At 32.8% G+C, this 72089-nt stretch overlaps 2 protein-coding genes across 2 annotated transcripts; one reads left to right on the top strand and one right to left on the bottom strand.

Annotated features, from left to right (window-relative positions):
• Positions 1-15664: 15664 nt before the first annotated feature.
• Positions 15665-58677, bottom strand: LOC132749548 (uncharacterized). The gene is made up of 6 exons (XM_060739361.1): positions 58557-58677; positions 45592-46166; positions 42108-42266; positions 41367-41618; positions 26737-26806; positions 15665-19072 (listed from the first exon to the last, which is right to left on the bottom strand). Exons 2-6 carry the CDS (start codon positions 46156-46158, stop codon positions 15768-15770), a joined length of 4353 nt encoding a protein of 1450 aa, XP_060595344.1. The 5' UTR covers positions 46159-46166; positions 58557-58677; the 3' UTR covers positions 15665-15767.
• On the top strand, positions 52488-55818 carry LOC132749559 (uncharacterized). The gene is made up of 4 exons (XM_060739372.1): positions 52488-53578; positions 54129-54188; positions 54639-54822; positions 55051-55818. The coding sequence occupies exons 1-4, from the start codon at positions 53528-53530 to the stop codon at positions 55080-55082; spliced, it is 327 nt and encodes a 108-aa protein (XP_060595355.1). The 5' UTR covers positions 52488-53527; the 3' UTR covers positions 55083-55818.
• Positions 58678-72089: the final 13412 nt, after the last annotated feature.

The raw sequence follows: 72089 nt of genomic DNA, 5'->3' as shown, positions 1-72089 counted from the left end.
ACACAATTCTGATTCAATATAACTGTTCTTATTGCCCAAAAAAGCAACAGATAAAAAGAGACGTTTGTGGTAATTTCCAATGGATAATTAAAAGCTTTTCAAAATAAAAATAAAAGCATTTTTAGTCATGAGTGTTCTTTAAAATTCAACTAGTTTGTGTTGTTTTTCATCCCATGTCCCTTATAATTGTGCCTGAGGGGTTCCCTAAAGAGTTAAGGCAAAATAATTGCAACAATCTTTTACCCTGCTTGCTCGTTATAGGCGACTAAATGGGTTCGAATAACTGGAGTCAATGCATCTCTTAGCACAGCAGGTGAGATGGTTTTGACCTGTGGTGTTACACACCCGATGGCGCAATGTGACTTGTGCGCCATGATCGTTTACAGATGAAACATTAATTTACTAGAATAACATGGAAAGGCACTATTTCCTTTTTTCTTAATCTCTTCGAGTTCGAACTGAAAGGATAAATATATTTGACCATATATATTGAAGTGTCGTCTTTGTCATTTACAAGAACATTGTATTTTTGGAGGGGATTATGGCTTTTGATTGAAGAAAAAAAAATCAACTGGGGACTTCACTTGTGTTCTGAACTTCTAACAAATTTCTCATGCGATTTTTGACTGAACTATTACAGTTGATTCATCAGCAAATTTCCTGGCGGGGCACATTGTTAGTGTTTTGCGATTTAACCATGTTTAGTGGTATAATAGTCCGTTCATAAAAAACAGAGAAATACACTTATGTTCTAATCTTATACTACATTTCACAAGCGATTTGACTTAACCTTCACTTCTTGTCGTAAAATATGGTGTTGCATAATCCCGGAATTATTGCCCCATTTTTATTTTGATAAAGATTAAAAATACAATAACCTTTACTTAAAGACGATTATTGTTTTACAATTTGGAGCCCTTTTCAAAATTCAATTTTATTGAGTTTCACCTAGTGTTGTCTCGTTTAGTTCTTGCACAGTTTTACTAATTGTTAAAATTCATAATTTTACCAGTTAAATGTTGAATTTTGCTTTTAAACTAGCTCTAAGGTCGTAAGCAATAGCTCTTCCATGAACAGTCTCTAATAGACCGAGTCTGAAACATTTATGTACGCCGGAATATATTTCGGTGTAAAATGTTATACTTCTGGTTATCTATCCGTCTGTTTACAGGCTTGTGTTTTAAACCGGTGGATAGAAATTAAAACTTTTTGACAAACATATCATTTATAATGACACGACGTACACAGGTGCACGTGTACCTGAGGCCTAAATTGGTCCTACCTTTGAGGCAACTTCAATTATATATATGCCTTTGTTGTAGGTAAACACTTTTAAGTTGCATTGTATAAAAGTGCAATGTCATAAACTTAGATATTTATCATGTAGAATTGTCTTATTGATATTTACAAAACTGAAGTCTTATTGTTTCAAAATACAAAGTCAAAAGTTTCAAAATTTATAATGAAGCTTCATTTTCTAAATTTTTACCCTCAGGTCAAAATCGGTACTCTCCCGGGAGTCACTTGCTTTATGTCAAAAAAGGTATAAGCAAACAAATTCTGTGTGGATAATTATCATGCCTCTATATTTGACATATAACATTGTCTAGTAGCATAAAGAGTTTAATAAATCATGCCCTTAGGGTAAAATCTGCCTCTCCATGGAGGTCATATAGTGGCATAAGGATTATTAAGATAAATCCTTTTACAAACACGTTTCTAGATTGAGTCTGTACCCTAATTTGAAGATTTTGGTTTTTTGATTATTCAAAAAAAAAATATAATAATTTCGGGCGTAAATTGCCTAGCCTCTGCGGTGCTCTTCTCGATATTGACGTGTTGGGCTTTTTAACGGAATCTCTTTTTCTCATTTTTTTAACAATTATAAACAAACATTGTTAATAAGCTATTTACCGACAGTAACAAAAACAATGAAATTTATTACCTAGCATATAACAAATCTGAAAAGTGGGACCATTTAATGCTGGTAGCTTAGCCATGTATAAAAACAGCAAATTGCAATAAAGATTTGCACTAAAATGAAAGTTTAAACAAAATACAGTGACAGTGAGATGTTCAGAACATATTGGGGGCTAACTGCTTGAAAGTGATAAAAAACTGTCAAATATAGCTGACGATTTAGTTGTAGTAAACTAGATGTAGCAAATGTATAGTAAATGGTGGGGGCTAACTGCTTAAAATGTAATAGACTACTATCCAATAAAGCTTAAAATACATGTAGAAAAAGATAAAAATGAACTACCAGTTAACATCTACAGTATTTACCTTACTAAATGTTTAGTAAAGAATTCGGATCATAGTGAAAATAAAACATCAAGTTAAAACTGAATGAGAATATTTAAAGTACAAAGAGGGTTAATATAAGGACATTAGACGTACAAAAAAACAAATGAAAAGGAAATTACATGTACAATCCTATGAAGAAGATTTGCTAATGTAAACAAACAAATAACTAAGACAACAATGATAAATTAGCATCAAAACAATACAAAGTATATAGAGAAAATAATATACAACATTCAAAACAAAGGAAGATTAATGAGGGGAAACATCAACATAAAACAGAAAACTATATTGCATACACATAGCACATACATTCACAGCTTGAGTCACTCCAGATCCGGATAAGCCTCCAAAACTATTTGTAATTTTAAACCCTGTTGATGTCATTTGAGGGTCTGTTCTATATCTACGCGCAGTCAAATCAACACAAATTCGTACCATATACAAATGTTTTGACCATTGGTGTGTCTACACTATTTGATTCCTAAAAGAGTATCTCAAAATTTTTAATTGAACTTAATCATTTATATTTGGTAATGATTGTTTATAAACGTACGTAAATGCTTCGTTTGCCATAAATTTGAGTCTTGATAAATGTAGAATAGGCTTTCTCTTTTTTTTAAATATAGTGTCATAGGTTAAGATAAAATCATTTACTATTCCAAAGAGCTCTATGCTGAAGTTTTAATAACTTTACGTTATTTGTTTGTACAAGAACATGTGTGCATCTTGTTGTTGTTTTTTTTCGAACATTTAAGCAGAATGATGGTCCTTTGTAATTGTTTTTTGTTTTAAAGTTGTTATATGTTTTTATTTATTTATTGTTCTTTAATTTTTTACATATATTAAATATATTAAAAATATACTTCTGTGTACAACTATTATTTGGTTTTTGAAACTACTGAAGCTATTATAATAGCGTATCTTTGCTAAAGATAATATAATTTTACTTTAAAAATACCACAACACTCATAATACAATACTTATATAATTAAATGGTGAAAACAATAGCATGAATGGAAGGGGTTGTTTTTAAGTATGCTGATTACATAATCATATGCATTTAATTAGATACAATTAACATTTCTAAGGAACAGGAACACTGGCAACTAAATCCTACTGTCTGCCCATGCCTTAAATCTACACTACTAACTAGCAAAAGGAAGTGTTATTTATTAAATGAGTTTGACTTAAACAGTGTATAAAGTAATTGAAATAAACTGTTCATGTCCCTATGAATGATCTTAGGCTGCATTCAACATTTGTAAATGAAAGGTTTAATTGCTATGTATCAATCGTCAATTAATGTCAAATTCCTTGTAGTGACTAAGGAGGGACTAGAAAACTATGGTTAGACATGTGTAATATTAGCTATGACTGTACTGAACTGCTCGAGGAGAGGAATTTGGGTAACTTTGGGTAGTAGGTAGTTTCAATGGTATACTACAGTCCTGGGTGGATAATTTATAATAGTCTGAAGTTGATTTTATAGGGAATTTGCCATGACGAGATGTTCGAATCGGGAAAGGGGTGTAAGATCATTTTCTATGGGGAAAGTAAACATACCATTATGAATCTAGAAGAAATAAGAATAAAATTAAACCTTTTTGGTGTCCCTTCAAGTAAAAAGAATAATTATTGGAGCCCCGTAAACTAAATAAAGTATCAACCTTAATCTACAGGATCGTTTATGCTGTGCACATTTGATAACCTCTGCTTTATTTAGTTAATGTTAGAGCTTGTACAACTTCATCATTTTAGGAGTAGAACGCATGATAACGTAAGTGGTTAGCTAATCATCTTAAGAAATATTTAAAACATTCGGAACGACTTTTTGAATATTTGACTGTCAAAATATATTAAATATTCCAGAAAAAACGGATATTTCAAAGATAGACATTGTCTTTGCATGCATTCTGATTGCAAACGGCAATTGCAGTAATATTTAATATAATTTATCTTAAAGTTGCCGGACATATTAGATGGAAGTTGCAATTGTGCAAACAGATGTAAAACTCATGAAAAGTGCGACCTAATGGTATCTATCTTATCAATTGAAAGCGAGCTCGAGCTTTACTGTAACGCAAAGTTGTGATGGACATTGTAATGTCAACTCTGAAACTTCAGTATACATTAAAAATTTTTAACTTTTCTTTCATATATGAAATAACCATAGATGTATGGTGTGTGGGGAACAAGAACCGGGTCTCTACGACTAAGGTCTACGTAACTTTGGCCGATCAAACTTTGTCATTTTTATGTTATATAAATATAGATGGAGGTGGTCTTGTCTGCTAAGAAACTTCGGTATGCATAAACGTATTTTACTATTTCTTTCATAGATGTATAGTGTTTCGCGAACAAGACCTTGGTTTATTCTTGGTTTCTTTAGTTAAGGTCACTCTTGGGGTTCAAACTTTGTCATTTTAAATTTTTATGTTATATAAATATAGAAGGTGATGGTAATGATTCCGCTCTGAAACTTGGGTATGCATAAATAACTTTTTTCTTTCACATATGAATTAACCATAGATGTATGTTGTGTCGCGAACAAGACTCGGGGTTTCTTTGACTAAGGTCAAGGTCACTGATGGGTTCAAACTTTGTCAATTTTGATGTTAATAAACATATAGGCAGAGGTCGTGCCTGCTCCGGAACTAATATGCATAAAAGGATCATATATTTTTTTATTTTACATATGAACTAATTATGAATGTATGATGTGTTGCCCTTAAGACCCGTGTCCTTACGCCTAAGTTCAAGCTTACTGCTGGGGTTTAAACTTTTTAAAATATTTATGTCATATAAATACGTGTATAAATGGTGGTTGTTGTGTCCACTCTGTAACATCCATATAACTGAAAGTTTCAATTTGTATTTAAAAATATAAAGTCACCATAGATGGACAATGTGTTTGGAACAAAACCCAGGTTTCTTTGTCTAAATTAAAGGTCACTGCTTGGGTTCGAACATAGTCAATTTTTACCACCACACTTAACATGTAATAGGTGGCTTATAACTAGAATCTTTCGGGGGGATTTGCAACGGTTTGTGAAGGTCTTGTTGTCAAGGTTGATTTTAACAAAATATTCATTTGGAGCAATACAGCTTAAAGCCAATAAATAGATAGGACTGATTTAGTATGTCCAATATCACATCATGCTTCCATTTAGAACTCACTTGAAGCAGTGTTTCTAAACAATTGCTTTGTACGTCCATTGTAGGTGATTTTCATACTGCTCTAGCTGTTGTCATTATACATGACCATTTCTGTGTTTTACTTATTTTACCCTCTGTTTACCTAACAAATGTTAAAATTTTACTTGGCTGAGATTCATTTTATTTACATTGTGTCGTATTACAAGAACATGTTGACTTTGGTGCACCAAACATTTTATACAAACAACTCCTCAGTAGTGACTTTGCAGTTGACCGTTCATAGGCCGTGCCTCTATGTGTTCATTTAGATGTCAGCCTTGTTACCTTTCTTACATAGTGTTGCTTCTTGTGAACTCAAAGTTACTTTTTCTGCCAATTATTCTTGTAATTTAAGGACATGATTCATATAGTTTTCATGAGCGGGTTCAATATTTCTCCTTACATGATCGTTTGATATGATGTTTGACCTTATCACATGGATTTTTTTAATTCATTTGCAATAACTTATATATGTTCTTAATTTGATCTAGGGCAGTTTTGCCGTTGAAGCTATTCCTATACTGGGAATGAACGGGTTCGTATCTACAGGTAGTGACTCCTCTTTCTTTTACCATATGTCTTCAGCTAATGAGCATTGTAACCTTCTAAGTGGCATGAGTGTCAGTCATACAGGTAAATAATGCAGGTGAGTGCACAGGCAAAAGTCAAAATAACTGTCTCTATTTACCATGATTATGTTCAAATTTACATTTAATTATGCAGTATTTATCAATATGCCAGGTGTCTCACGGACATTTCAATATGTATCATAAATGATATATTATTGTTTAAAGAGTGGTGCAGTGTTGTTGTTTTTTGTTGTTGTTTTTTTTTATTTAGGTAGAATACATATTTTATCCTAAACATTTTTGATCATCAATTTATGGTCAATCACCAATTTAAATGAAGTTCAGATCTACTTATTCCTTTAATGTAGATCTGATGACGACCGTATATATGTTTCGCCTTCTTTATAATTCGGATTCCCAAAGAAAGCTTGCTTTAGCCAAGCAATCAACCCGGCTTTACATAGGCATAAGAAGAAGTATAAAAATACCGTTATCCTTGGAAGTAAAACAGATTGTTGATTTAGAAAAAAGTGTTTGAAGTTATTTTTAGCAAATTAACTTAGAGTAAATTAGAGTAAATTTTCTAATGGGCAAGTTCGTTTTGCCAGTTTACCTGTCGCCTATATTGACAACGCTATGTTTGTTCTAAAAAATTTCAAAATTACCTATTCCAGTATTGGTTTTCCCAGTGTTAAAGTTAGTAACCACATCTTTTTCAAAATTATATGAAATCTCGCCGATGATTGGCTGTGTGAAATGTCACCAGAAATAATTTCGTATTTGGTCACGGTCAAAACTAAAAGCGGAGCCATATTTAGAGCAGATTTTAATCAGATTGGTCAATCCCAATCATAATCTAATTATCTATCTTTAATGTCAAACCCCTCGGAGGAACGTAGACATACTCGTCAATTTCTTGAAATATATTACTAATACAACTTGACAGAGGCATAAATAAGAATAATGTAACTTTTATAAATAAGGTGGTTCTGTCTTAAATGGAATGTTGAATTTTACACCTGTCTTCTCCATCAAAAAGATGAACAAAATAGCAATCATTTTGTTTGTTCAAGCTTGGACATGTACGTTTAAAAATCATGATCATAAACTCCCAACATCGTCACCAAGGTTGGGTTTGATGTGAGAAAGAGGTCTAATACTTTCGATATCTATATTTACAGTCAAACCTTAAATCAATTACTGATCAATGTTGTCATCCCCAGGTCTGCATATACATCAGTTGTTTTGTTGGGATTGACATAGCACAAACACGAAAGTCATATATGATGCCTTTACAGCTTTACTGGTAGAGGAGTAGGTGGCCCTCTGTGAATTATTTCAGGCACAAGCGGGCATCTGAGTAGAAACACCAACATTCCATAAGCCAGCTGGATATAGCTTCCTCACATGATAGAAACCAAAGTACCTTGAGGATTCGAACATGCAGCAGTCAGGGGCAAGTGGTTTGAAATTAACCACCTAAATAACTCGGCTACAGGAATCCCTATTACAAAGGATGTAAAAAGAATAAAAATACTACACATCCATTATGTACCATGCTTTATTATGACTATAATGTATGCAGACACATTCAATGACAATTTTAAGCATACTCACAATATTTGCACATTCTTAGTGCTTTATGACATAACCTAGATAATTAACTATTTTATGACATAACCTGAATACTTTACTATTTTATGACATTACTTGAATACTAAATACTATTTTATGAAATAAACTGCATACTTTACTATTTAATGTCTTATCCTGCAAACTTTACTATTTAATGGCATTATAAACCTGCATACTTTTTTTCTATGGCATAGTCTGCAGGTTTTCAATATTCTATGACTTACAATTTTATGACAAAACCTGCAGATTTCACTTTTTTTACACAACCTGTATTCTTTACTATTTTTAGAAAAAAACTTTCAGACTTTACTTTTTATGAATATGAACTACAGACATAATTTTTATTGGCATAAACTGCAGGCTTCAAATATTTTATGACATGGCCTGTGTAATTTACAATTTTTTATAGAAACTTAGCATACAATACAGAGAAAACACTGAAGATATCACATGTAGTTTATAACCACTGGTATAATTTGTATAACGTCACATGTGATGTCATATACTATGGGTAAACGCTAACAAACTTGAAATACTGTATATATGTTTAAAGGTACTGTATACATGTATTTTCATTTTATCAGACTTGTCGATATGTAATACGGACAATTTTCTTGTTGCAGTTCTGTTGATAATGATGGTGTTTCTATCTTACACGTTATGTCTCATTCTTACATTAACTTAGATTAAACTTATTAAATTTAGTTTGATAGTGTAAAAGCTATAAGCTTATTGAAACACTCTCAAATCCATTCCTGGAACCAACCAGTACTAAGCAGTGAGTGTAAAGTTTTTTGCTCAGGGAAACATCTAATTTAATGGATTGCTCCTGACGGGGTTTAAACCCACACGGCCAGCAATCTTTATATGACTAGTCCGACCTGTTAACCACTCGGCCACATTGCATTCTTACACGAGTACAGTGTATATATTCTAAATAGATTTATTTATTTAATGACAGCTGAGTCTTTGCCTAATAAGACAAGAGGGCCATGATGGATCTTAAATGGCTCACCTGAATATAGAAACTACCCACGACAAGGAACAACTTTAAACAAAAATAAAATAAAATCTTAATCTTAAACTGATATAACAAAGTTCATATTTGGATCTGAAATAGTGCATGTGTAAAGACTTTACTGGTTGCCAAAAGATGAGTACATATAAGGAAAATCAACGACCCCCTGGGGTGAGGGCAATTTTTACACCAGGGCTTTTATTTGAACAAAGATGGTAGACACTCACTAGAATATGTTTCATACTTAATATCTAAGCTCTAGAGTCTAGCAATTTATGTTTTTAAAAGAAGATTTTTAAGTTTTTAAATTTCTCTTATAAGGAAAATCAATTATTCCCCAGGGTGGGGCCAATTTTGACCCTAGGGCTTTTATTAAAACAAACTTGGTAGATACCAATTTGAAGATTGTTAATGCTTAATATATCAGCTCTAGGACCTTGGTTTTTTTAAGAAGAACTTTTTTAAGGTTTTACTATATACGTTTAAGGAAAGTCAATAATCCCCTCCCCCCCAAGGGCGTGCCAATTTTAACCCCGGGAATTTGACACACTTGATAGACACTCATTAGATGATGTTTCATGCTTAATATCTAAGCTCTAGCCCTTTGGATTCTTTAAAAGAATATTTTTTTAAGTTTTTTCTTTCAGTTGCCATGGCAACCTGGGAATTCTGCATGGGAACAATTTTTATAGAAGACACCAGAGAAAGATTCCTGTGAAGTTTGGATGAAATTGGCTTAGCGGTTTATGAGATTTTGTTTAAAATAAAAGTTTACGAACGGACGCCAGACAAATTGTGATCACAAAAGCTTATCTTGTCACTTTGTGACAGGTGAGCTAAAAATAGTGGGAAGTAAATTTTCAACAAGTTTTATACCCTCAACTAGTTCTGTAAGAGAGGGGACAACAAATAATACACTAATCAATTCTGTACAAATCTTTATTATGAAAGTCACACATACATGCTAACCTATCAAACAAATATATTCTAATTTCTCAAAATATTTCAATAATAACAAAACCAGCAGAATAATAATTCTTCATAAACCTTCTATGACAAGATCTAAGTCACACATTCATACTATCAAATATAATCAAACAAATAGATAAAGTATTACATTTATAAAATAATAATATATTAACAAAACCAGCAGAATAACAATGCTCTCATAAATGTTCTATGGCAAGATCTAAATGTTATATATTGCCTACATTTTGTTGACATTTCTCTATACTGATATACATGTCACCATTGTTGGATAAATTCAATAAATATGGATCTGGTGTATCCATTCTGAATTTAAATTGTTTAACCTTATAAAATACATAATGTTCTAGACATGTTATTTATTATACGAAATGTTGGTCAACCACTGCCTGGTATCTTCTTATAATTCTTTAATAAATCCAGCTACTTATAATAAACTTAAAAAGTGCTATATAAAATGAATAGAATTGTTTCAAAAAGTTTCACGATTGTTTAGTTCTCTCAGACAAGTTTTTATTGATGCTAACAAAATAGCTGAATATTGCTTTCAATGAACATTTCAAGTTTTAAACAGTCATATTTTATATATATGTATATGTACAGTTGACATATTCCAGCATGAACTTATCTAGTAACTTCATGTATACAAGAAATACATTGAAAATTGTATGTTTGTGCTATTCGCAGTCAAATTTGATTGAAAAGCGTTTAAACACTTTTCAATTTTGGGTCATTTTTCACTATTATAATAATAATTCTGGAAAAAGGGAGCGAGCTAATGATCTGAAATTTTGCTTATAGGTTATTAGAATAGATCTACATCAAATGCAGTAATAATCTCAAAAAAATTATTTCCAGTCCCGGCATGTCAAGAATTCTCAGTGGAGTCCCTTTAACATGTAATATTATGTACTATATACATTCAATCAGAATTTCATGTAACAAACAGACATGTGTAAAATATGTTTATATATAACATATCTTAATCTTGGTATATACTAAACATCAGCAAGCAAAAAAAAGCTGACATACCTTTAATAAGATGTAGTTATATCATTACTGTCTGAAGGCATAAAACTACATTTTAGCATCGTCCGAACCCATACATACAGATTTGACTGAACTACATTCATCACGAATGAAGTGTATAGGCAACGAGTTATGCATTGGTTAACCAGGATGCATTCTTAGACACAAGATTACAACGTAACTTTTGAGTAATTTCATGTAACATGTTTTACAATACATGTAAACTAACATATCCTTATTATGCTGACATCAGCAGAAATATAACTTTTGCCTATAATGTTACCATATCTTGGTACTAAAATTTGACAAATTGTTTAATTAAAAAATTTCTAATTCAACTGTTACAGAAATTATCTATGAACATAAACATCTGATAGTATATAAACTTATAAATTATGGCTGTCTGTGTGAGAGAGCATATTGACATCCGAAAGCTGGTATATATCCCTCAGGTATAGCTGAGACTTATTATATTCCTGAGGGGCAACTGAGAACTGAATTATGATGAAAACTGGAATACATCCCCTCACTGGGGGTAACCGAGAATTTATATATTATCCCCCTACGGGCAGTCAAGAACAGGTATATATCCCTGAGAACTGACTTATGCCGATAACTTATCCGAGGGGTAGCTGAAAACTTGTTTGTATCCTCGTGGGGCACCTGTGAACTGGTATATATCCCTAAGGGACACCTGTGAACTTGAACATATCCCCAAGGGGCAGCTGAGAACTGGTATATATCCCTAAGGGACAGCTGAGAACTGGTATATATCCCCAAGGGACAGCTGAGAACTGGTATATATCCCCAAGGGGCAGCTGAGAACTGGTATATATCCCTAAGGGACAGCTGAGAATTGGTATATATCCCTAAGGGGCAGCTGAGAACTGGTATATATCCCTGAGGGACAGCTGTGAACTTGAACATATCCCCAAGGGGCAGCTGAGAACTGGTATATATCCCTAAGGGACAGCTGAGAACTGGTATTTATCAACAAGGGACACCTAAGAACTGGTATTATATCCCTAAAGGGCAGCTGAGAACTGGTATATATCCCTGAGGGACAGCTAAGAACTGGTATATATCCCTAAGGGACAGCTAAGAACTGGTATATATCCCTAAGGGACAGCTGAGAACTGGTATATATCCCCAAGGGGCAGCTGAGAACTGGTATATATCCCTAAGGGACAGCTGAGAACTGGTATATATCCCCAAGGGACAGCTGAGAACTGGTATATATCCCCAAGGGGCAGCTAGAAACTGGTATATATCCCTGAGGGACAGCTGAGAATTGGTATATAACCCTAAGGGGCAGCTGAGAACTGGTATATATCCCTGAGGGACAGCTGTGAACTGGTATTTATCAACAAGGGACACCTAAGAACTGGTATATATCCCTAAAGGGCAGCTGAGAACTGGTATATATCCCTGAGGGACAGCTAAGAACTGGTATATATCCCTAAGGGACAGCTAAGAACTGGTATATATCCCTAAGGGACAGCTGAGAACTGGTATATATATCCCCAAGGGGCAGCTGAGAACTGGTATATATCTCTAAGGGACAGCTGAGAACTGGTATATATCCCTAAGGGGCAGCTGAGAACTGGTATAAATCCCTGAGGGACAGCTGAGAATTGGTATATATCCCTGAGGGACAGCTGAGAACTGGTATATATCCCCAAGGGACAGCTGAGAACTGGTATATATCCCTGAGGGACAGCTGAGAACTGGTATATATCCCCAAGGGACAGCTGAGAACTGGTATATATCCCTAAGGGGCAGCTGAGAACTGGTATATATCCCTGAGGGACAGCTGAGAACTGGTATATATCCCCAAGGGGCAGCTGAGAACTGGTATATATCCCCAAGGGACAGCTGAGAACTGGTATATATCCCCAAGGGACAGCTGAGAACTGGTATATATCCCCAAGGGACAGCTGAGAACTGGTATATATCCCCAAGGGGCAGCTGAGAACTGGTATATATCCCCAAGGGGCAGCTGAGAACTTGTATATATCCCCAAGGGGCAGCTGAGAACTGGTATGTATAATTAAAATCAATGACACCCCCCTCCTATTTCTGACACCTGGGAATTTATTTGAATAAACTTGGTAAACACTGACTAGACAATGTTTCATGCCAAATATTTAAGCTCTAGCTCTTTCAGTTTTTCTATAAGAAAATGTTTATGTTTTTTCTTTAGGTTGCCATGGCAACCAGAGTTCTGTATGGAATTAAATTTTTTGAAGAATTTTTAAGTTGACTACCAAAGGAACATTCTTGTGAAGTTTTAATGAAACTGGCTTAGCGGTTTATGAGGAGATATTGTTTAAAGTAAACTATTACGCCGGACAGACGCCGGTCAAAAAGTGATCACAATAGCTCACCATGTCACTTTGTGTCAGGTGAGTCGAGCTAAAATTCATATTTACATCTATGGTCTATAACATGTTTTGATTAAAAATTATGTTATACTGTCTATGTAGTTACAGTATATACTAGTACATATAAATTTACAGCAAGGTATATCTATACTTGCCTTGTGTTTAAAATTATCATTCTAACATAAACAACAAAGAGTTCACTTAAAGGAGCTCCACTGAGGTCCAAAAGCCAAACAATAAAGAATACAAAAAGCCAAAACTGATTAATCGGGATATTAAATAAGGGAAAAAATGATACTAAAGAAATATACTCAGAATAAAATTGAAAATCGATATTAATGAAGTGTAATTTTCAGACGGACTTGAGCTATAAACATTTAAACACAGTGATGGATAAATTAGATAATGCAGAACTTTCTAACTTCAAAAAGGGAAATAATTCTGTCAAATATCTATGTGCTCGGAGTCAGTGACTTCCTATTCCTCTCATATATATGTGTGAAGTTCTAATCCACTCTTATACGTATAAACTTAACCAATATTTTTTAAGTCGTAAAAGGGGGATAAATATGAGGAAAAAATATCAGAGGTATGGGATTTGCGTTAGTCATGTTAAAGAACAAGCATGTCAATTGAAATTTGCCTTCAGTAGTTTTTTAGATACCAACTTGCACACATAAAAGTAACCTAAGTTTGACGCCAATGCGGTAAGTACTATTATAGCATTAGCTATTCATTGAATAGCCGAGCTAAAATGATAACTATTATTTTGGAAAAACAAAGTTAGCAAATAATCAAAAATTTTGCATACACTTTTTGTACATGAAAAGTAATAGATCTTCATCAAATGGTATGACACATCAACAACATAACTCCCATTAGACATCCTATCATGTCAAACAATTAATATAATAAAATCCTTAGTGGAGTCCCTTTAACTATACAATTTGAAAATTACTAACTGTATTAATCTGTACACATAAATCGCTTTGCATAATTATAACATTTCTCGCCTTTTTACAATCTCTACAATATAAAACAATCCAAGAAGGAATCTCTAAAACATAACATGTAAATCGTCCTCATCTCAATGAAAACAATTATGTATATCATTAACTTGTCCTATATATCATCTAACAGGTATTCATATATAAAATTTACCATTCCACTATATATCATATCACAGGTAATAAAATATACTGTTCCCATGATCTATATATCATATAACTGGTATTAATATATACCATTACCTTATCCTATAAATCATAAAACTGGTAATTATATATACCAAACACTTGTCCTACATATCATACAACTGGTATTAGTATAAATAATTCAATTGTCTAAATATTGTATAACATGTATTTACATATAACATCCCTTTGTGTTATATAACATATAACTGATATACATTTATACCATTCCATTTTCCCTTATATATTATAACTGGTATTGATATATAGCATTTCCTTTACACATTTAACATATAACTGGTATTTTTATATACCATTCACTTGTCCTATATATCATATAACTTGTATTGATATATACCATTCCCTTGACATATTTATCATATAACCGGTATTTACATATACCATTCCCTTGACATATTTATCATATAACCGGTATTGACATATACCATTCCCTTGACATTTTTGTCATATAACCGGTATTTACATATACCATATTCACTTTTCCTATATATCATATAACTGGTATTTACATATACCATTCCCTTGACATTTTTGTCATATAACCGGTATTTACATATACCATATTCACTTGTCCTATAAATCATATAACTGGTATTTATATATACCACCATTCACTTGTCCTATATATCATATAACTGGTATTTACATATACCATTCCCTTGACATATATATCATATAACCGGTATTTACATATACCATTCCTTCATCCTATCATATGTCATATAACACTGTATAGCTGGTATTTGAATGTTATATTTATCTTATACTTCTTCTGACCATGTTAATTACATTAAACATCATTTATGATATTTACTTATTCATTAATTCATTTACTTGTTTATTTACAAATCTATGCATGCATTTATAATTAGAACATTAATTTTTTCAAATGATATTATTTTCACAAACTATCCCTGATCTTTTAAGAAAACAGTTACCTTAATTTTCTTTATATTTCACTGCATTTCTTTCAATCATTTATTTAAAAACACATTTGAATATTACTTTCATCAATTTCAATATTACTACAATGATCAGAAATTGATATTTAATGAACTGTTTTTGATGATTGTTATCTATCATATTGTATTACATTCATTATTTAACATATCAATATGTAACTTTAGTATTATTTTTTTTTTGCTGATAATGTTTATTTTAATAATTATGTCTTTTATCATGAAATAATTTAGATTAAGCACTATGTTAACTGCATGTATTCTATCTCACTATGTTAAATTTTCAGATCATTTCTTTTTTGTCAAAAATGAACAAAAAAATTATCTCTTTTAACATGCAATAATTTAGTTTAATCACTATGTTAACGTCATGTATCCTATTTCACTGTGTTAAAGATTCAAACCATTATTTTTATTGTTAATATTGAAAAAAAATAGTTCAAACACTATGTAACTACATGGATACTTTATCACTTTTTTGTTGAAAAGTCAAACCAATCATCATCATCACGTTTAACATGAAATAACTGATCCTGGTCTTTTACATACTGTATAGCATCATTTCCCTTCCCTCCTCTAAGTCCTTGTGATATCAATGTTAACCTATCATCATTAAACTCCTCACCATCTCCTGTTATATAACAGTTCCTTACACTCACATCTACAGTATGAGGAATACCAGGAAGACTATCAACAAACTTCTGCCATGTTGTCAAACTCATTATGACATAATAAAGCTTAATGTTCTTTAAACTCTTCATCTCTAAAGGTAACTGTATTATATTGTCAGTTAACCTACAATACTGTAACTCAAGCTTACTGAGATTGTGTAACAATGGTAATACTGTGACTAGTCTCTTTGTTATGTTGGTATGATATAATTGAGATTTATTGTTATCATCTCCATACAATTCAAGTTCTTTTAATTTGTAAGATTTTCTAATAATATCAAATATTTTCTCATAATTACTATCTTTCAATTCATTAAATGTAAATATTTCAAGGTTTGTAGTATCAGCATCTATCACACTAACAGTATCATACAAATCAAGGTACTGAAGTTGTTGATGTTTTGATAAATTTACATCATGCTGCTTCCTACACTCACATTTAACATGATGAAGATGTATTTGTTCAAGATGACTGGTTCTCTCAAGAAAATTACAAAATGTAGTAGTATCATCATGACTCATTTTAATATTATACATACTTATTGTTACAAGATTGATCATACTAGGTAGGTAACTAACAACTGTTTTATACACTGGGTAATACTCGTCAGTGTTAGAGACACTACTAAGAGACAGAGATTTTAATGTTGAAGTATTAACTTTAATTGTCTCACAAACACAATTATTGTTTACCTCATTAATCATCTGTTCATTACTCTGTGGACTATCATTTTGTGTATCTAACATTTGAGATTCATCATATGTTATTTTAATGCTTTCAAGATGATGAAACATTGGTAAATATTTTGTAAATTTAACATTTTGTGTGTTGATGTAATCTACCCTAATAGACCGAACAGAGTCAGGAACAATTTGATGCTGATCAATACCTGAACAAACAATATCACAATACTGATTCCTTATATCAATGACCAAATCTCCTATATAAAATACAGGATTACTTCCTATACTACATGCTGCATTTAATTCTTCCATTGACTCAAACATAAGCTTTTGAATATCAGTAATACAACTATGGTCCTCATAAATGTCACTACTTATTGTTCTCCTGTATTCCTGAACACGAGAGTCTTCTGACACAGTATCATATATGTATTTTGAAACATGTGTTGCTAATCTTGGTTCTAGACCAGATAGCATAATAATTACATTTGACTGCTCTAATATGTCATTTACTGTTGAACATTTCTGAAAAACCTCATTAATAAACTTCTTGGCTAATTCAACATTTCCTGTACTATCTGACAAACCAATTTTTGCATTGAAATTGATGCAAATATTCACTGCAGCCAGAAATTCTTGCATTGATTTGTGAATAAAAGAGAACAATGAGCTTGGTGGTTCTGATACAGATAAACTTGGACATTCATCTTCTGTCAATATTCCAAGTTTCAAGCAATTTTCTCTTACTTCATCTGATATTTCTAGTTCATCAAACATACAAATGTCAAATGTCAAGGATTTATCCTTCGGACAATTAAATAGTGTCTCATAAGCCAACTGTGACACTTCATAAATGAAATGGCGGTTTAATCTTAATTTGGTTTTATCGGCTAAATATTTAGGAAGATCTACTTTCTGGGTACCCTTCATGAGTCGAGTACTTGTTCCTGTAGTTTTCATGTCATTCCAGGTGAAGAATAACTCTAACATACCGGTGTAGATGGCACATCTTGAGGTTTTATCGAGTTTACCATCAAACCATAGACATATCAGTTGTTGTAGCATAATTGGTACCTGTTTTAAACTTTTCAGAGACTTTTCCTTCAGCTTTTTCCTACAGTCTCTAGCTTCTTTATTAGCATGTCTATTTACATTTAATTGTGAGACTGTCCTATTGACCATTTCCCATTCACATCTAAAATCAAAACCTTTCAGTTTTAATGACTGGTCAATCTCCACATCATTTGATCTTAATGTATGAAATTTCCATGGCCGCGAAGTAGTTAATATTGTGTACTCCTTAAAGATGCTATGTTCTGGGACATTTTCAGAAGACCATTCATCTAAGCCATCAAGTAAAATCATAACTCTAGAGGATTCCTCTTCAAGAAGTGTGTTTAACATTTTCATCTGATAACGTTTTTGAAGCATTTCATCGATAGTGTCAATGTTCTGATACTGTCTAAGAGGGATGTAAAATACAAAATCAAATTTCTTCATCTCTTTTACACCATTGAATTTAAGTTCATAATTTTTGCTATCATATTCAGAGTCATCACTGTCAAATTCAGAGTCTGTTAAGTCAGTATCAGAGTCGTCACTATCGGATTCGGAGTGTATTAAGTCACCATCAGAGTCGTCACTATCACTTTCATTTTTCTTAATGCCACCCACATGTTTTTCTCCTCCTTTCTCATTAACACCTCCATGTGTCTTACTGCCCTCTTCGTTTCCAATGTCTCCACTATGTGTCCCCTTTACCTCTTCATTTACAATGTCACTTCCCTTTTTTTCATGTTCTTCCAAATCACCTCCTTGTTTCTCAGTGCCACCTTCATTGTCATTGACAACTCCAGCTTCACGTTTTTCACCATCACCTTCATGTCTTTCACTGTCACCTTCAGGTTTACTATTGCCATCTTCATTTTCATTGACCCCTCCATATTTTTCATCATCACCTCCATGTTTTTCACTGTCACCTTCAGGTTTACTACTGCCACCTTCATTTTCATTGCCAGCTCCATGTTTTTCACCATCACCTCCATGTGTTTCACTGTCACCTTCAGGTTTACCATTGCCTTCTTCATTTTCATTGCCATCTTCATTGTCAGCTTCATGTTCCTCACTGTGTGCCAAACACCAACAGTTGACCAGATATTTACAAAAACTAGTTTTTCCTGACCCTGCATCTCCTAGAACATATACAGATTTTTGGGGGACTCCCTCCTTTGTGAAGATTTCTGACATTGTTTTAACCCTCACTTCATTTGTCTCCCCTTTCTCTCCTTTTATTTCCCTCGTTATTTTGGGTCTAATATAAATCTCATTGAAGCTACATTTTTCACTTTTTGGTTGTAAAGGTGATGTAGGAACTTGCAGCAGGGTTTTGTGATAATGTTCAATCAGCTTTTTCCGCCGTTCTGTAATTTAATTGATTATATGAAATCCAATTGTTTGTTAAGGACAAATCAATGAGTTAATAATACAGAAAATTAGTATGGACCTGCATTGACAGATTATCACAGGCCCAAAACACTTATTGTGCAAAATAAAGACAACAGTTTAATGTAGGCACACAAGCTCGGTATATCAGTCAGCCAGTTTTTAAATTAAATTATCTTTTTTCTATATACTTAACTTTACTTGCCAATCTACTGCTTTCTACTTTGTTTAAAATATGAAAACAAATATCAACAAAAGAAGCATTGCATTCTATAAATGAATAACCCTAAGTAACACAACCACAAAGTTTATCTCCCAGTCTCAATAATTTCAAAAGAATTAAAACTGAAACTCATTTTGTATGAAGACATATTCCAAATTAAAACGAACTTCGGGTTTACATTTTTGCTATGGATTTTTGCAGGCCCAAATGGGATTTTTCTCGCCTATGGCATCGAGGTGTGCCTTATTTCCCAGACTGCAGTATATAACATACCTGATTTAGCCTTTACATATCCTGCATAAAATACCTAATTTAGTCTTTTTATATCTTATATAACGTACCTGATTTAACCCTTTTTCATATAAAATATAACATCATATGTAACATTCCTGATTAAGCTTTTTCATATTCTATGTAACATTCCTGATTTAGCCTTATAACATACCTGATTTAGCCTTTTCATATTTTATATAACAAACCTCACCTGTACGAAATTTTCTGCACGGAAATGGGGCAGAATTCAAAGGCAGATTCCGCCCAGAAATTTAAATTCTCCCCCGAATATATAAGTGTTAAACCATTTGCTTTTGGCACGGATTCCGGCCGGATTCCAGGCGGAAACGGAACGGATTCTGGGCGGAATTGGGACGAAATATGCAAATGAGTTGGGGCGGAATTTTGAAGCGGAATCTTGGGGCGGAATTTTGAAGCGGAATCTTGGGGCGGAACCTTGGGGCGGAATTTCGGAGCAGAATTGTCAAACAAGATTCTGGGCGGAATTCTGGGACAGAATTCAGGGGGCGGAATTTTATGAGTTTAGCATGATCACATATTTTGGGATAAAATTATCAATAATGTATCACATTAAATTTTCTTTCACAAAATTTAATAAAAAAAATATCATATCCTTAAGTCCAAATACTGAATAGAATACCCTACATTCACTATAACACAAACAGTTTTTTTTCTAGCTGCAGGTTTTGGAATCTTAGAATCCAACACTTTGTTTTTTTGTGCAATTATTTTGCTAGAAGAGTTTCAATCATAAATTTGTTTCAAATGTTTCTGATTATTTAAATTACTATTTCTTTAATCCATGTCTGTTTTAAGTCCACTGCCTGTGTTTCCTAGAACTTCTTGTGGTTGTGCTCACCTTTAATAATAAAATTCATAATTAATTAAACAAATATTTTGTAATGAATTGAGCCGTGTCATGACAAAACCAACATAATGGGTTTGCTACCAGCATGGATCCAGACCAGCCTGCGCATCCGCGCGGTCTCATCAGGATCCATGCTGTTCGCTTACAAACCCTATTACAAGTAGAGAAACTGATAGCGAACAGCATGGATCCTGATCAGACTGCGCTGAGGCGCAGGCTGGTCTGGATCCATGCTGGTCGCAAACCCATTATGTTGGTTTTGTCATGACAGGGCTCAATTATGTTTTATTGCATAATTACATGCAGTTATATTTTATATTTTTTAATAATATCAAATTTTATGTTGCAACAGTATTAAATATTAACTATGCTTATAAAGCATATTCAAAAATAGTAATTTAGCAACACAGAATCAGTTATTCAATGTGTACAAGTGTTTAAGAATTGCTCTGAATCAGAATTAACTGACTGCTTTATTTGTGACACTTTTTATTACTGGTTATGTATTTTTCAAGGAAAGATGTTGAATAGTTAAGTATAGAGATTTAAAAATATACCTTTTCAGGATTAATACTGCACATCATTATTAAACACCTGGCATCTCACAGTCAGCACTTAAGTCCCTGAGCAGCCTGCAAATTATGAGTGTAAAATGTAATTTCAGATTGTTCCATAGGAAAGACAACACAAACATGTAAAATAATAAATGATTATGATGACCCTGTTCAACTGTACAAAACTACTGATTGTACCATTTAGTCCTATTTAATCAAATTTATTTAAATTGTTTAATTTCCAGGAAATTAAAAAGATATACTTACATGCTATTTATACAATATAGATCTACACAATGATTATATTAACAAAAAAATCATTGAATAATTTTTAATTTGCAAATAATACATGTATTAAAGATTTAAAACAATTATCAGAAAAAAAACAAATGTATGAAGTTGAAAATACTAAAACAACAATGACCTCTTGTTACAAATTTTAGTTGGCTACTTAGTATTGATAGTTTTCATATAAAATTAATGTAACTAAAAGTTAATAATTACCTGATTATGTTATACATCTCCTTGTACCAATTACTTTAACACTTTGAGATCTTAAACAAAACTTTACTCCAAAATTGTTAAAATATCAAGTATATCCACTGTAATTTGCACTCTTTTTGCTGACCCAGATATCTTAGAATTCAAAATTCACAACAGTTTACTGTATAATGGACCGGTCCATCATTATGTAAAACAGGGTTAATTTACTCATCATCTTAACTTTCATTCATTGAATGTAAAAGAAAAATCAAATAGATATATATAAATTTTAAAAAACAATTACAAATTTTTGTACAAAAAAATTGCAATATGTCCTAGACAAATTCTACATATGCAATTTATAATGTTATCTCTCCCCAAAATAATTACATGGAACAGCCTGATCTGTTGGAATGACCAGTCATGCATAGATGATGGGAAACTGCTGGTCAGTAGAGTTTTATCAGTGCTCTGATCTGTGTAGTGTAAAATCTAGGTGAATATAATCTCAGTGAATAAACATTGTAGTATTTATTTACCTACGGTAAATAAAAGCAATTATTGGGCATATTGGTTGATCAATTTTATATAGATTAAAAGGGCATAATATATGAGATTATTTCATGCACTGTTTTTTTTTTTTTTTTTTTTTATAACAAAATCATAAATTCTTAGAATTTAAAATGGCAAGCACACTTATAATCCTGTCCCGATGTGACTGCCCTATATTCTATAGTATATTCAAATTTAAAAAGCATTCTTATTTTAATGTTGCTTTTAGATGATGTCCTAAAATCATATTTAAAAATTCATAATACAGTAAATGTATTATAATACAAGCTGTATGAAAAATCTTTATATTATAAACTTAAGCATTTTGGAGGTGAATGTTTTCAAGTTCTACACTAAGATTATTACAGTTAATTGTTTTTCAGTACAAAAAACATAAATTAGTCTGACAATATATTATTAATGCCACATTTTTTTTATCTAAAAAGAAGGCCTATTTTAATGTCTAAAAAAAAATTATATTAATTCTAAAAATACACCTGTAATTATTGGTTCAGCAAAAAAAATAAGTACAGTAGGTAAAATTTCAATGTCTGCAAGTGCAAAAACATTGAGAGTACAATTATGATTTGGACATCTTATATGTGAAATTCTGTTCAAGAAAAATTTTTAAGTATAGAATTCCGCCCATAGTGAAGACTATTCCTACCCCAAAAAAAATCAAAGTTGAAAATTCTGTCCAAGATGAAATGTTTAAGTATAAATTCTGCTCAAAATAAAATTCCAGCCGGAATTTTTCTAGTTTTCCGCCCAGAAAAAGGCACAAAATATTTTTCTTGTGAGACAGAATGGCACGGATTTTGCATTTCCGTCCCTGGTCCGCCCAGAAATCACTGATTCCGTGCCAATTCCGTGCCAATTCCGCCCAGAATCCGTGCCAAAATTTCGTACAGGCTGAGGCACACGCTTTCTAATATTTGGGGACCATACATGGCTTTTCATGGAATGGCACGGAAGTGTCGCATTGAAAACCGCCATATGAACATATCTACGGATGTTTCTAAATGCAAACTTTTATCATTTTATGTTTAAATGTTGAATTCTGCTTAAGCCAGTGCTAGGAGGCGTGGACGGTAGCTTGCACTTACCAGTACCGTCCATGAACAGGCTCAATCAAACCAACCTGTACGAAAAATCAGCATGGCTTTTATGAAAAACAGGACCGATTCAGGCCTGTTTTGAACCAGTATTGGCAAAATCAGGGTGAAATAGACATGGACCCTGAATTTTCAAGAAATCTCACATGGGAATTCAAGTTTTTTCTACCCTGACATCGTCTTCATTTTGGTAAAAGTCAGGGTGGAAGCAGGAATATTTGCACTTTGAAAATATTTGACACAGATTTTACTGACTTGGAGAAATATAAGCAAAATCTACCCCGATATTGCAATGTTAGAAAATTTTCAAGAACCAGTTTCAATACAGTCTTTAAAGTTCTTCATTTCCAGCCTGATTTTTCTTAGTTAGAGTTATTAGAAATGAATATTGTAAGTAATATACTTATAGTACAGATTACATTGCTGTTCAGAAAAAAATGAATTTTTAATTCAGAAGAAAATATATTATAATGTCTATTTTGAAAAGTTTCAGTTTATTTATGGTAAACTCCATTTTACAAAAATTATTTTCATTTACTGAATTATTCTTTATTACTTTTTTTTGAAATTATGTAGATTATTTTGCTCAACATGATTTATTGTTATCTATAAAATTGATAATTGTTACTGGTAATTGATTGTATTTATATTTCACTTATGATAAAAAAATATTATTTAATGCATTAATTGGTCAGCAATAAGTAATGTACAAGAGTTTTAGTTAATATCCATCATCTCACAATCTGTACAATCTGTACAGGATCTCCTACTTCTAAGGTCAGCTTTCAGTTTATGTAAACAAATAACCTTCAAGTGGAACTTTTTACAGTATTTCAAAATACTTTATGTTAAACTGGGCCATCTGGCAGATGAAAATAGAGAAGTTACCACAGATTGACCGACAGCAGTTTAAAAGCCAGAGCAAATATCACACCCTGAAAATTATTTCCAGCATGGTCATTTTCTTTAGAAATATTGGAGGCTTTAGTTGTGATTATAATTCAAATAAATCAACTTACAATTATATATTAATACATAAATGAGTTTTGATAATTACATAGAAAATGTGATCTAAGAATTCAACTAGTCTACCTTAGCTATACAGAACTTTCTTGGGAAATTTATTGTGAAATTTTTATATATAACATGGAGCATAATAGATGTGTTAAACTTTGTTATTCAATTTGAAAAAATGGAGGGAAATAAGCAGCCAATTGTAACAGATAAATGGTAAGTTATAATTGAATTACACTTCTTAATATTTTTAATTTTTCATAAAATTATGAATTCTGTAAGCTCATTATTCAAAAAAGATTTTAAATAACTTTCCAGGAAACCTGTTTTTAAATATGGAGGAAAATGAAATCATTCTTAATTTTTCTAAATAAACAATACATTTTGATCATTCCATTTTAGAAAAAAAACTGAAGTCTTAAAATGTAATAAAATGTAATAAAAATTATGACATGATTGAATATTTGTTGTTTTTTTTCTACTTCCTAAATTTAGGTTGAAGCCAAATATTTCAGTAACATGTGACAAGAGGATGAAGAAGAAAAAATGGTGTAGTTGGAACAAAAGAATACAATAGAAGAATTATTACTGGTAATTTTTAATTTTTTCATTTTCTATCAAAATTAGTGTCAGTGTTAATTATTAAAAGTATTCATTCCTGCAAATTTTATGGAATTAATGACTTCATGTAGCCAGTACATCGATATACGGTATGTTTATAATGCTGTAGCTTCTTTAAAACAATTTCATCAATCATTTGTTCTTTTGATGTTTTAAAACAATTAAAATTAATGAAATATTACACCTTTAAAACTACATTGTATGGACATATTTATCTATATTAAGGTGTTACCTTTTCTTTTAGATTAATATATAAATTGAAAGTTGACAATAGCATATTCCTACACTGCTTTCATATGTTTACAGATTGTGTAGTCCAGAGACTATAGTGTGGAATTATGTAATACAGCGTGCAGCTTCCTAGTGGAAATATCAAACAAGAATGACTTTTGAAATGTATTTAATTGTATGAAAATCAAATACAGATAAATGAAAAAAAATCTCAATTATTATTTTGTCAAATATAAAAAAGAACAGGAATCTGGGTGGAATTTTTATTTTAATTTCAGGGTGGGATTTGCAAAATTTTGGGGCAGAATAAAAACAGGAGGAAAAATGTCTGGCCTGACTTTTTAAATAGAAATCAGGGTGAATTATGGCTCATTTAAATATTTCAAATTAATCCCACCCCGAAATTGCTCTTAATTTAACTAGAAGTAAATCTATTTTTAGAAATCTGTGTGAGTGAAAATTCTGCCCTGGATTTCCATTTCAGGGTGGTATTTTTTCTGGCTCATTTAAATATTTCGTTGATTCCACCCTGAAAACACTATATATTGTATACTAAAAAATCTAAAAATAGATTTCTGTCTTCTCTATAGTCAACTGAATAGCTTAAAAAACCTGGCTGGGAAAAAATTTCTGATCCCATGTCAAATCAGGGTGTAGTCAGGGTAGGCATTTTCGTACAGGAAGCCTGCAACATTTTCAATTTTGTCATTTTGGGCTTTCTTTATGAATTCTTGTTTTCTCTATTTTAGCCCTTTTTATATTCTACATGTTCTATTTAACATACCTGATTGAGCATTTTTATATAATATATAACAAACTTTATTTAGCCTGTTCATATGTTATATAATTCATTTTCTATATAATCAACATACCTGATTTAGACTTTTCATATTATATATAACATACCTGATTTAGCCTAGTCATATATATATAACATACCTGATTTAGCCTTTTCATATTCTATATAACATACCTGATTTCGCCTTTTCATATTCTATATAACATACCTGATTTAGCCTTTTCATATTCTATATAACATACCTGATTTAGCCTTTTCATATTCTATATAACATACCTGATTTAGCCTTTTCATATTCTATATAACATACCTGATTTAGCCTTTTCATATTCTATATAACATACCTGATCTAGCCTTTTCATATTCTATATAACATACCTGATTTAGCCTTTTCATATTCTATATAACATACCTGATATAGCCTTTTCATATTCTATATAACATACCTGATTTGGCCTTTTCATATTCTATATAACATACCTGATTTAGCCTTTTCATATTCTATATAACATACCTGATTTAGCCTTTTCAAATTCTATATAACATACCTGATTTAGCCTTTTCATATTCTATATAACATACCTGATTTAGCCTTTTCATATTCTATATAACATACCTGATTTAGCCTTTTCATATTCTATATAACATACCTGATTTAGCCTTTTCATATTCTATATAACATACCTGATTTAGCCTTTTCATATTCTATATAACATACCTGATTTAGCCTTTTCATATTCTATATAATATATCTGATTTAGCCTTTTCATATTCTATATAACATACCTGATCTAGCCTTTTCATATTCTATATAACATACCTGATCTAGCCTTTTCATATTCGATATAACATACCTGATTTCGCCTTTTCATATTCGATATAACATACCTGATTTCGCCTTTTCATATTGAAACTTTTTTTGTTGAGGAGAATCTTCTACCTTGCGTCTTTTTATCTCCTACAACATAAACAAGCAATTATCATAGTATTGCAATCAATCCATAAGTCCCCTACCGGTAAGAGCCCAAGCAACATTCTGAAGGGCCATTCACTTAGGTTCCTATTTTAAGTAAATTTGTTGAAAAAGTTCTTTAAAAGTGATCACAGGAAACAGTTTTTATGTACAGACAGACGGACTGAAAGACACTCTAAAGTAATTTTTTAAACATCCCTGTTATCAAAATATAACATTTTTAAAATCCTATCATGATTGTAGAAGTTGGAGTAAAAATTACCAATTTCTCAAAAAAAAGTCTAAGTTCAAAAGGGGCATAATTCTGGAAATAGTCTTGCTAGAGTATTGAACACTCACAAAATTTAATGTTGAGTGATAATAAGAAACATTTATATGAAGTTTGAAGTAGATACATTCAGAAAAAGAAGTTATTAAAAAAAAAAAAAAAACAGAAAATTTAAAGTTCAAGGGAGGTAATTCTGAAAAATTCTGCGCTAGAGTTGTAAACCTTGTCACATATGATGTGGTTGATGACAAGCAACTTATATTTAAAGTTTGAAGAAAATACCTTAAGAAATAAAGAACTTATAGAGAAAAAACTTAAAAACTAGAACCAGAAATCTTGAAATTCAGTCTATTTGTTGCCATAGCAACCAGAATTTTCAACATAGGAAGATAAGAAAAGGATGTGCATAATTTCCATACTGCCATCTACCCATATGTCAAGTTTCATAAAAATATTTTCAGTACTTTTTGTGTTATCACGGGATCCAGGTTATGTGTAAAATTTGCCATATTTTCAGTCTATTTGTTGCCATAGCAACCAGAATTTTCAACATAGGAAGAAAAGAAAAATACGTGCATAATCTCCATACTGCCATCTATCCATATAACAAATTTCATTAAAATATTTTCAGTACTTTTTGCGTTATCGCGGGATCCAGGTTATGTGTAAAATTTGCCATATTTTCAGTCTATTTGTTGCCATAGCAACCAGAATTTTCAACATAGGAAGAAAAGACAAGAAACATCGCAATGCGATGCAACCAGGTTTTCAGCAAAATATTTCACAGAAGCTTTGTCATGAAGGGGCATTTGTTTTTAATTGAACTTTTAGGAGGAATTATGGCTTTTTTAATATTCCTCAAACAAAAATGATTGAGAAATTTTATGTTGTCTATTCGCCTTTTTTTCCCAAATATTTTAGAAAGGTAAACAGTACTTTATTTTTGCTTAATTTTTGCATTTTTGCGTCTCTTGTCATTTTCTTTTGTCAACAATATTGGCGTGTGGTGTTTTTTGCGATATCAAGAAAAGTATGTTCACAATTTAAAAAAAATACTTGAATGATGTCTTGGAAGAAACATGGGAATTTAGTGAGCGCCAGGGCACTTGATGACAAAGCTTCTGTGAAAGTTTGGTCAAAATCCATTGAGAAATGTAGGAGAAGTTGCGCACTGTAGAAATTGTTCACTATATATTCTGTATAAGGAAAAAATATACAAAGGGCCATAATTCGGGCAAATATTATCCAATCACAAAAACCCCGACAATATGTGCCAGGCACTTGAAAACAAAGCTTCTAAGAAAGTTTGGTCAAAATCCGTTGAGAAATGTAGGAGGAGTTGAGCACAGAAGAAATTGTTCTCTATATATTCTGTATAAGGAAAAAAATATACAAAGGGCCATAATTCGGTCAAATATTATCCAATCACAAAACCCCGACAATATGTGCCAGGCACTTGATAACAAAGCTTCTAAGAAAGTTTGGTCAAAATCCGTTGAGAAATGTAGGAGGAGTTGCGCACAGAAGAAATTGTTCACTATATATTCTATATAAGGAAAAAAAACAAAGGGCCATAATTAGGTCAAATATATACCAATTGCAAAACCCTGGCAATATGTGTCAGGGCACTTGATGACAAAGCTTCTGAGAAAGTTTGGTCAAAATCCGTTGAGAAATGTAGGAGGAGTTGCGCACAGAAGAAATTGTTCACTATATATTTTATATAAGGAAAAAAACAAAGGGCCATAATTAGGTCAAATATTATCTAATCGCAAAACCCTGACAATATGCGCCAGGGCACTTGATGACAAAGCTTCTGTGAAAGTTTGGTCAAAATCCGTTGAGAAATGTAGGAGGAGTTGCGCACAGAAGAAATTGTTTACGCCCGCCCGCCGCCCGCCCGCCCGCCCGTCCGCCCGCCCGCCCGACCGCCCGCCCGCCGACATACCTCAATCTAATAACCAGTTTTTTCCTTCGGAAAACCTGGTTAAAAAAGACGTGCATAATCTCCATACTGCCATCAATCCATATATCAAGTTTCATTAAAATATTTTCAGTACTTTTTGCGTTATCGCAGGATCCAATTTTGTGGACGGACGGACTGACGGACGGACAGACGGACGGACGTACCAAAATTTGATGTTTATGAGGCAAATGAGCTCATAAACACCACCTGGACCAACGTCCATAAGCAAAATAAGCTCATAAAAACAAAAAATAGCTCTTAATTTTAAATTTTATGAGTTTATGTTCTTTATTTAACTACGGAATGAAGCTCATAATAATCAAATGTTGGCTCGGACTGACGGACGGACAGACGGACGGACGGACAGACAGACGGACGGAGGGTAAACCTAAAGTCCCCTCCGGTAAACCGGTAGGGGACTAATAATAATTCAAATAATTTTGTTTTGTTTAGTAATTTTCAAAAGTATCTATTGTATACAGTAATATTGTCATTTTAATATTGAAATTGAAGAAAATAGTATTCACTCTCATTAGCAAACAGTGTCCAAATATATCTAAACAAGAGGGCCATAATGGCCCTGAAATCGCTCACCTTTATAAAGGCCTCCGGGGCGGGCAAATTTTAACCGAGGGGCTTTTATTTGGACAAACTTGGTAGACACCCATTTGAAGATGTTTCATGATAAATATCTAAGCTCTAGCTGTAAGAAGATTTTTAACCTTTTACCCCATGAGCATATTGCGAAAAATGGCCGTTTTCATTGAAAAGCCTCCTGTAACAAGTTCAAACTGCTATGAAAACTATGAAAAATGCTTGAATTACTAATGAAACTTGGCACAAAATGTTGACTACACCATGGCCTCTGTAACAGCATGCTCAATGGTAAATTTCCTGTTACCATGGCAAAGGGGGGACATCTCAAATTTGCCAAAAAATCACTATTTTGCATTGTTTTTTTTTTCCATCAAAAGTGATTTCAAAGTGCTGCAACTTCTCAATGAATTGAGATAGAGTAAAGGGCTTTTCAGCGTCGGTTACTAGTTACCCTAAGATCGACCTGTGGCCATTCAGCCTGTCACATGTCCAAAATTTTCTTGGCGATGACAGGGACTCCGTCCCCTTCAAACCCTCAAACAGAAGGGGGCACATCCCCCTTCTGGCAACCCCCTGATGTAATATTTGGATGGGGGACGGCACCGAAAAAGTGGTCACTTTTTTATCAACATTTTTCAAACGAAAAACAGTGTTTTGGGGCTAAATAGGGCATTTTTTCACTGTTTGACTGGCCTCAAAAAAAGGGGGGGGGGGGGCAAAAAGCCGTCGAAACACGCTTATATAAGGGAAAAGGTTAAGTTTATACTATCAACATATAAGGAAAAACAAATTTTACCCCATCCCCCCTCTGGGCGGGGCCAACTTTGTCCCCAGGGCTTTTATTTGAACAAACTTGGTAGTCACTCACTAGAAGATAGTTCATACTTGATATCTAGCTCTAGCTCTTTGGGTTTTTTTAAAAGATTTTTTTTAAGTTTGTACTATATACATATAAGGAAAAATCAATAATCCCTATGGCGGGCCAATTTTTAACCCCAGGGCCTTAATTTGAACAAAAATGGTAGACACCCATTAGAAGATGTTTCATGATAAATATCTTAGCTCTAGCTCTAAGGGTGTTTTAAAAGATTTTTTTTTTTAAGTTTTTACTATAAAAATATAAGGAAAACCAATGATCCCCGGGGAGGGGCCAATTTTGACCCCAGGACCCTTATTTGAACAAACTCTGTAGACACCCACTGGAAGATGTTTCATGCTTGATATCTAAGCTCTAGCTATTTGGGCTTTTTAAAAGTAGATTTTTTAAGTTTTTATTATATACAAGTAAGGATAAACAATGACCCCGCAAGGGCGGGACCAATTTTTGACCCCAGGGCATTTATTTGAAGAAAACTTGGTAGACACTGCCTGGATGATGTTTCATGCCAAATATTTAAGCTCTACTCTTTCGATTTTCTAAAAGAAGATATTTTAAGTTTTTTTTTTTTTGGTTGCCATGGTAACCAGAGTTCTGCTTAGAATGTAATTCTTTTAACAATTTTTAAAGTTGACTACCAAAGGAACATTCCTGTGAAGTTTGAATGAAATTGGCTTAGCGGTTTATGAGGAGACTTCTTTTAAAGTAAAAGTTGACGACGGACAGACGAAAAGCAATCACAAAAGCTCACCATGTCACTTTGCGACAGGTGAGCTAAAAATTATCTATTCAATGAAAATCAATTTCATTGAAATGGGACAATTCTCTACAGAGAATGCCTAATTTCGACATTTTTGGGTGCAATCATACATAATTTTACAAATGAGTATTGAAAGGTTCTCCAAGATATTGGAATTGAGGGACTATATAAAAACTAGAACTATCACTAAATGTGATTAATACCCCCACAAGAGTGCTTCAGAAATGAGGATGTTACTAGTCACAGAATACCTTGTAAAAGAATTGAAATATAGAGTTATGGTTGTGGGCATTAAATATAGTTGTGGGTTCTTGTATGTTGCATTTCCTTTCAATGTGATTGGCCATTGATGAAGTTTTTTTGAATTACTCTGTAATAAGTCCAGAAAGACAAGGAAAAGAAACAAAAGGGCAATAACTCTATAAATACTGAAGATGGAGTTATATCTCTTGTGCACTGCACTTCCTCTTATTGTGCTTGACCATTGTATGAAGTTGTTTTGAATTCCAAACAGTACGTTTTTTAAGTTATGCTCTGGACAAGGAAAAGTATCAAAGGGCAGTAACTCTGTATTTTGTCAAAATGGAGTTATGGCTCTTGTGCACTGCACTTCCTTTTAATGTCCTTGACAACTGTATGAAGTTGTTTGTTTGTTTGTTTGTTTCATTTTACGCCTTTTTCCAACAGTATTTCAGTCATATAGGCGGGGTAGTTTCCTAACCATCGTTCCTGGAGAGTTACACCAGTACTAGACTACCTTCCTCCGCGCTAAACTACCAAAGCATCTCCCGGGGATCGAACCCACGCCAGAAGGGTAACTGGTTTAGAAGTCATCGACTCTAACCCCTAGACCACGGAGGCGGTCATAGATGTATTGAATTTCAAACAGTAGTTTTCAAATTATGCTCTGGACAAGGAAAAGTAACAAAGGGCAATAACTCTGTAATTAGTAAAGATGGAGTTATGGTTCTTGTGCACTGCACTTCCTCTCAATGTGCTTGACCATTGTATGAAGTAATATTGAATTCCAACTTTTAGTCCTACAAGTTATGCTCCGGACAAAAAAAGCAATGGAAAAGAAACAAAGGGCAATAACTCTGTAATTAGTCAAGATGGAGTTATAGTTCTTGTGCACTGCACTTCCCCTTATTGTGTTTGACCATAGTATGAAGTTGTTTTGAATTCCAACCAGTAGTTTTTCAAGTCATGCTCTGGACAAGGAAAAAGTAACAAAGGGCAATAACTCTGTAATAAGTCAAGATGAAGTTATGGTTCTTGTGCACTGCACTTCCTTCTCAATGAGCTTTGACCATTGTATTAAGTTATAATGAATTCCAACAATTAGTCTTTAAGTTATGGTCCGGAAAGAAGAAAGCAATGGAAAAGTAACAAAGGGCAATAACTCTGTAATTAGTCAAGATAGAGTTATGGTTCTTGTGCACTGCACTTTCTCTCAATGTGCTTGACCATTTTATGTAGTTATACTGAATTCCAACCATTAGTCTTCAAGTTATGGTCCGGACAAAAGAAAGGAATGGAAAAGTAACAAAAGGGCAATAACTCTGTAATAACTTTAGATAGAGTTATGGTTCTTGTGCACTGCACTTCCCCTTATTGTGTTTGACAATTGTATGAAGTTGTTTTGAATTCCAACCAGTAGTTTTTCAAGTTATGCCCCGGACACAGAAAAGTAACAAAGGGCAATTACTCTGTAATACGTCAAGATGGAGTAATGGTTCTTGTGCACTGCACTTCCTCTCAATGTGCTTGACCATTGTATTAAGTTATAATGAATTCCAACAATTAGTCTTCAAGTTATGGTCCAGACAAAAGAAAGCAATGGAAAAAGTAACAAAGGGCAATAACTCTGTAATTACTTTAGATAGAGTTATGGTTCTTGTGCACTGCACTTCCCCATATTGTGTTTGACAATTGTATGAAGTTGTTTTGAATTCCATCCAGAAGTTTTCAAGTTACGCCCCGGACAAGGAAAATAAACAAAGGGCAATAACTCCGTAACTAGTAAAGATGGAGTTATGGTTCTTGTGCACTGCACTTCCTCTCAATGTGCTTGATCATTGTATGTAGTTATATTGATTTCCAACCATTAGTCTTCAAGTTATGGTCCGGACAAAAGAATGGAATGGAAAAGTAACAAAGGGCAATAACTCTGTAATTACTTTAGATAGAGTTATGGTTCTTGTGCACTGCACTTCCCCTTATTGTGTTTGACAATTGTATGAAGTTGTTTTGAATTCCAACCAGTAGTTTTCAAGTTATGCCCCGGACAAGGAAAAGTAACAAAGGGCAATAACTCTGTAATGAGTCAAGATAGAGTTATGGTTCTTGTACACTGCACTTCCTCTCAATGTGCTTGACCATTGTGTGTAGTTATATTGAATTCCAATCATTAGTCTTCAAGTTATGCTCCGGACAAGGAAAAATGCAACGGATGTCTGGACCGACCGACCGACCACCAGGTGACTCCTATATACCCCCCCCCAAACTTCGTTTTTAGGGGTATAAAAATTGGCTTAGCAGTTTATGAGATGTTGTTTAAAGTAAAAGTTTACGGACGGATGCCGGACAAAAGGCAATAACAAAAGCTCACCATGTCACATTGTGATAGGTGTACTAAAACAAAACAGTCTATAGTCCATACTTATTTACCCCATTGATACACCCCTTTTTTTTTTTTTATTTATTTGCAGTTCAGGTCTTTAGTTGCTGCATTTGAACCATTAAAGTTATGAAAACTTGCAATTGAGCTTGATCAGCCAAAATGAAGTCTTTAAACTTGCCCATGCTACCACGTGTATTAAGTAAAATTTGTTATATGCGCTCACTGTAAATCCCCCGAACCCTACCCCCCGATCATTTCCTATATACAGTACAGCTCAAGCAATTTTTCCTCTTTCCACTCAGTCACCGCGGACACTTTTAACGGCGAACAGAAAATCGCGGGGGACATACTATAGTATCCCACGGCGACAAATCACCACGGACGGGTAGTTAAAAAAAACCTGCAATCCGCGGTTGAAAATCAGAGATTTCATTTGCAGTGATTAATTTGCATATGCACGTAAAAGTTCATTTAAATGTATTACGTAGTCTTCTTTTAAAAAACCAAAAAGACTTACAATGTGACTGATGATTTTAATCATTCAATAAAATTATTTAGTTAGCTCCGCGATATTAATGTACAATTACCGGGGAAAATCACATCACAAAAACAGTTCAATGAAAAAAAGTTTCAAAAAACGGGAATAACAAAATATTTAACGAAATTTTGGTCAACACTTTCAAGAAAATTAAATGCTTTGATGTTTCTGTGTAAAAAGTTGAAACGATAGCTGCTAGAAACACTTAAAAAGTTTTTTTTTCAGAAATTCTATTCATACTTGAAACAATAAACGCCACTTATTTTATAATATACATGTACATTTAATAGCGACCAATCTTAAGAAGTTGTTAAATCCAATCAAGGAACTAATTTATTTATTCTTTGCTCAAGATCGCTTAATTAAGCAATTTACACCTAGTACAAAAATTAAGCAATTAGCTCATACACCTAATAGTGCAGCCGTGGACTAGTTCATGTAAGTAATTATATATAATAGTTTAACAAACATTTCCTTAACATGTGTTTTTACGTAAACTTTGCAAGATTGCCATTACAAAATCTGATCAAAAGCCACAATTTTTTTTGTCGTTAAATACGACTGTGATGGGAAAATGCAATTAAGAAGTCGAGAATTACTTCTCCATAATGGTGAGGTGAGTGTCATAGAAATAAATTAGAATCTATCTCATTACTACAGTAATAGTAATAAATGTCCCCGTGTTATAAATAAACTAATAGTCACCCGAGAGAGCGAAATACCGCTGCAATATTTCACAGTGATCTACGGTGACAATATCCCACAGCGCAAACTTCCCCCAGTCAAGTTGACGAACGGAAAGTCACAACTATTGCAGGGACATTTAATAGCGACCAATCTTAAGAAGTTGTTAAATCCAATCAAGGAACTAATTTATTTATTCTTTGCTCAAGATCGCTTAATTAAGCAATTTACACCTACAAAAATTAAGCAATTAGCTCATACACCTAATAGTGCAGCCGTTGACGAACGGAAAGTCACAACTATTGCAGGGACATCGCGGTGACAGTCCACCCATAAACAAATCGCGGGGATCGGCAGACTTTGGAAAAATTGCTTGAGCTGTACTGTATCTTTAATGTATTTTAAAGCGACTTTTGTCAACGCGATCAGAAACAGCTAATTAGTCAGCTAATTTGATATTAAACGACCTTTTAAATTGTAAAAACACGGATTTTACTGCAGACATATTCTAAAAGTGCTCCTACCTATCAAGTGAAAGACTCCTCGTGATTTCACAAGTGTCAATAATCATTACAAAATATATAAATGTGTGAAGAACTGTATCTGCCAAACAGTTTTTAGCGTATGCAAATGAAGTTAATTATAGGTGTTACATGTATTATCTAATATAAATGATAGAACAATGCAACACCCTGTCCTTACTGAGATGGTGTACATGCTTCACTGTTGATTTTTTGACTGCATTGAATTGACCTTGAACATTTATAATCAGCAATCAAATTAAATAGCTACAGTTACATGTAGTTTGTTTCTTTGAATTGAAAATCAACCACAGAAAACATTTACACAAATTAGATTTTACGTGTCGAAAACAAGGAAAAGCAATGTAGTACAGTAGCTTGAAAATTTGAAAATGTAAAACATGTAGGTAATGGATCAAAAGCTGTTTTGTAAATAAATATCAGAAAGTTATATATTTTTACTTGAACATCTCATGAGATGATCACAGTGTTAAAATTATTAAACATTTATATAAATGAAGTTAAAAAAACATCTCCACCGCAGAGGAAAGATGACATAAAGGATATTTGTTTAGTTTAAAAAGACATTAAACTTAATACTGAATGAAAAGCGCACCAAATAATAATACAAACATCACGTCATTTACGAAGTCAAGTCATTAAGTTGGTACCCAGTTCTGTGCACTCTGGTATTTCACTGAAACAAGGTAAGGGGCTTAAATTCAAAACAGTGAAATTATCAAAAGTGGTAATTTCACAGTTTCAAACAGTGAAATTACCAGTTTTTATATCACTATTATATTTCTATAAACCACAGAAAAGCATGTACAGTATGCTCAGCGTGGCTTTTTCAAAACCCGCGTGACCCCGCGGATGAGGTTTACCGCGGACGAAAATTTGCTCAGATATTGTCCGCGTGACCCCGCGGACAGAAAATTTTCACCACCGCGGACATAAATCGGCGTCTGAAACCGTTTCCCCTTCGTAACGCAGCGGTAAATTGCGGAGGAACGCGGCGGTCAAACACCGGTCAACGCGGTGGAAACCTTAAATTTTAAAAATTAATTACTGTATTTAAACATCAGTATACGTACGTACTGTAACATGTACTGTACATATAACTACAGTATATGTAAAATTGTTTGTTTTCTTTTTTGTTGTAATAAAAGTACATTTACAAATGCAGTGTATTTCTTGTTCTTCTTCTTGTTATTGTGTTTGGTAAAGTAATGTATAATATGTATTCGACATCAAGATAAATCATTGTCGTCACAACTTCATGGTAGTGAGAAACTTGAAGTCAAATAATGAAAAATTCGGCATATGACATTTATGAAAAAGATACTTAAACAATTTATATGCCAGCTTTTGTTTCTTATTTAAAAACTTTGAAAACGTAACCCTCAACAATTTATTCAGGCAATATTCCAGGACGTCTCTTTCAATAATTGTCAGATGCGTTTTACTGTTTCTGTTTTTTTGCATGTTGATCATAAAGTTTTATATTTTATTTGGAACATTAAAAAAAAGCGTTTATTTCACCAAAATATACATTAAATGATATTCTTGATTTATCTAATTACAGGTGTGAGCGTAATGTATATCTTTTGAAGTTTGTATCAACTGTTGAAGTTTATTTTCATTTTTGTTTTAGTAGTTTGTTTGTTTGTTCTTTTTTTTTCATAGATTTTTTTTGCAGAATTTTGTTTAACTTGACGTTATACTTTTTGTTATTTTATTATGAACAGTATGCATGCACATACATGTATAAAAGGCAAACAAGCAGTCATGACAGTTATTTTCTAAGAACTTCCATCGACCGATTTTCAAGTTAAAAATATTTCATTTTATTCTTATCTTAAGATATTATTGTTCATAAGAATAATAGTATTTGTAGACAACATGTAGTTTTAAATACATACAATTGAACGTAATTGTCTTTGCTTTCTTGTATTTATTATATTAAGTTTTCATTGAAATTAATTCCGAGGATAATAATGTAAGTTTATAATTTGTAAAAGGCAGCCTAATTATTATTTTTTTAATGGGTGAGGAATTTGTTTTTAACGCGTTTGGTGCTTATTATATATAATAAGCATACATCAAGAGCGCTGGAATAATAAACAAGCTTTTCGTTGTCTGTTCAAACAAAGATGTATTTTAGACGTGTGAAAGTCGCACCACATGATTGTGCTTTCTTTAATGTATTATATGTATTGTTTGTTACTGTAAATTGTTTCTCTTTATTTACATCTCGCACCATCTGTCCGTATCTCGGCCTAGATGCCGTATAACCTAGGGATTTGATAACTTTCCGTGTGGTTGTCAATGATAAGTTATTACCATAAGTCATAAGTTTGTTATGAACATCTCTGCATGATTGTAAGGCATGAGAAATCAGCACAAATGTCCTTTTTTTAGTAAGTATCATATTTATGGCTCCCATATAGTTTAACAGCAATAATACTTTGAGAACCACAAGGAATGAAAAAGTAAAGATGACAGTGATAAATGACGATTTCAGTTGTAAAAATATTGGTATGTGTACGAATAGTTTTGTGGACGTTTATAACAAAAATATTAGGCCACTCTTAAAAAATTATCTGTTTGCTATTGCCGGCCGACCCAGCGAAAATGCCCCGACTCAAAAGTTTTTTTCAGCTTAAAAAAATCAGATTTTTTTTTATTTCCGCCAAATCAGCCAGGGCATTCCACCTAAAAAATTCCCTCGAAAACAAAAATAAAATCGGAGGAAAATCACACATTTAATATGTAAAGTAACGAGTGATCATTCATGAGGGCATTCTGTGCGTTACTATTTAAAGTATTTACATAAATAGCGACCAACCAGGGAAGGATATTTTCCTTACGTCACGCAGTACTGCATGCGCGCGGCAATTAAGTCGAATTAACTAATAATAGAACGTATCAAATTAAGGTGTGGAAACGGGATTAAAAATAATGTTTTTTCAGTTAATGAATATTTGTAAAGCATTTATATGGTCACTAGTTTACCATGTGGTAATTTTAATGTGCTTTGGAGTACATGTTCGTTTGTTTATGACTGCCGACACAGATTAAATACTTAGCCCATGCAATAAAACGTACATTTCTGGTAGCAGCGGGGATTCTGTCATAAAATTGACCGAAAAAATAATTTTTTGGAAGCTGTGGTCATTTCATATGCATTATTGTTTTGATAGCAGACACAAGTATTGCAAAATATCTTCAAGATCATAAAAATGTAAATAAAATATCACAATCAAAATCACAGATTTACATACGTCTAATTAAACTCCATGTCAAAATGCACTTACAATTAATAATATGTCAATAATTGACACGATAAATATCCAACATTTTTTACTTGAGCAATAATTAAACATGTGTAATCATTCCTTGACAAAAAGAAATGACAGTTTTTTTCTGATATATAAAAAAGAGGTGGAAGTCAATTGAGTGTCGGCATTTCTTTGATGATTCGGCAACAACTACAGGTGTGTAAACATCAAAGATTCACAGATTCTTCAGAAGAGCCGACCAGTCATTTGTCAGAGGTCATTTCGTGTGTAAATTTTGTATTTATATTTAACAATGGAAACATTATATTCCTTTTATTTATGGATGCTACTTTTTGCGCGAGTGTTTTTGTGTCTTTTAGCGCTATGGAATTTCATAATCTGCGATAATTTTTGGTAACTAACAATGAAATATTTTAACGATCCGCCATTCAGAAATTATAGGAGACAAATCTTGCGTGTGTTATTTTTTACAGACGTGTAATAAATTGAGTAATGATCATTCATCCGTGAGAACGAAATGTCCTGGTGATCCACTATAATTTTTCCAGTTTGTACGGGAATATTTTCGCAGGATTAGTTTATCACATCGGTAATTAATGACCATGCTTGAATTTATGTCCACATAGTCATTTTTTTTATTTCATGTTATGATTACTAGTGAACATGTTTTTTATTGTTTTTGTCTTTTTCATGTTAGTTTTGCCGATGATGATAGTGTAGCCCAAATTTCCACAATCTGTTACAACGTACTAAGCGTATTAACTTACGTTCAGTAAAAATTATATATCAAAAAAAAAAAAAGCCTACCTACCGACCCACTCCTTATAACTCTAGGTCGGCAATAGCAAACATATATATTATTAAGGATGGCCTTAAAAACAACAACAAAAACAGGTACAGCTGTAATTATTTTTATTTCAAATTCCGTTCAAAAAATTTAACGTATAATAACATTTAAAGAGACGATTGTGGTCAATTTCCAAGTCATTGTGTAAAAAAGATGACGTTAAAAAATAATAAAACGTCTATTATTTTTGGAGGTTAATTTATACAGACCAACTGACCATGGCGTTCCCCCGCGGGAAACGGATGACTGATTCTATCAACGAATGAAGAACGGTCGTCAGAATTTTGTCCGCGGTGGAAACAACTCAACACCGGGGATCGCGGGGGAAATTAGGCTTTCATCGCGGACGAACCCCGCTTTTGTCAGCGATAAAAAAAAAGTCCGCGGTGGTATCACGGAAAAAGCAAAACCCGCGGTGAGCGTACTGTAATAAACGTATAAAATTTTCCTTTTTTATCATGCCTCTTAAGAGACTGTTTTGTTAAGTGACCATTTCTAGAAGGTTTAACATTATAGAGGCATAATTTATAGGTCCTCAGTCAAGTCATTTTCCTATTTAAAGAAAAAGTTATAAACATGATACTAAGGCATGGCTCTATTTGACCCATGTTAATGATTTTCATAACTTAGGCAATGCTTCACACTAAATATGTTTCACTTTAGCCATGTAGCCTAAGGATAGGCCATTGATTTCAAAGGGGCATGATTAATTTTACTTTTAGAGAGGACTATAAGGGGATCACTTCTGTATAGGTTGTTCAAAATCTATTTTGTTGTTTTGGCCAATATGTTGTTAAAAGGAATTGTAGATAGTCAAGCTCAGTTACAGATCAAAGTTATCTTTAAAGACGTTTTAGGACTTTTATACATATATAGGCAAAATTATAACTGTACAATAGAATTCCTTAAAACTTGGCATGTTCTTAGGCTATGATTAAGCTAAACTGGAACCATCACTGAAGATGAGTAAAACCCCCATCAGCAACTTTGACTTTTTGAAAATTAAGTGGTCTGAAAAAAATATTTGAACTCAACCAATACAAAAAGAAGTATCAACTGTGTACAAAGTATTATTTTAATTAATTGAAATCACAACCGGTGTCTTCAAATAAGCTTGCTATACATCAAGTTTGATTACAATATCTCATTCCTAACTCTAGTTATTGTCCGGAAACCATTTTTCTATATTTAGTAACGATGACCTTGACCTCGACCTCCACCCCAGGGGATCGAAATGCAATACCAACCGGGATCTTCAATGCATAAAGTTATTAAGTCCAGACACGTATGTGTGTACCTATTTACTCTAATTGTGATAATGTGAAACTTCAAAATGATAGTGTGACCTTGACCTTTGAGGTAGGGACGTGGTTCTTAGACACAACACATCGTCTTGATGTGGTAGACATTTTGCCAAGTTATTTTAAAATCCCTCAATGTATGACAAAGTTACAGTCCGAACACGAATGTAGTGGGGACGCACAGACGGACGGACGTGGTTGTATTGGAATACATGTACTGGTATATCAACTTGAAACAAACAAAAGGAAAACATTTTTTACCTGTTTTTGCTCTGTTATAACTGCCTCAAATTCAGTAAACTTTCTTTTCTGTTCTTTCCCAGCCTCAAGTTGTCCCTCTCTTTCTTGTGACAACTGTCTTTCAAGTTCAATAAATTTATTTTTGAGCTCCTCATAGTCCTCTTTAGTTGCAGCATTTTCAGTAAATTCTCGCATTTTTGTCATTTCATCTTTGATTTGTTTCAAAATTTCTTCAGAGCATTCAGTAGTTACATAGAAGTCTTTTTGCTTAAGCTGATGAAAAAATTATGTTCCATTTTCTTTCAGAGATAAAAATGTAGCTATATGATTTATGATAGTATTATACTTACTTTTCTATACAACATATCATATATAAGGTCAAACTTTATTTCAAAATTATCACAACTGTTTTTTATTTTAACTACCATACTTTTTCTGAGGGCTTCTAAAATCTGCTTTTAAGGCAGGATGTTTGGTATAGGCATTTGATTGCCAGAATTTTCTATTTTCTTCACATTTGTTTTTCTTACCTGTTACTAACAAGCTTAGATCCGTATTTTTGTATTTGTAGGTATTTCATTTGATTTCATCAATATAAGTTAACTTAAGGCAGTTGTTACTTAAATTTGACTAAAATGAAGTAACCACTTTGAGCACTTTTTTCTATTTAACTCTGAAAATTTAGTAAAATGTGCTTATTTCAAGTTATGGTAATTTAACTCTTTAAAGGTTTCAAACTTATAATTTATTATGTACACTTACATCTTGAAGTTTCCCGACAGCTTGTTGTGCATCTTGTCGATATAAAAGTTCCTTACCATCTTGTAATACAGCTATCATGTCATCAATATAACAATTAGCCTTGCTCTCCTCTAATTCCATATTGCTAGAATGAAAAATCTCGTTCCGGTACTGCCGTACCTAATATACAGAAAACAAATAATACAACATTCACATAAATACAGTGTTCAGCAATGAGACTAAACACAATTCTTAAGTTGAGAATTAAAACTGTAATAAAGGAGTTACTTTAAAGTACTTACCATAATAATCATTATTATTATTGTGTTTAAACTGCAGATTATATAAAAGCAAAGGGAATGGAAATATGTGTTTTGATAAATCTTATAATTACTTTACTGAAGTAACAGTATTAACTTGTCGCATTTGCTTATAAAGCACAAATAATTACTTCTGTTCATTTTACAGTAAAGCTTAAAATACAAAATATTTTTTGTTTCCCACCCATAAAAATTACAGCTAGCCAAAAAATGTATTGCAAACAAAAAATATTTGTCAAGAAAGGATAAGTAAGAAGAAAATTACACGTCAACACCAGGGATGTTTATGTTGTTTTATTATCTACCGGTTTCGACCTACCGTGAGGTCTTCATCAGGATAAATTTTGACAGAAGTTTGGGCCTGAAGTATTAAAAATGTGTAGGATGGTAAGTCACATGACTGACCAAAATAGTAACAAAAAATCTAAAAATAGAATAAGATTTGGCTCAGTGCCAGAATGTTGTTAAGTCCATGTGTAATAAGTTAAAATATCATAGTTTTACAGAGTCCAGTGCTTTCTGATTATTGAAAAGTTCCATAAATAAAAATACACAAATAAATTGTTCTTTTGTGTCACCATAAGTATTACTATTTCTATGTTATGCACTTTTTTAATGTAAATATATGTTGGCATCAGTAGTTTTAATGTACAGTCTAGTATTGAGGTTACCATGTACATCCTTTAACTATTTAAAGTGACATTATGCCCATCCAAGAGTATATAGTGAGTGAACAGGTGAATATCGTAATAAGTTTTCATTTTTAATTTAATCATTTACTTTCCATTAACAATAAAAAATGCACAGAACTAAATAAAATTTCTATAAATATCTATTAGAATTTACCTATAACGCTCAGTTTATAAAAAGAGTGGGACAGTCTTTTTATATTTTAAGCAAATTTATAATTTTATTTTATTTTATATTGAACATTTTTCAATATCAACGATTGGTCAAACACCATTTTAGCAGTCAATCTTTTGAAATCTAAAGTCAATTCAGCTCCGCTTGACTATGAAAATATGAGCATAATGTCACTTTAACATAAAAAAATGAGCTTCTTTCATGGCTGGCGATTTCATATGTAATTTTGATAAAGGAGTGAAAATCGTTCAAGTGGGCCAAGAAGGAATACAATTCCTCACAACGATGTGGCCAAATGGTAAAAATGTCATCAATATATCTGCACCATATGAGTGGTTCTATTTGTTGAGTGGCAAGAAATCTCTCTTCTAAGTACGCCATGGATAAAATAGGATAATTCTGGGTATCAAAGTCAATGTGTGCTTCTTCCCACTGTAATTGTGAAGTTGAGCTGATAACTGGTACTTTTGGTATGAATGATTTAAGGATGGATTTTGTTCTTATGTACTTTTCCAAGTATAAAATATTATATTGTGTTCGGGTCTTTTGAACATGAAGTTTCTTTGAGAATTTAAATCTTGAGACTTTCGGTTCGTCAATTTTGCGCTGTTTCTGACCTTCCGTTGTTTGTCTTATCTTCGGATTTAATTTAGACCTTTCCTGTTCCGGAAGTGTTGCTATGGACGTTGTTGCCGAAAGAAAATGTAATTCTGTTTCTGATTGGTCGGATTGTGTGAGTGAATATTTGTGAATACAATTTATGCATAACAATTTTGAATCATTATTCATAATGTGGCAAACTGTTTCTCTGACAAAATAACTGCATTAACCTCATAGTCACCTTAGTGCAGTAATGGGTAAACTCCTATAAAGTTATATAATAGAGTTTATAACCAACAAAGAAGTTTGTAAAACATGTATGCCCCCTATCGGCAGCCAATTAGTCATGTGATCAGGTTATTATGCATGACTTCTGACCCAGAGTGAACAAACAATTAATAACAAGGGTTATCTAGTATCTACTGTTCATGACTAGTCACAAGGTAACAAGGTAATAATAATCATTGTGACCCCATAGGTTGTGTGCAGCAATTTAAGTTATTACAAATCTTAACAAATAATATATGCATAAATTTTGTGAACCATGCAGGCCTCATTAATGACAGCCAAGTTGTTACATAAGACCTTCAAATGTGTATACCAAAAGCATTTTTAGTTTAATATAAAAATATCAACTTGAGTTGTTGAGTTATTGGTCAGAAACCGTCATAAAGTACAAGGTCAAAATGACATTGACCCCTTGATCCCAAAATCAATAGAGGTCACCTACTGGTCATGACCAATCACCATACCAAGTTTGAAGTTCCTAGGCCTAAGCGTTCTTTAGTTATTGATCGGAAACCGTTTTTACCTACAAAGTCAATGTGATCTTGACCTTGGACCCCAAAATCAATAGGGGTCATCTGCTGGTCATGACCAATCATCATACCAAGTTTGAAGTTTCTAGGCCTAAGTGTTCTTAAGTTATTAATTGGAAACCGTTTTCACCTACAAGGTCAATGTGACCTTGACCTTTGACCCCAAAATCAAAAGGGGTCATTTGCTGAAAATGACCAATCACCATACCAAGTTTGAAGTTCCTAGGCCTAAGCGTTCTTTAGTTATTGATCGGAAACCGTTTTTACCTACAAGGTCAATGTGACCTTTTACCCCTTGACCCCAAAATCAATAGGGGTCATCTGCTGGTCATGACCAATCACCATACCAATTTTGAAGTTCCTAGGCCTATGCTTCTTTAGTTATTGATCGGAAACCGTTTTTACCTACAAGGTCAATGTGACCTATACCTTTGACCCCTTGATCCCAAAATCAATAGGGGTCATCTGCTGGTCATGACCAATCACCAAACCAAGTTTGAAGTTCCTAGGCTTAAGCGTTCTTTAGTTTTTGATCAGAAACCGTTTTAACCTACAAGGTCAAATTGACCTTGACCTTTGACCCCTTGACCTCAAAATCAACAGAGGTCATCTACTGGTCATGACCAATCACCATACCAAGTGTGAAGTTCCTAGGCCTAAGGGTTCTTTAGTTATTTACTTATCACTCGGAAACCATTTGGTCTACGAACTGACGGACCGACAAATGCAAAGCAATATACCCCCTCTTCTATGAAGTGGGGGCATAATAACTACACTAAGGTAACAATTATCTCTTTTACTTTTATACGCAATTAACAGACAACATTTTAATCTTACAGTAAAGCCTGCTATTCTACAAAATTTAAAATAAACATAATAATTATAGTAAACAAATCTAGTTACCTTTGAAAAAAGATTGTTTGGTCCTGTAACATTGCATCCAATATGACTATGAAAGTACTTGTTATTTATGATAACATGAAGCAACCCAGTGCAATCAGTGTCGACTGCTGATGTCTTGTCCTTGTACCCAGGAGCATTTATAAAACATTTGCAAACCTCCCATGGTTCTGTTGACCACTGTTGGACATCACTGTTTTTCCAAAAAGGTGCCGGTGGTATTGATGCATGATACTGTATAATGCTGTCATAGATGGCACCACATACATTGTTTGGACAGGGTCTCTTATTATTAGGAAAACAACAGTTACATTTATCTTGTTTGAGGGGACATATCCCTTTTGAGACTCGGACATGATCTGGCTGGAGAGTTGTTATCTGACAGGTGCCACATGGTACGTTTGGTTGAGGAGTCTTTGTTTGTTGTATTTGGTTAATAATATCGTTGTGCTGCTGTTTTCCTATGTCATCACAAAATGGCGCAAGTCCCTCTTTAAGATAACCCAAGCCTAGACCAGCCTTAACCCACTGCCGGTATTTGTTGTTCTTTAAATGTATCTCATGTGCCATCTTGATTTCTAAAACAAACAAAAAATATTTTTAGCTACAATTTGTAAGAATCAAAGGAAAACCATTATTAACTATGATTGATCACAAATACTTGTATGCCCTGAAAGCTGGCCCCAGTTAAGGGACCATGAACTTTGACATACAATGAAGGCATTGCTACTATCACTAGAGGACCATATTGGCCCCAGATTGCTCATCTAAGATTCGTTGTAAGAAATAGTCATCATATAGTACAGAAGTAGATATTATTTGGGCCATATTGAGCGTCCAAAATCAATTCAACCATTTCTACGTCTCAAGTAGAACTTGGAAAACATGTTAGATGACATCTCGAGACATTTTTTGTGTCTTTTTTTCTTTGGAATTATAAGCAAGGAAACTTTATAAACCATAAAAGAAATAAGAAACATATCACAATATCAATTATAAATATACTTTCCATAAAATAAATGTACAGTACACAGCTTAAACAATTTACTAAAGTCCGTCAATCCCTGCGATTATTTTAAGGTTGGATTGTCACGGCAACGTCCCTGCTACAGTTTTGACTTTCTGTTATCACCCGATCGGGTGCTATTAATTTGTGCTGCGGAATATCGTCACTGTTGATCACTGTGAAATATTGCAGGGACATTCCGCTCTCTTGGGTGACCAATCAATTTATTACACACGGTAATTTACTAAAATACATACATGTATGTACGATTGAAAAAAATTAACACACCCAGCATTTGTCTTCTTAAATTTCTAAAGGGCAGATAATTGCCCCCTGTTTTAAAAATTTTAAACTTTAACAAAAATTCATCGCAGACTGTCAATATTCAATTGTGCGAAAATACACGAAAACACTCGCCAACAAAGTAGCATCAATAAATAAATGAGATATAATGTTTCCAACTTAAATAACATACGCAAAATTTACACACATGATGACCTCTGACAATTGACTAGCCTGCTCTTCAAAAGAATCTGCCAATCTTTGATGTTGACACATGTGTATTCCCTACCAAAGAAGTGCCGACACTCAAATGACTTCCATCCATCTGATGAGCCCTAATTATCCCTAAAATTTCCCACCAGGATCGATGATTAACTTCTACAATAACTTTTGATGGAATAGATGGTATTTTACAAGTGTCAATGCTTTTTACGAACCCGTGCTGGAAATGGGAGGCCACAACTTGTATGCCTTGTTTATATTATATACATGTATATAGGGCCAAGGGGTGTCATCGATTCAATCGATATCGGTGTATCAACGATCTTTGTTATCCGATTCCATATCGATTCCATTTTTTAAATATCGGATATCAAATGCACATATATTTCTAGCTAAAGAGACTTCAGCGAACAGTTTTTATAGAACTGATAGACCTGTTTACTCAGGGCTCGAGCTAGTGGGCGATTCGGGCGAAATAGTCGCCGAATTCCGTCTGACTTCGCCGACATCCTACATGAAAGCGAAGATGAAGTCGCCCGATTTTATTGATCCATTATTGTAAATTACCAACAATAACTGTGAATAACATGTGGTTAGTGTTTGCTTTGTTTACCCTCGCCGCCGGAAAAAGGGACTGTCATGCATCTCAATCAACGCGAAATGTCTTTAATCCGTTTGTTTACCAACATGTCATAAAAGTCTAATTAACAGACGCTCGAGGAACAATTAGACTCCGCCCACGGCGAGATTACCGATACGTGCGAGAAACCAATCGTAATTCACAGTTTAATCGAGGCGACATTATTTAACCAATCATTAAATCGCTAACATACAACTACCTGTAACAATTATTTAGGATGACGGATCAAACGTCAATTAAATTTTCACTATCGAATGATTGTCAGAATTAAGCGGAACCGCTCGACATATAACTGTAACGGTAATTATAAATGAAAGTTATGATAACCTTTTTTGTCGACGAGTTAAATTTGATAAGATTAACGGCGTATTACACTGTATTTATTACAAATAAAGTGAAATTAAGGATCGTTTCTTTCGTTATCTACTTTTATTTTCTTTACAACATAAGTGAATATAATTATAATGTCCGGCGCAATCTTTTTAATAGTAAATCAGAAGGGAATAACTATTAATCCACCCATGATATGATCCATGATAGGAATCAACTATGGCTTTTTTTATCTTCATTTAATGCAATGGTTGCATTACATGATACTCATTCTTAATTATTACTTGTTTCAAACTACTTTTAAACAGAGACATAGATAATAATAGTTATAATAATAGCTATCTATGTCTCTGTTTTAAATTAAAATTGAATATTCTTTTGTAACACAAATCCAATTCATTTAATAAGATATGAGTCAACATAAGTCAACATAATGGCGATAACATACAACAAACATCAATAAATGAATCTCCTCACTTCTCCCTAAAGTCTCCCCACTTCTCCCTAAATCAGCTGGAGGGAGAAGTGACTTCTCCCTAAATTTTGAACCTAGCTTGAGCCCTGGTTTACTGTTGCAAAACGTCAAAATAAAAGCAACATATAAAGTTATGGAAGCCAGAAACAATTTTTTTTTAAATGAAAACGGAAATCAATGCCAAAGTTACCTCCCAGTGTCTCTAACGAATGCTGCCTAATTTCGTTGTAATCTCGCATGTGTGCTAAGTGAATGTTAAGACCCCTCAATTCAGATTTCAAAAGGGAAAATGCCAAGAAAAATTTGTCAGTATTAAACTTTAATAATTAATCAGGTTCTAAACACTATAATTTGCCAATTAAACCTGGCTTAATTTGAACGGCAAGGACGGGATTTAGCATTATCAGTAACTATGTAATAGCAACAACTAAAGTAAAATGGAAAAGGCTTTAAACTTTCTAGTTACTAATCTTTAGTTTTTATTTATAGCTATATGATAAAAAAAAGAAACAAATTGTTCAGTTTTCATAGTTAATCATTTTTGCATTTGTCTAAATATAACTGCTTTGTCAGAGTCCTTAGGAAACATTTAAAAACACTTGAAAGCTAAAATTTAGCCTGGCAATCGATATATCGCTGTATCGATGACACCTCTACATGTATATAGATTTAATAAAATAAGGACAGATTTACCTATGCACGTCTGTGGCACTTTTCAGAATGTCTGAATTTGGTCAGATTATGGACAAATTTTAGTTACATTATTGTTATAATTATATTGGTTAAATTGAGGTCAGAAACTGGTTAGATTCAGGTCTGAAATAATTAAGGAACGGAATAATTGGTTTATAATTTCTACTTTCGTTTTCACCAAACACCTTTTGGTCATAGGAACTCTGGAACAGGACCGCATATTGCGGCGCATAAATCCGGATTCGTACCGGCTTTACAAATTGTTTGTCCGACCTTTTAATATCTTTTCATATTATGCGAGCGGGTGGTCTTTAATTATCTAATCTCAATTTAATATAATCTGCAAATTTAAAAATCAGTGAAATTTACGGTATATTGAAAAAAGAAAAGGAGTGACATCCGCCATGTGCCGCAACGTTCGGCGTAAGTTATCCCCCTTGATACGCTTGATTTTTGTTTTAATTTTTCTAGTACTCTCTTTATGTCACTCAATACATGGGAAACTTTCACATTTCCTAATAAGGAATACCAGATGAGTGCCTTGAATATTTATCTATGGATCATGTTTTAATATTCCTTTTTTTCAGTTAGGCAAAATCTATTAGACCATATTACTAAAATGTCTGTTTTCTCCATATAAACAAATCATAACACGAATACGCCCGTTATAATGCCGACTATACATGTCAAACACTAGTGCATGTCAACACGTGTAACAATAAACCGTTACGATACCTGATAGTTGACAACGATAACGGGAACAAAATTCTGAAAAAATCAGTCTTTCCGAAAGACTGTCGGCCCTGACCGGTAAAAAATCAGAAGGTCCGATAAAAATATATGTTTTGACGGCCCGACGGTCCGGTAAAAATTAAGGATTTATAAAAACCTTACATTGAACATTTTGTAAAGGCCGATCATTTACCTACATTCAAAACAAATCAAAATGTTGTCAACTGTTATGCATTCTCATAATGCAAACTTTAATGTAACAACGTAAGATAAAAATATCCGACAACTAGTACAATTAAAAGTCAATAAGCGGCCGTGTAAATTACATAAGCGGCCCAGATGTGAAAGGTCAACCGCTATTAGTTTGTTTACACAGATGAAAGTGTCAGTGAATTAATTGGAACAATTTACGTCTTTAATCCACAGACTTAGAGAAATGTTAAATTACATGTGTGCTCAACTGGTGTTTAGCTTAGTCCTATAAATATGACGTCGCTTTGAGATATTTTTGCTTCTGCCCGTCCCTAGATTTGCCACTACTTGCCAGCTATTTCCACTGAAAAGGGTGGCATTAAGTGTAAAAAAGGTGGCATTAACTGGAAAATGACAAAATTCCACTCTTTTTCCACTGTAGTGGCAAAATTGCCACCAAATGCCACTATCCTTTGGTGGCATTTAGGTGGCATTGAGTGGAAATTTGAACATAGACTTTTTTTATGGTGGCAAAAGGGTGGAAATTGGTGAAAAATGAAACTTAGTTTATTTTGAAGGTGGAAAATGAGTGGCTTTTAGTGGAAAAGTGAAACTCTAACTATTTTCTGGGTGGCAAAATAGTGGAAAAAAACTTAGAAAATTTTGTGAATAACTTTTAGTCGAAAAGGGAAACTCTTAACTATTTTCTGGGTTGTATAAAAATTGGTGGATAAAACTGAGAAATCTAATAATTGTGCATTGCAGGGTTTAAGATTTATTTAAGTCAAAGCTCCAAACTGAAATAAATCTGTTTATAGTTTGTACTCTACCAAAGCATCAAGTGAACTTTTTATCAAAAATATAATTTATTGAAGTTGAACAGTTAGAAAATTTTATCAGAAACTCATATTTCTTAAACAATTACTAGAATGCCATGAACACAATTCTGATACAAAGTCACTGCCTCACAGTAACGGTATGATAATTCCAGCTGTAAAGTAGCAGGAAAAGACACAGAAATTGGACGTAAAATCACTTTTCCAGGAGATAAACACATATAATTATGATCAGGAAAAATTAGAAAAGTATGGGGTTACTTAACTTCCCATTTTTTATGGCAGTACTTTTCTTTAGGGATGTAAAATTTGACTTTCAAGTCAAAATGTTTATGTTCCATTCTATGCTTGTAAAATAAAATTACGGCTTTTAAAGTGTACTTTGTTCTTTAGTTATAATCTGTACATTAATTGAATAGTTGAAATGTTCTTCTATGCCCAGACAAGAGCGATCAGTAATCACATGTGTCGCCTCATGATGGCCAATTTCATGTTGGGACAAATTTTGTGACAGACAGACAGACGGACAGTGCACAACTAGACTTGGTACTGATCATTCCTGTAAAGTTTGGATAAAATTGCACCAGTAGTTTATGAGGAGTAGTCCGGACAAGCTTTTGCGTATCTGGCAACACACAGAAAAAAAGACCTTTTTATCAAAGGGCCATAACTCGGCCAAAAATCATTCAACCGGAAAACCCGTGCAATATGCGCAAGGACTTGTGCTACAGATCAATCCTGTAAAGTTTCATTGAAATTGCATTAGTGGAATAAGAGAAGTAGTCCGGACAAACTTTAAAAATAAAAATTATTAAAGGGCCATAACTCTTACAAAAATCATTGAACCGGAAAATGCTGACAATATGCACAACTAGACTTGGTACTGATCATTCCTGTAAAGTTTGGATGAAATTGCACCAGTAGTTTATGAGGAGTAGTCCGGACAAGCTTTTGTGTATCTGGCAACGACAGAAAAAAAAGACCTTTTTGTCAAAGGGCCATAACTCGGCCAAAAATCATTCAACCGGAAAACCCGTGCAATATGCGCAAGGACTTGAGCTACAGATCAATCCTGTAAAGTTTCATTGAAATTGCATTAGTTTCATTGAAATTGCATTAGTGGTATAAGAGAAGTAGTCCGGACAAACTTTAAAATTAAAAATTATTAAAGGGCCATAACTCTGACAAAAATCACTGAACCGGAAAATGCTGACAATATGCACAACTAGACTTGGTACTGATCATTCCTGTAAAGTTTGGATGAAATTGCACCAGTAGTTTATGAGCAGTAGTCCGGACAAGTTTTGTGACGGACGGACGGACAGACAGACAGATGGACAGACAGACAGACGGACAGACAGAAGACGGAGAAGTGATCCCTATATGTCGCCACTACTCCGTAGAGGCGACACAAAAATGCATATCTCTGCATAAAGTTTGTTGCTTCTTCTATGATATTTAATGTCAATCTTGAATAAAGTTTGACTTTTGTTTTTTCTTCTTATTGACATAATAAATTGTCTCTTCAATATTACTTTAAACTGATATCTGGTGAGTACTAACACTTTTCATGTAATGCTAACAATAATTAAAGTGAAAAATGCAAAGGGCAATAACTCCAAAAGTATGCAAAGAGTTATGGTTCTTAAACACAGCACATTACTCAAAAAGATCTATATCTGTGAAGTTTCAAATTAATATCTCCAGTACTTTTTAAGCTTAATGATCAAGACAAAAATTAAGCATAGAGAAGTAAAAAATGGCAATAAACCCCAAATCATGCAATAAAAAGTTATGATTCCTTGGCATTGTAACTTCTCATAAATGAGATTTAGTTATATGTGGAGTTTAAAATTATTGTCTCTAACATCTTTTGTGCTATGCTTTCAGAGGCTTTAAATCTATTGTAAAAATTAATGTGTGAAAAGTAAATAAGTCATAATGTCTGATAAATTTCTTACAATCAGGATAAGTAAATACTAGCTAGTAAATACTGCATCCTCTAAGATTTAACAACACAGCATACATCTCAGATCTGATAAAACTACTGCCCTCTTATCTAGTAATCTATGAATGGGGGTTAATAGTTTACTCATGCTGACCAGAATGTTCCATTTGATTATTTTGGGAGAGGCAACATTATACATGTTTTTATGTAGAATTTGTCTTAAAATAGCATGCTAAATTATCTTTCAAAAGCTTATTTCTACTCAATCTATTTAGGTATTAGATATAGTTATACATTCAAATGAATGTAAAAAATAAAATGATGGGTGCTATGGTTTTTGGAAAACCCCTCACAATTTAAAATTATAATGGACTGTCCATGCAGTTACACGTTGTAAAGTTTGAATTCAAAGGAATTGAGGTCAGTTAAAGCTTGCAAACACAAAGGAAATTATTGATATTGTAGCAATTCTGGAGATATTTTGTTTAAAATGTAAGGGTGCATATTTTTGATTTCTCAAAGAAAACATTTAAAGTCTTATTAGTGTGGTAAATATAAATGAGAAGTTTTAACTGAAGTGTGAATGTGTAGACAAGAAGATAAACAGCAGAATCATTCCCAGTCAAAGTTTCAGGTAAACAACTTTTACATACAATAATTATTGTTATTTATGCAGAAACTGTTTAGTTTTTTGACAGTAAAAATATGAAGTGGTATTGTATAAAATTGTGTTTTATATTTGTTTTGTTTGTAACTTGACTAAAAAGAAAGCTGCATGTACAATGTACATATAAAGAATGTAGGAATATAAAGAATGTAGGAAGATCTTCATCATTTCTTAAATACAATATGTTAGAAATTTTAAGTTTGAGAAAAAAATTATAGAAATTAATCAGTAAGTACAATATCATTATGTACAATATTACATCAATCAAACTATAGATAACCAGGTACCTATTACTACAACTTTCATGCTTTAAACATATTTCCTTGTGTGTCACATGTGGAGCAGATTAACAGTAACTGATTTATTAGTAAGTTTAATTCCTTCATTGTTGTAATTCAGCTTTCATGGTGCAGTAGATAATTATATAACCATAACTAGACAGTCTAGAGTAACATGCTATTAGGAGAATGACAGTTCATAACAGAAACAGCATTAAATAAGAATTATTATTTTGCAGACACAAAGCAATGAGGAGCAGCCTGGAGCAACACATTTGATCTTCAGTGGCTTTACAAAGGTATCTTGTTAATTCAAAGTTATTTTAGAATTAATAGGAAAGAAGTGTCACAGTACCCAATTAGACACTTTTCAGTTCTTGATAAATATAGCTATTAGTCACTATTTACAAACCTACTTTAATTCAAACTCTTTATGACACTTTAATTTGCATTTACATTTTGTTTTACAAATTTTAGAGTTTTTGTACATTTTAGCTTGAAAATTTTATCAAATATTTATCCTGATGAAGGTTCCTTAAGAACTGAAACTGGAAGATTATAATATTAATAACTCAACCTGCACTGGTGTTGATGTGTTGTATTTCTTTATTTCTTTCTTATTTAAAAATTTTAGAGTTGTATACATATACCAAGGTCTTATAAAAGTGTTTCATTTTCTGTCTTTACATATTAGATATTGATAATCATTTTCTGTCTTTACTTATTTGATATTGTTAATCATATTTTAGGACCAAGTGATGGCAGAACTGAAGCCATATGCCCCAGAAGAGAAAGGTACAGCAAAGCTCTTCAGAATGCTATTCAATATAGAAGAGATTAAAGGCCGCTCATTGTTTGGTATGAGGAAAGGGAACAGAGAGTCTGAAGCCAGACCTTCTTGTGCAGACAAGGCAAAACTTAAGTTCTTGGAAGGTAACTAATGAACTGAATGAAAATATCATTTTTGATTCTGCGTATATTTTCTGCGTTGGAGTAAATAAGAAAAGTCTGATTCTTCCACGTCTGCAGTGCTGTTTTTTAAAGTGTTTTAATCATATCAATGCACTCAAATTGAATATAGAAATATCCAATAGTCATATAAAAATGTAAGCTTATGTTTTTAATTATTGTATTAATCATTCATAATTTTTTTTGTTTTAGATTGTGCGCTCGAAAAGTTGCCGACAACCTAAAGGACTGAACTCAAACCGTCCAGGAATAGCAAGATAAACTGAAGAAAATAAATGGACTAATGTTTTGCTATTTTTTGAGACAATATATAATTTCATATGGAAACATTAAAAAGGATTATTTTTAAAATTTGTTTGTTTCCAATTTAGGGTACAGGGCGACTTTCAAGCAGTTTCCAGCTATTGCCACCCACAAGGTGGAAAATTTCTGAAAGGGTGAAAATAGGTGGCATTTAGTGGAAACTGAATTTGCCACTATCTGGTGGAAAAATGGTGGAAAAGTGTCTAAATACTCCACCAATTTTCCACCCTTATGGTGGCAAAAGGTGGAAATAAGTGGCATTTGGTGGAAAATAAGTTTGCCACTCAATGGTGGCATAATGGTGGAAATTTGTCTAAATACTCCACCAATTTTCCACCATTATGGTGGCAATAAGTGGAAACAAGTGGCATCTAGTGGAAAATGAGTTTGCCACCCTAAGGTGGCATAATGGTGGCATTATGGTGAAAGTTTGTCTAAATACTCCACCAATTTTCCACTCATTGGTGGCATTTAGTGTAAAAAAGGTGGAATTAACTGGAAAATTATATAACATCAGTCCTGCTCAAATTTTTCACCATTTTCATGATTTGGGTGTCGTTTTGGTGGCGTTTTGGTGGCATTATTGGTGGAAAATTGTCTAAATACTCCACCATTGAAAAGGGTGGCATTTTAGTGGCAAATCTAGGGACGGGTGGGCAAAGCAACGTCATATCGAAATTGCTCAAAAACCCATAGCATGTTCCGCCAGAAAATCGGGCGGAACGAAAAACAATGAAGACAGCGTGTATTTACATAATTTTTTACCTATTTATGAACAAACTAAAAAATAAATACCTTTAGTCAAAATAATTAAACTGTCACATCCGAAAAATCATGATTAAATCCTCTCATGTATTTCAATTCCTTTTACAGCCGATAAACAAATGGCGTCCGTAAAGTGCGCGAAATCTGATTGGCTAATTCAAATGCAAGCGTTTAACTGAGTCAGAACAATTTAACGGAATACTTTTTTAACGAAATAATTGCCCATGCACCGTCAGTGTGTTCGAATATATTTTTCGATTCAAAAATTTGGAATCAATCTGTAACGCACCTTGCTTAACCATGCAGTATGGCTGATAGACAAAAATAGATTGATGTTTATATTTTATTTTAAATTGATAAGTACATCGTTTGAAAGTTTTTGTGTATGATTGAGCATGAAATTGAAAGAAAATATTATAAGCTTTTGAATAAAGCTTGAAAGGCAAGACAATAGACATTTTTTGAATTTTATATGATGCTATGCGTTTTTGAGCAATAACTATTAGACGTCAGGCTTGACCGACAAAAACTATAACAAGCCTGTAACGTCTAATATATTGGACTAGTGTTTAGCTATGAAAGATCGTCCAAGATGTTGACAAAAATTAAACTATACTGTGAAGGTACCAAAATCATTGAACAATTAATCTATCAACTTCACTAAATTACCGATATATATAATTCTGTTTACATATGCCAGACTTTTGCTGAAATTTACCCTCTCATTTTGCTTGTATATAGTCTGTATGAAATTAAAGTTTAAATAGCAAAATCCATTGAATACATGTACAATGTATAACAATATTTATGTTTACATTTTGATTGTGGTGAAAAAAGATAACTTCACTTGTTGATAATACAATTTTCTTTTTGTACACAAATTTTTTGACTGCTGACACTTATCAAATGACTCAAAATGCTATACCAATCAGGTTTTTTTCGGTCCAGTAAAATCATGTTTGGTCCAGTAAAAATTTTCAGTTTACAGGACCTACTGTCCAGTAAAACTCAGAAGTCTTTCGCATAGACTGAAAAATAGTAATCAAGTGTAGCCAAAGGGGGAAAACTCATGCCGAACGTTGCGGCAAATGGCGGATGTCACTCCTTGTCTTTTTTTTTATAAAACCGTAAAATTTCACCAGTTTTAAAAGTAACAGATTGGGTCCAAGTGACAATATATTGTTTGAGGCCATATGCTCGGATAATACTTAAGAGATATTTAGATGTAGCGGAAACGTTTTTAAAAACCGTTACACGATCGAAAACACAGGGGGCCCACACAGTGTTTGGACGGTATATACTGCTTGATAGTGACCTTAAAATGAGATTTTAGTCATAACCTTATAATATGTATATAAATATAGACAAGGGGCATTACTCGCTAAATAGAGAATTTTCGATCACCCTCAAATTCATGCGAGATTTTCCACTAATTAAATAAAAAAATTCCAAAAACTATACTGCGTTGCATAGCTTATATAATCCACAATTGATAAACACTAAATTTATTCTGATTCCCTTAGCCCATTTTAAGAAATTTATTCAAAACCGTTCACTTCTGTCACAAAATTGCTTAGTCGTGAAGCGCTCTATATTCGTCTGTTTCGAACGAAATCTTCAAATCAGTGCAGAAATCTGCTTCGGCGAATACATGTTGGAAATTCTGGTCATGGTGTATGGAAACCTTTCATTGGTTGTCGTTATAAACAAAGTTCCTACCGAACCAATGAAAGGTCTCGATACACCGGCTGGTCACGTGACCGGGGTTTCCCCAAGATGTCTACATCGAAGCAGATTTCTGCTCTGATTTGAAGATTTCGTTCGAAACAGACGAATATAGAGCGCTTCACGACTATTTGCGCAGGTAGGTAATAGAAACTATGTTGTGTTATTGTTTGCATGCGTTTATTTGTACCTCCCCATTTTAAAATTGATATTTTACCCGTGGAATTTGGTGTTGCGACATCTCGTACGACTAAGCAATTTTGTGACAGAAGTGAACGGTTTTGAATAAATTTCTTAAAATGGGCTAAGGGAATCAGAATAGATTTAGTGTTTATCAATTGTGGATTATATAAGCTATGCAACGCAGTATAGTTTTTGGAATTTTTTTATTTAATTAGTGGAAAATCTCGCATGAATTTGAGGGTGATCGAAAATTCTCTATTTAGCAGTAATGCCCCTTGTCTATATTTATATACATATTATAAGGTTATGACTAAAATCTCATTTTAAGGTCACTATCAAGCAGTATATACCATCCAAACACTGTGTGAGCCCCCTGTGATCGAAAATATGCGCCGCGATCTGCGTTCCTATGCTTTTGGTAAATTATCAAATCCTTATAAAATTAGTTTAATAAAGTATTCCTCAAAATTATGATTTCAGATAAAAAAAACATGATTTACAAATGCTTAATAAATGGATGTTACCTTTCCATTTGAAAACATCTATAATTATTAGCCTAATGTGGGAATTCCCCCAGTTTTTCATAAATCTACTTTCGTTTTTAATTGTTAACTTTTTGTAATTTGTGTTGGCACATAAGTTATTTCTGTTTCATGAAGTAATCATTTCGTTTCAGTATAAAATATGTAACATAACGGCTACAAGATTTAAAAGATACTTACATCAATTTCTTCAAATTTTAAGAAAATCTTAGCCTGGACTAACCTCCGCCATATTGATATTTTAATCAATTTTACAGCGCATGCGCGATTCACAAAGGCCTCACAACACTAAATATTGTCCTTCACTTACCAGTACTTAGTTAATGTATTTTCCCTCTATGGCTATATAGATTTCTAATTTTCTAAATAATGAGGCTAAAATAGCATGAAAACTTTGGACTTTTAAAAAAATAATAGATATTGTTTTGATTGTTTTTCTATATTAACTAAAAAACACAATGGTAAAATGTATTATATAATGATTTACATAAAATTATATAGCGTTTCCGTAAATGTGTTCTTAATGCAATAACAGGGATCGTATACAATGTCCAAGATGAAAATAAGTTTTTGTTTTGCAATAATGCTTGAACAACACTAATTCTAGTCCCATTACTGGTAAATACTTTTTATAGATAATCTATGTTTTTAATTTTGTCCATACTGACAAACGTTCATCTTTAGTTTAAATAATATAGATCTGTCAACACTGACACAGATTGAAAACTTTCAATCTACACATATAATGTGTCTCTTTCGTTCAGTTTACATTATAGCATGTACCGATAAAAAAAATGCCGATATGGATTTCAGCATTTTTGCCTCATGTAGAGTCAATTATCGCACAAAAAATATTAAAAGCCGAAATAGAATAATGACTAACATATTTATTTGCTAATGTCAATAAACAACAAAACTATTTACAGTAGAACTTCGGTATGGACCGCGAAAAAACTTCGACACATCGAAAAACTCGACGCATAAAATCTCGACTCATAGATATATTTATAAGGGAAAAAATCGGGACTTTCATTTTACTTCGACACATCGAGAAAATCGACTAATCGAAGTTCGACTCATAGAAGTTCTACTGTATTGTCGTTTACATGAATGGCTCGCTTGATTGTTCGGAACTGGTCAATGCGTCGGAACCGGTCTTGAAAACAACTGAGTTTCAACTTAACCCATTATACACCGCATTCATGGGCATTTTGTAAAACATTGCTGTTTTAATTGAAAAGCCTCCTGATACAAACTAGAATTGCTATGAAACTATACAAAATGCTTCAATACTCATCGAAACTTGATCAAACTTGGCAGAAATGTTGACTTGACCATAGCCTTTGTAACGGCATGCTAATTCTTAAATTTCCTGTTACCATGCAACGATGGGACATCTCAAAATTGCCTACTGATTTCGAAGTACTGCAACTTCTCAATAATAATAATGATAATAATAATAATGATAATAATAATAAACATTTTATTTCATGAAGGTAACATATTAAGAAAAATCAATGGATTGAAATTAAGTCAAAGACCTTTCAGCGTTGGTTACACATTACCTAAGATCGACTCAGACAATTTTTAACCTCTTACAAGTCAAAATTTTCTTGATGGGGCGGCGCCGAAAAATGTGATCACTTTTTATAAAACCTTCTCAAACGAAAAGAAGTGTTTAACCCCCGAAATAGAGTATTTTTTCACTGAAACTGAGTGAAAAGGGGGTGAAAACAACGCGTGTATATGAGTTAATTGGTTTACTAGATAAATCTGCATGATTTTGTAGTATCAATTGTTTGTGTTTCAGCCTCAAATAGTACAGCTTACAGTAAGTTACAGAAATAACAGTAATTATTTGTTGTATATTTAGGAAATAGATATCAATTTAGAGTGCACTTTTGTAGAATTAGGCACGGTTTGAGTTCAAATGCGTAGTAATATAATCACGAAGGCCGATAGGCCTGAGTGATTAATTACAAGGCATTTGAACAAAAAACGTGCATTATTATACAATAATGCACGAAGAATTAATATCTATTTCCATTCTAACACGTCAAGAAAAAATTTAATTATTATTATAAAGTTGGACTTTATGTTTGGTGGTTAAATTTTTTTTTCGTCTCAGAGTTTCCAATAGAATTGTTCTTTAAAGGCTGTTCCAGTGGGTTGAAAAAAAAAACTGTCGTTAAATCTACCGTGTGTAGAAACATTTTGAGAATAACGAATTTTGAAAACGTTGATAAAACTTTGTTTTTTTATTTTATTTCCGTCTATAATTTTCCAAGCGAAATACAAATTATTAAAAGTGAAATAAATGTAAAACTTAACTCGTTTGCGACATTGAAATAGTGTACATGATTTTGATTGTTTTGCACGTGCTGTTTGGCGCTACATTATGACGTCACGTAAACAACACTTTAAACGTCTGTACAGCGTTAACGACTGAATTAAAGATATTGGTGTTCGGATTCATTTTCTTAGTTAGACCATTTTCTTTCATTCTAGATAGTTTTAACAACAAAATTCGACAAAAAATGTTTTTATTTATCACATTTTTCAAACAAAATGGCGCCCTCAAGGGAGATAATAAGGACGGCGAGTGCATTGTTGTAGAATAAAGCACGCTTCGGGCCTTCTTTGTTTATATAGAAAAATTTCCGATAGTGTTAGAATGTACATTTTTTTTATCTTATACTGTAATGCGCATGTCCATTATCTTCCCGCCACTCATATATACATTGAACAATCAGTGGTCATAAAACGATAGAAGTATATAACATCACGTGTATGTGACAATTATATATTACAAGCGCACGCTCTGTGTATATTAATAAATAAACCCATACAACATTATTAAATAGCGAAAAGCAGAATCCCTAAAGAAATCCCAAAACGACAAAATTAAAAACGTTGCAGGCTCAGTTTGATTGAGTCTGTTCATGGAAAGTACTGGTAAGTGCTTGCAAGCTACTGCCAACGCATCGCTAAAGCAGAATTCAACATTTAAACATGAAAACAGCGAATTTTTTGTATTTAGAATCATCCGCAGATGCGTTAATTAATATGGTGGGTATCATGGAGCTTTCATTATGGTATGTTCTTGCTTTCCATAAAAAGCGTCGTATCGTTCCAAAGTAAAATAATGCGTGTGCACTGAACAAGAAAACGATGGGCGGAACTGAATAAAACAAGTAAAAAATTGCTGGGAAATGCAGCAATGTGATTGTCACGGCGAAAAAAAGAAAAAATACAAAAAAAAAACAGTTATAAGTATAATGTTAAGGTATCTACAAATAGCATTGAGTTTAATTGACAGGTTAACTTGTTAAGAAGGTTTTTAAGTATTGTAATGTAACTTGTTACAAGAGCCATGCATATGTAGTAGAGCAGAATAAGTTATCATTGTTGTGTACTGCATACCTCTTGAGTGAGATCTATCCACATATGAAGTTTCATGTTGATATCTCAAAGGCTTTTGTAGTTATGCTCTGGACGAAATTAAGTATGAAAAGTAACAAAGGGCAATACATGAAAAATAATGCACGGTAGGTGTGTGCCGCACTCCTCCTCAATGAGATTTATCCACCTATGAAGTTTCACGTTAATACCTCTTACACTGTTTGAGATAAGCTCCGAACAAAAAGTTTGAAAAATAACAAAGGGCAATAACTCAAAAATTATAAAGGGTATCATTCTTTCGCAAAACATTTCTCCTTAATAAGATCAATCCACCAATGAAGTTTCATGTTGACATCTCAAAGACCTTTTGAGTTATGCTCCACTCAGGTGAAAAATTAAGTATGAAAAAGTACAAAGGGTAATTACTCAAAAACTATGAAAGATAGAGTCATCACTCTTTTGCACTGCACACCTCCTGAGTGAGATCTATCTACCTATGAAGTTCATGTTGATATTTCAATGGCTTTTGTAGTTATGAAGTTGTAACCTCTAACAATTTTTGAAATAAGCTCCGGACAAAAAGTATGAAAAACAAGCAATTATCATAGTATTGCAAGCAATCCATAAGTCCCATACCGGTTAGAACCCCATCAACATTCTGAAGGGCCATTGGCCATTCACTTATGTTTCAATTTTTCTCTATTTTAAGTAAACTTATTGGGAAAGTTCTTTAAAAGTGATCACAGGAAACAGTTTTTATGAACAGACAGACAGACGGACTGAAGGACACTCTAAAGTTAATATTTGAAACATCCCTGTTACCAAAATATAACATTTTAAAAGCAGAATTCTTAAAGAGGAGATAACTCTTGAATTAAAGATGCAATTTCATAAAAAATTTCAGCTCTTTTTGAATAATCACAAAAACAGTTATATTTGCCATGTTTTAAGCCTATTTGTTGCCAAGGCAACTGATATTTTTTCAAAATAGGAAGAACAGAAAAGACAAGCATAATCTCAACACTGCTATCTACCCATATGTCAAGTTTCATAAAAATATTTCCAGTTCTTTTTGAGTTATCACTGGATTCAGTTTATGTGTAAAATTTGCCATATTTTCAGTCTATGTGTTGCCATAGCAACCAGAATTTTCAACATAGGAAGAAAAGAAAAGACGTACATAATCTCAAGACTGCCATCTACCCATATGTCAATTTTCATAAAAATATTTTCAGTACTTTTTGCTTTATCACTGGATCCAGTTTATGTGTAAAATTTGCCATATTTTCAGCCTATTTGTTGCCATAGCACCCAGAATTTTCAACATAGGAAGAAAATAAAAAGACGTGCATAATTCCAAGACTGCCATCTATCCATATGGCAAGTTTCATAAAAATATTTCCAGTACTTTTTGAGTTATCATTGGATCAAGTTTATGTGTAAAATTTGCCATATTTTCAGCCTACTTGTTGCCATAGCAACCAGAATTTTCAACATTGGAAGAAAAGAAAAAGACGTGCATAATCTCCATACTGCTATTTATCCATATACCAAGTTTCATAAAAATATTTTCAGTACTTTTCAAGTTATCGCGGGATCCAGTTTTGTGGACGGACTGACGGACTGACAGACAGACAGACGGACGGACGGACGGACAGACGGACGGAGGGTTAACCTAAAGTCCCCTCCGGTAAACCGGTAGGGGACTAATAACAGAGGGCTATAACTCAAAAATTATAATGGGTAAAGTTATCATTACAGAGGGCTATAACTCAAAAATTATAATGGGTAAAGTTATCATTTTTGTGCACAACATTCCTCCTTAATAAGATTTATCCACCTATGAAGTTTCATGTTGACATTTCACAAGCTTTTTTAGAAATATGCTCCACTCAGGTGAAAAATGTAGTATGAAAAATAACAAAGGACAATAACTCAAAAATATGAAGGGTATATCACCTCCTGAGTAAGATCTATCCACCTATGATGGTTCATGTTATATCTCAAAGGCCTTTGTAGTTATACTCTGGGACAAAAATTAAGTATGAAAAATAACAAAGGGCAATAACTGAAAAACAATGCACGGTAGGTTATCATTCTTGCGTGCTGCAACCCTCCTCAATGAGATCTATCCACCTATGAAGTTTCAAGTTATTCCCCCTTACACTTTTGAGATAAGCTCCGGACAAAAAGTATGAAGAATAACAAATGTCAATAACTCAAAAATTATAAAGGGTAGAGTTAACATTCTTGTGCACAACATTCCTCCTTAATAAGATATATCCACCTTTGAAGTTTCATAGTGACATTTCAAAAGCTTTTTTAGAGATATGCTCCACTCAGGTGAAAAATTTAGTATGAAAAATAAAAAGGGCAAGAACTCAAAAATTATGAAGGGTAGAGTTATCACCCTTATGCACTGAACACCTCCTGAGTGAGATCTATCTATATATGAAGTTTCATGTTGATATCTCAAAGGCTTTTGTAGTTATACTCTGGACAAAAATGTAGTATGAAAAATAACAAAGGGCAATAACTGAAAAATAATGCACGCTCAGTTATCACTCTTGTGTGCAGCACTCCTCCTCAATGAGGTCTATCCACCTATGAAGTTTCAAGGTGTTACCTCTAACACTTTTTGAGATATGCTCCACTCAGGTGAAAATTTTGTATGAAAAATAACAAAGGGCAATAACTCAAAAAATACATGTATGAAGGGTAGAGTTATCACCTCCTGAGTAAGATCTACCTCTAACACTTTTTGAGATATGCTCCGGACAAAAAGTATGAAAAATAACAAATGTCAATAACTAAAAAATCATAATCAGTACAGTTATCATTCTTTCGCACAACATTCCTCCTCAATAAGATCAATCCGCTGATGAAGTTCATGTTGACATCTCAAAGATTTTTTTAGTTATGCTCCACTCAGGTGGAAAATAAAGTATGCAAAATTACAAAGGGCAATTACTCAAAAACTATGAAGGGGTTATCACTTTTTTGCACTGCACACCTCCTGAGTGAGACTCATCTATCTTAAAGGCTTTTTGAGTTATGCTCTGGACCAAAATTGAGTTTGAAAAATAACAAAGGGCAATAACTGAAAAATTATGTATACTATAGGCCAGAGCTCCAGATAATTTTTTTGGCCAAGGGGTTTTTACCCCTCAAAATTTAGAGTGAGGGGTAAAATGCAAATTCTGAAAAACTTAAGGGGTAAAAATCTGTCAAAAAAGCATTTTGCATTTTTTATAAACAAATTAAACTTATTGTTGTGTTTGTTTGTTTGTTTATTTTCTTTTTTTAGAAAAACCTTTACAATTACAAACATAAACAAGATTTTTTTTATCTTTCCTTAAAAAAAATTATTTGTCTGAGAGAAAATTGTCCGTAACTGTAGACTGGGTACGAATATATTGAGTACAAAACTGCAGGTGAATAACATGTTATTTTGTTCCAACAACTAAAGTTAAAGAAACTAAAATATATTTTTGGTTATATTGAGTATGTCAATAGATGCATAAACTAACTTAATACTGTGTTAACTCCTACGATGATTATCTGGCACAAATTTCATCAATAATTTCACAGGTTGATAGATCTACGGGAGTTACCTCCCTTCTGTATTTCCTGCTACTTTCGTTTTTATCATGCGTTGTTGACAACAGAATTTTTAGTTTTCAATGCAATTAAATGGAAATATATTGTATTTTATGCTCAAAACATTTTCTTTCTACATATCAAATGTTTACACTTCTATTCTTTTACGCATAAATTTTGACATACGAGCATATTTTCATTTTGTTGTGCGTAACTGTGACGCACGAATTTTGAAAGTGATGCGTATTTTAGATTTTCTATGCGTATTTTACGCTTATACGCACGCTATCTGGAGCTCTGACTATAGGGTAGAATCATCATTGTTGTGCACTGCACTTCTCCTAAATATGATTTAATATCCACCTATGAAGTTTCAAGTTGATACCTCAAATACTTTTTAAGATATGGTCCGGACTAAAATGAGGACGGAAGGACAGACTGAAGGAAGGACAGGCGGACGGACGGAGACTAATTTTATATCCCCAACCGCCTTTTCGGCGGGGGGTAATTAAACATTTTCCAGCTTATAGCTTAAGGAAACTCGGAATTTTGCTCACAATAATGAGACATGAATTCTGAATGAAGTTCAGAAGACTTTGTGTAAAAGACTGATTTACAGACCAAATTAAGTTATTGTACAACCTGGTATGGTAAATGCTTACTGTGAAACGCATATGGAAAACGAAGTCTCATTTTAGGGAAAAAATGTTTTATTGCGCAAGAAAATGAAATTATTAAAAAAAGACAACAAGAAAAGCATTGATGCAAAGCATCAATTTTGCGACGCCAAAAGAATTTGACCTAAATACTTAACAAAAGATGTGTACTTTATAGCTGTACCATTTCATGTGACCTGGAGGCTAGGCCCAGTTTAAGTTGAAACTTAAACCAAAAAGAATAGACACTGTCTTGCCAAGTTGCAAAGACAATTTATAGTCAATTAACCAATCTTAAGATTTATTTTACCAGATACAAGGATACCTGTCATCATCATATAATCACATGCATGAGTATCGAACCTGGGAAGAAAATCTTATAATATTTTTTCTTCCCAGGTCTGATACTTGTACCTGTGCATATAATAAAGCTTAGTATTGCTAAGGGTTGCAGACATGTCATTGACATATTTTAGACATAAAAGAGGACCTAAAATGAACATCAGGGGAACACCATAGGTACTCAGAGCAGAAGAAGAAGGAGTACCAGCCACATCAACCAGCTGCTATCAGAGATAAAACTTGAACCATGTAAGAATGTCATTACATATGGCAGATGCTTGAAGTTCCATTAAGAAGAAGAAAAAGAACTTCTTCATGTGCAGTATAGTGTGATTAACTGTATCAAATGCTTTTGTAGATCTAACAGTATCATGCAATACTGCCTTTGTCCATTTCAAATTAAGTGCACTTTATTAAATGAATAAAACATGTGCCAGTCTCAAACCCACTTTTTAACCCTGACTGAAACTGCCTGACCATGACTCGAACACATGACTTTCAGAAGACCAACTGAGCTATCTGGCCGGCTACACATTTTCTCTTAAATAATGAAACAGTTCTAAACCACAACATATTTCTCCACTATATTGATTAATGTCCTTGAATTTCTGATGTTAACAGAGCATAGTGAATTAAACTCATGGTTATATGCAGTCACAGGATGATAAAAACTTTCAGCTTCACCATAACTCAAACCTGTGACCCACAGAATAATGTACTGAGCTATCTGGCCACTTACACATTTTCTCCCCTAAATAGTGAACAGTTCTAAACCATGACAGATATTTAGATTTTCAAATTAACAGATAAATAATTCTTAATTAAAGATCCTGTAACACAATTTTTTCATGGTTTTATTTCATAAATATGATGCTCAAGTTAAGATTTGTCAGTATTGTAAGTTACAATAAGCATTATTTACAAAGATATTACCCAATTTAACATTTCATGAAAATAAAGGGAGGTAATTAGAAATTTACTTTCTATAAATTCTAAGTCAATTTTTCCAATAAGAAATGTATGCATGTAATTTATTGATTAAATATAATGTGCACAAAAATTTGCAGTACACATTTTACATATTCTTCGATGTTTGAAAATTGTTTTATTTGCATAAGTATATACATATATAATTGTTTGCAAGTGTGGTATTCACACAGTAACAATATCGATCACAAAACATACAGGATCTTTAATAAATAAGAAAAAAAAACATGACATACTCATATAGTCTTAATTAAGATAATAATTTATATACCATTGTATAATTATTTTTACTAAAAAGGGCTTAGAGAGTTATTGGTTGTGCCATTATTTATAACAGGTTAATTTTAAAGTGAACATAACTGTGCTAATTCATGTACAATATCTATTTTTTGTACAGATAAAAAACTAACCTTTTTTATATGATAAGAATTTTATGAAGACTGATTTGTATTTTGCATCATTGAGGGCACTTGACAAAACATGAAAATTATGCAACCAACGAACCACTTCGTGGTAGATTGTATTTTCATGTTTTCATCTGGCGCCTGGTTACTTTTTGTACTTTGTTGGTTTTCATGTGGCACATTAAATCACCCACTATAAATTTAGTGTACAAATTTATTCAAGGGCAAGTAACAATCTACTCTATGAAAAGTATGTTGTCGGGTTGACTCAGGAGACCTGGAGATTGAGACCGGTGTCCCTCCATTAGATAAGGCAGAAGCTGTCCATTTCAAACTATGCACATGTTAGAAAAAATAGAATGTAACTATTCAGAATATGATTTGTTTTGAGACTTTATCAATTATATTGCTGGATCCATTTGAGATTCAGGACATTTTCAATCAATGCATGTATTATCATTTATAACTTTAAATGAAAGTCTCAATCCTTTAATAATAATGACATAACTGTAACTCTTTAAATTCAGAAATATTATAAATCTCATCATATCAATATACTAAGATATACATATATGCACATAACATTAATAATTCCCAGTTTCTATTAAATAAATATGAAATCCTAACATTAACATTGGTACTAATGGATGGAATTCAAAATCTAGTAGAAAGAAAACTATAATATATAAACTCTGTTATAGATACTATTATTAGCCAGCTAACACTGGTTATAAACATCTTTAACCTGTAGACTGATCATGTATTATCATTTATAAATTTAAATGCAAGTCTCATCCATCATAACTGTAAGTCTTTAAATACAGAAATACACATTATATCCATATACTATGATACACTTGTATAAACATTACATAAATAATTCTCAGGTTCCATTAAAAATAAATATAACATCCTATTAACATTGGTGTTTGGGTGGAATTCATAATCTTGTAGAAAGAAAACTGTAATGTACATGATATTGTATAGTATAAAAGTAAAAAAAAAATCTCAATAAAAATTATATAATAAAGATTAAGTTGACTGTGAGTTTCTAAACATTAAATGCATATCTCTTACAGTAACAAATACTGTCCCACATAAGACTTTATTATAAAACTAACTGTATATATATCAAGTGTTTAAAATGAGCACCCATATGTATAGCTTAAATATTGTACCTTTTCATTTTAACAAAGGTTATTTTATGAGCAATTTACAAACAAACACATACAAAATAATAATTTCACATATTGATTAGAATATTCATCTAGCAGAATACCTATAGTATATGTGCTAACTGAACAAACTAGAAAAATCTGGTCTAAGGTATATAAAGCCAGTAAAAAATATATATCAATATTCACTCATCATGGCCTCTATGCTTTTGATTAATACCTTACAACTGGTAAATTTATGAAACAAAAATAGTAAGCAATACCTAACTTCAACCTAAGATAGACAGAAAAGAACAGATAATTTAGTAAACATGAGTTACTTCCCCTTAAAATAGAGAAAACCTGAAACCCAAAAGAACACCCCAAACATCAAAATTAAGAAATGTTGCAGGCTCAGTTTTATTAAGCCATGCAAATTCATGGTGAAGTATTCATAAAAAAAAATAGATGGCCATGTTACAGCAGTTTTGCAGAAAATCGGATAGCTTTCAACATCCGGATACTGGTACACCTTGTAAAAACAACCATTCTGTGCAACAGATAAACGTTCATATAAAAAGAATAGGATAATCATTTATAACAGTCCATTACCTATCCTTATACTAATTGGCAGGTGAACTTTCTTCTTGTAGGAAAATTTTGAAAATATATAAATGAATGAACGAATGGATACATGTACGGCGTCAATGTAGACCACAACGATATTCGAAATCCGGGTTTTAGTATTCAAACTTGTTGAAAGGATTTGCGAAATTGTGTAAATATATCACGCTGATATTTCGCGTGTTGATAAAAATACTGTAATGTATATGATTTGAAAGGAAAATGTTTTTATGTAACTTTGCACGGAAATGGTCTGTACAATGATTGCGTAAAAAGCCAATAAAATGTCGGCTATAGAAATCGAAAGGAATTTTGTCACGTGACTTTTGCCCATGCTACCGAAAACTACCCATCACAATATCACGGCGTTGAGACGCCGTGAAATGAAATTTTGAGGGATAAGAGGCTATGCATTAAATTTTTTACACTTCCGGGACTACATATGGATCTCAGAATTGAGCTTTGGTATTAATTTAGTAAGGTCTGGAGCTTAAAGATGTAAGAGGCAAAATCTACTAGTATGGATGGATAAACAGTTATTTATTGGTATTAATTAAGTAAGGTCTTGAGCGTGTTGGTGTAAGAAGCAAAATCTACTAGTATGGGTGGATAAACAGTTATTAATTGGTATTAATTAAGTAAGGTCTAGAGTTTATAGGTGTAAGAGGCAAAATCTACTAGTATGGATGGACAAACAGTTATTTATTGGTATTAATTAAGTAAGGTAGGGTGTAAGAGGTAAAATCTACTAGTAAGGATGGATAAACAGTTATTTATTGGTATTAATTAAGTAAGGTCTGGAGCTTATAGGTGTAAGAGGCAAAATCTACTAGTATGGATAGATAAACAGTTATTTAGAAAATCGACAGCAAAGAGTACAGATAAACGGAACTTTCTTAAGTCAGCAAACTGTTATAAGTGGAGCTCCAAATGGAAATATAATATGAACAGTTTTCTTTTTAATATTTTATAAATGACTTTCCTGAGGCAATATCCTATACATATAAACTTTTACAGAAGACACTAAAATATTTTTTTTAATTCAGGATAACATTTTGAAGTGACTAGTCAAGGAAATGACAAACTATCTTCCATAAAAAAGACTAATTTAAAAACAGCAAAACTTTCCACATAAGGTAAAATGTGCCCTATTTTTACGAAATACTAAAATACCTGAGTGTAATCTTTAGTAATCAGATTATTAGATAAATTGATAAGACTATTAGGAGCCAGGGACTTAAAGTTATTATTTTTTACCTATACGAATAAAGAAATGTGTTACAACTTTTCAAATCACATGTCAGATCACATTGAATACAACTCTGCAATATGGACACCTTGATTAAAACAAAAATGTAACATCCATTGAATATGATTTCTTTATCTTCTTTATATGAAACTCCAATGAAATTTTGATCGCAGATTTCATGTTTTGAAGAAAAAATATCAATAAATGTTATCATACTGATAATCTCATTATTATACTGATATTTTCATTATTATACAGATATCCTAATTATTATTCTGATATCCTCATTATCATACTGATGTCCTCATTATTAAACTGATATCCTCATTATTATACTGACATCCTCATTATTATTCTGATATCCTCATTATTATTCTGATATCTTCATTATCATACTGATGTCCTCATTACTATTCTGATATCATCATTATTATTCTGATATCCTCATTATTATTCTGATATCCTCATTATAATACTGACATCCATATTACTATTCTGATATCCTCATTATTATTCTGATATCCTCATTATCATACTGATGTCCTCATTATTAAACTGATATCCTCATAATTATACTAATATCCTCATTATTATACTGATATTCTCATTATTATACTGATATACGTAACCTTTTTAAAATGTTACATCCATTAATATGATCAATTTGTAAGAAAACAGAAAACTTGTTTGTTAGAGCCGCCGCATTTTCAAAATACTAATTTATATGGATGTATATCTGATTGATGATCAAAGGGAATTTATCCTTGCAAAATGATTAATATAAATGCATGATTAGTCTACCAAATGAACAAGTTAAAGGGAAATCATTCTTGATATGTATTTTAATATATAGTATTAGTCTCCTTGGATTTTTTAGCGCCCTTACAACCTCAAATGCACAGTCTATAATGTAATTTATTTCAGTGTTTCTCCTAATGATATTATAATTATATATGTGACAAGGGGTATTTTTCTGTCGTATCATAAAATAAACACAGTTTGTACATGTTATTTAATTTAATTGGAATTGCCATAACCCAATCCTTGAGTGGGCTAAAGAGGTACATGTATCTTCACTTATATAGTGATGATGATATCAACTTAATACCAACTTGGTATAGCTTGATTCCAAATGATTCCAACAATGTTGCCAATTTGGTTCTTCTCCAGCCGGTGCCAAGAGGCGAAAGGGTTGTAAAGGTTTTTTACTATTTCAAATGTGCTGTGATTTAATGCTACCAAAAGATCACACTTTTTGCTGATTTTTTATACTTCAAAACAGCAGGTGTCAAGTT

The sequence above is a fragment of the Ruditapes philippinarum genome, unplaced genomic scaffold, assembly GCF_026571515.1.
Source record: "Ruditapes philippinarum isolate M1 unplaced genomic scaffold, ASM2657151v2 ctg2748_1_1_1_1, whole genome shotgun sequence".
Lineage (NCBI taxonomy): Eukaryota > Metazoa > Mollusca > Bivalvia > Venerida > Veneridae > Ruditapes > Ruditapes philippinarum.
The sequence above is the reverse complement of the archived record's forward strand: the minus strand, read 5'-3'. Positions and strand labels throughout refer to the sequence as shown.

Coding starts and splice junctions, on each gene's coding strand:
- LOC132749559 (XM_060739372.1), top strand. CDS start 53,528: ATGTGTAGACAAGAAGATAAACAGCAGAATCATTCCCAGTCAAAGTTT. Junction 53,579..54,128: donor ATTCCCAGTCAAAGTTTCAG/GTAAACAACTTT, acceptor ATTATTTTGCAG/ACACAAAGCAATGAGGAGCA. Junction 54,823..55,050: donor AAAACTTAAGTTCTTGGAAG/GTAACTAATGAA, acceptor TTTTTGTTTTAG/ATTGTGCGCTCGAAAAGTTG.
- LOC132749548 (XM_060739361.1), bottom strand. CDS start 46,158: ATGGCACATGAGATACATTTAAAGAACAACAAATACCGGCAGTGGGTT. Junction 42,267..45,591: donor CAAACAATCTTTTTTCAAAG/GTAACTAGATTT, acceptor TCTGTATATTAG/GTACGGCAGTACCGGAACGA. Junction 26,807..41,366: donor TTATAACAGAGCAAAAACAG/GTAAAAAATGTT, acceptor TTTATGTTGTAG/GAGATAAAAAGACGCAAGGT.